The sequence below is a fragment of the Apium graveolens genome, chromosome 9, assembly GCF_009905375.1.
Source record: "Apium graveolens cultivar Ventura chromosome 9, ASM990537v1, whole genome shotgun sequence".
Taxonomy (NCBI): domain Eukaryota; kingdom Viridiplantae; phylum Streptophyta; class Magnoliopsida; order Apiales; family Apiaceae; genus Apium; species Apium graveolens.
Genome location: NC_133655.1, coordinates 143534013 through 143606101, shown reverse-complemented (window position 1 = coordinate 143606101; position 72089 = coordinate 143534013). Strand labels below are relative to the sequence as shown.

Sequence of the window (72089 nt, the reverse complement as noted above, 5' to 3'; positions counted from 1 at the left end):
ATCCACCCGGGAAGCACCAAGATGTATCAAGACTTAAAGAAGAACTTTTGGTGGCCAAATATGAAGCGAGACGTGGCAGAATGGGTTGCGAAGTGCTATACTTGTCAGAAAGTAAAGGCAGAACATCAACGACCAAGCGGATTAATTCAGCCCCTGAAGATTCCAGAATGGAAATGGGAAAATATCGCTATGGACTTTATAGTAGGACTACCGCGAACAAAATCCGGACATGACGCAATATGGGTTATAATTGATCGTCTTACGAAGTCGGCGCATTTCCTTCCAATAAATGAGAAGTCGTCACTGGACAAGTTGGTTCATCTGTATGTGCACGAAATCGTATTAAGGCATGGAGTACCTGTATCAATAGTTTCAGACAGAGATCCCCGATTTAACTCAAGATTCTGGAAGCAATTCCAGGAATGTCTTGGCACGAAGTTGAATATGAGCACGGCGTATCACCCGCAGACTGATGGCCAGAGTGAAAGAACAATTCAAACAATTGAAGACATGTTGCGCAGTTGTGCAATCGATTTTGCTGGAAGTTGGGACGACCACCTGCCATTAATTGAATTTTCATATAACAACAGCTATCATTCCAGTATCGGCATGCCACCATATGAAGCTTTGTACGGCCGAAAATGTAGATCACCAACAAGTTGGGATGAAGTAGGAGAAGGAAGAATTCTCGGCTCAGAATTGGTACAACAGTTGCATGACTCAGTCAAGTTAATTCAGAAAAGGTTGCTTGCTGCTCAAGATAGACAGAGGAAGTATGCGGATCCAGCGCGTAAGGATGTTCAATTCCAAATTGGCGAAGCTGTGTTGCTAAAAGTGTCACCTAGGAAAGGGTTGATAAGATTTGGCAAGAAAGGAAAGTTAGCACCTAGATACGTAGGTCCTTTTGAGATTTTGAATCAAGTAGGAAAGGTGGCCTACGAGTTGGCCTTACCACCTCAGTATCAGCATGTGCATAATGTGTTCCATGTGTCGTTGCTTAAGAAGTACAATCCTGACGCTAGCCATGTGATAGAATATGAACCTGTAGAAATCCAGGCAGACCTGTCATTTGTGGAGCAACCGGTTAAAGTACTCGACTGGCAAGTAAAGAGTCTTAGAAATAAATCAGTAAAGTTAGTGAAAGTACTTTGGAGGAACCCTAAGGTCGAAGAGTCGACTTGGGAGTTAGAGTCTGATATGCGTTCCCGGTATCCTCATCTGTTCTCTTAGATTCTGGGGACAGAATCCCTTAAGGGGGAGAGGATGTTACGACCGGCATTTTATGTAATATTATTTGTGAATAATATTAAGTTAAATAAAAATATATTCAATGCTTGTACGTTTGTGTGAGTGAAAATTTCTGCATTATAAATTTGCTTTGGGTAGTATATGATTTTTCAAAGCAAGAATTTATTTAATTTCTTTATTTTTGATTTATAAGGAATATTCTAAGCTTTGGAAAAAAATTTTCTTTTAAAAGACATTTTGTTCACAAAATTTTGAAAATGATTTTATAAAGTCTCTAAAAATCCAAGTTATTTTATGGTATAAATTTTATAATTTTTGAACTTGTATTTTATTATATAAAAATAAATCTTTGGAAATTAGTTGCTTAATAATTATCAAATTACATGATTACCCTTGCATGCAAACTCTCTTCTATTCAACCAAGGGGCAAGGAGGGCAATTCCAACCCCACTCACTTTCATTTTACTAGCCACATTACTATTTTGTCCTTGCATGCAAATCTACCTAACTAAGATTGGAAGGTTACTATTGTAATTTCTCTCATCCACTCACTTATGGGCAAATAAAAACCAAGTAAACATGACAAACACACCACTTTCACTCCACCATTTCCACACTTCTCCTCCCTCCTCCCTCTCCTCTCGGCCCTCCCCCTCTCCTCTCGGGTTTTTAGCCGAAAACCTACCCCCTCCCCTTTTCTTCATTCCACATTCAAGTTTCCACCTTCCATACAAGTAAATATTACTTCCTATATCATGATCATTCATATTTCAAAGAGTTTTGAGTAGAAAGTTTAAGTTTAAGGGTTGCATGTAAAGGTTTTAGTGAAACTCAAAATACAATCTTGATTCTTATGGATTTAAGGTTGTTTTCGAGAGGACTACAATAAATGGATAAGTGCCAAGTCTTGAGAAGGAAACTCTTGATGATTTAATGGCCATTTCCATCCATTTCATTCGGCCATGACCATATGGGAGCCGAATGAATGGTCCTTGAAATCATTCTTGTTGTTTTGTTCAATTTTTGCATGTTTATGTGATAATGACTTGAATTTTGTGGTGAAAATTTGATAAAACTCCTTGCATGCTAAGTGATCATCTAGGTATACCTTATGCTAGGCTTGCATGTCAATTTTAAGATGGAATATATGTAGAAAATATGTTGTTTTGGTTTGAAAAACCCGAAGGCATGCATGCATGTGGAATTCTCTTAGTTTGTTGTAAGATTTTGATCATTTGGAAAAGATTTTGTTAGTGAGCCTTAATTTCAGTAGGAATAATGTGATAATATTGATTTATGTTTCTTGTTGCATGGTAATAATTTGTGGTTATCTTTTATAAAAATATATATCTTGTTGTTTCAAAAGCATGAAGATTTGCGATTTGTTAAGAGTAGTCTCTTTTGTTTTGCCATAGTTGCACCTTAGGTAAGGATGATCTCACCAAGGTTATTTTGAGAAAAAGGGAGTTAGTTCAGTAGAATACCAAGTATAGGTCTTGGTTTAAGTATTTAGTTGTTGTTAGTTGGGTTTGTCAAGTCAAAACCTTGGAAAATGAGAAGTTATAGTTTCTGCAGAAAAATCAGTTTAGTACCCTGAGGTTTAGAGTGAGTTTTGACCATGTCATTGATGTGCACTTTGAGGCCCAAGCCACCAGAAGTTAGTATGAGGAGTATATAATAGGTTTTAGGAGTTGGTTGGAGGTTTGCATGTCATTTGGTTAGGTGCACAAGTAGAATAACAAAATCTGTCCAGCAGGGGACAGTTTTGTTGCAACTTAGAAATAGGGAGATTTGGCCATGTCATGGGTAGGCCCTCATTAGGCCCAATTGGGCCTTAGTTAGAGGGTATGTCAGAGAAGTTTTTCCAACCATAGTTCAAAGGATATGAGCTAGAACCATGTGTCACAAGTTAATTCAAGTCAGGGCATTTTCTGCCCAGAAAAACAGGGGTACCTTGGACTTTTAGCTTAGGCCCAAGAAGGCCCAAGCCAGGCCTTTGAGCCACATCAAGCTTGTGAGATGCCCTTAGGTCAGGAGAGTCTTGTGTAAAAATTTTGAAGAAAAACTTGTAGTTTAAGAGTGTCTAATGCACTCAAGAAACCTTAGTTACCATTCTGAAATTTGCACCAGTGAGCACTTTCACTTATCACATAGTTTTAGGACACTTAGAAGTGAGTATTAGGTCGACCACCATAGTTGTAAGATAGTATAAGGTCAGTAGAACAAAAGGCACAAGTGAGGGTCAATAGGTTTTGGATAATTTAGGAAAGGCACATTGAGTTAGGAAGCCCAAATTCGAAGACTTCGTTTAGTTAGCGACCAAGTAACTTAAGTGGTGAGTCGAGATCATCCAAGCCTAGTGTGGCATTATGGTGTATATGATGTTATTTGGTATTAATATACGATATGTGATTATGTGGCTACGTGTGTACATTTGAAAATATAAATGGTGGATATGAATTAAGTGTGTATAGGCCTAAGTGCCATCCATGTTTAATTTCGGGTTGTAAATAGGTTAAGATGGAAAGAATATATTATAATGAGGATTATTATTATTTATGTAGGATCTCGAGACGAGGGAAAACTTGCCATAAAAGTCGAGTGAAGCTCCAGTTGTTGCTCCTACCAGTCAGACCAGACCAGTCTATCTCAAGGCAAGTGATTCAACTTGACCTTCGCATTTACTGTAAACAGTTCATATATATATATCGATGCAATTATCCTGAGTCATTTTGATATATTTAAATCAAGAGTATCTTTTGTTTATCTTTGAGTTACATAGAGATGCCATGAACCCTCGAGTACGTATTGCAAGTAGTTCAAAAGTCTTTCATGATAGTTTAATGCCATGATAAAATAGAGATGTGTTATAATACCTTATTGATCCTTTTGATTATCATGCTATTGATCCCTGAAAAATCTTGATGTTGCACCCTGATGCTTTGATTCAACTCTTGAAATAACCTCGATAGAAACTTTATCTTGATACCTAAAAGCCAATCTTTTCTTAAATTCATTCATGATTGTTTGATAACCCTATCCTTACCCTAAAGCTTGATACCCTGTTATATCTTGAGCTGATGATCACTTCCTTTATATTTTAGCACCTCTATCCTATTGGAACCAGTGATGCTTATCTTCTTGATGTTCTAATACCTATACCTTGTCTACAACCATTGCTTTAAGCCTAGTTTGGCATTACTCTTTCATATTATCCAATAGCCTTGCTTAATTTCCTTGTCAAAATTCTTGTTTATGGAAATCTCTCGATTACCCTAATATAGTAAAGTCTAGTGGATCATGGCCCTGAGATTTAGTGTCATATTTCCAGTGTTTCAAGTTGATCTATAATCCCCTGATAAAAAAAAATGATTTCAGTCAAAAGAGATTTTGTCATAAATCGGCATCAGTTTTCAAAATGAATAAAATGTGGATTTTTCAGTCCCAAAGGGGGACAAATGTTTTCTTGAATGGTGGATCTGGACTGAGACGCGAGTCCTTTCCACACTTATATTAGGCTTAAAAGTTGCCTAGGGATTCCCAATAATGTTTTAGAACCCAGCGAGGTTCGGGATTACTTCGCGGCTGATCACCGGCTGTAATCCGTAGCGTCATAAAATGATTTTGATTAAGAATGGTTTTAAAGTTTGTTTTGATGCAAGCAAAATGATGCCAACTCACATAAGTTTTATCTCTCGATTATCATTGATTATGTCATTCCATTGTCATTCCTAAAGGTATATCTCGATTTATACTTTGCGTTGTATTGTTAGCACTTGTTGAGCTTTTGGCTCACTTCTTGCTTTACCCTGATATTACAGCTAGCAGCCATGGTTAGATTCAAGCAGACTGCCCGTAAGACCTGTGATGCTGATGCTTATGTTCGAGCTCAGGTAGAATAAGTAATAATAGTTGTGTGAGGACTCGGTATTTGTAATCAGATGTAATAGTTGGTAGTGTTGGGCTGTTCCAAACCCTAAACTGTAAGATCTTGGATTTTGGTTGTGTAATACTCATTAAAATGATGTAATAGCTATAATTATTTTGCTATTTAAGTTGGGGGTGTGACACTTTGGTACAGTCTTTGTTGCTTCACCTATAACTGCAACAGCGAGCTTGGTTGGTTTGTGAGGTCCTTCCTTGATTCTATCAAGATATTCTGGATCTGTAGCTTCCAGAAACATGGTCATCCTCACCTTCCATATGGCATATTCAGATGGTCTCAATATGGGAACTCTGATGGTCTTATACCGACTTTGAATTTGTGTCTTTGGAGGTTCTTCAGTTTTGGTGGGCTTAGTTGGAGTTTCTGTATCAGACATGATTGTGTTTGGATCTTAAACTGTTTGTGTTTTAACAGACAGGCTCTGATATCACTTGTTAGGTCACACACACACTGTAGAGGGGGTGAATACAGTGTATAGTACAATCAAATCGAACTTTAATAACTCAAGTAACAGAAAACAAACTTTATTGAAATAATAAACTATGTTACAATATGGAACTGTTACCTCTCAGTGATGAACAAATATCACGAGAGCTGCTAGGGTTATAATAAATAATCTTCTCGAATATGGTAACACTTATAGTGTAAACCCTATGTTTGTGTTTATATACTACACAGTTACAAGATAATCGCTAATTGATATGGAATATAATTCTGCTTCCTAAAATATATCAATCAGATATCTTTTCTTCCAAGTATATTATTCTTCATAGAATTCCTTCTTCATGCATATCTCTTCTTATGTTTGTCTCGATCTTCTTTCCTTTAATCAGCTGCTGTCCTTATCTGAACGTCCTTCAGTACTTAAGTTTTGATATCCATCTTCTGATTATCTCCTGATAATATAAGTACTGATATCCTTAAGTCCTGACTTCCAGTAAGTACTGATTTATCCTGTTTAAGTAAGATCTGAAAACTAAACATAAATCATATTAGCCATGACATTATCAAATATATCTAACAAGTCTTACTACCCTTCTTCTTCTTCAATTCCTGCAAGGTAAACCTTGCAGTTCCTCTTCCAGTGCCCCAACTTGTTACAGAGCTAAATTAGGACCAGTCAACTTGTGAGCATCTAGTATGCTCCGGAGTGATAGTGCAGAAGACATGACGAATATAGTAAATCTGTAAATGATAAACACATAACAACACTTAGCAAATATTTAATTTCATTTCAAAATACTATATGAATTGGGTCTTTATTTATAAGTGTCTCCCACTAGTTTATCTTAATTTTCAACCCCCTAAGCGAAAATTAAGTATTAATAATGCTAGTGGGAATAGGGATCCTACATTCCATCACACAACCTCGGTTGTGGCACGAAACGTCATGTGATGTTTAATAGGCAGACAACTCTTATCAATTACATCTTATGTTATTCCCTAATATAATTTAGCCTTTTGCATAATTGAGTCACGGCTGTGGCATGACAAACTCAATATTCTAAGTCAAGTCTAACCCAATATTTCGTACAATTGAATCAGTCTCCAACGGCCCACGGCTGTAGCACGTACCGACCTTTAGATTTTAATTCAATGTACACATCTCTATGTAGTAGTCAAGTATTTCTTATTTCGAAATCAAAGCCCTCGGCTGTAGCACGAAACGACAATGATTTAAAAATAAGAACCACTTCTACCATGTTGGAAGGCTATGACCAACACAAGCCCGTTGTGTCATTGGCCAATTACTACTTGATATTATTTAATTTTAGAGGGATTATATTACGTTACAATCATAATCATATTATAAAGAGATTCTTCCTTTTAAATTAAATATTTCAAATCAATAATCGATAATCAGATGATTCTCAGATCGGGTGGAGCATTGTCAAGATGTGTCACTTAATAACCCTTTCTTACAGATAGAAATCTGTTGTTGACAGAATCATCCTTTCTCTCAAAATTGAAAATTCATATTCAATTACGTGTTTCATAAACACAAGAATCTCATGGTCGTATTCATAATATTTATTGTTAAGGCAAGAAACGATTCCTATTCTAGATTTTCTAAAGCACGCCTTATATTGATTTAAGTTCACCTAAATCTATCATCCCATGGTAAACATAGGCATATATCTCATATATAAAATTAAATTAAAAAGTAAATGTAAAGTGCAATAAAGTAAATGTGTTTTGTTATGGCCCCATCCTATGTGATCTTTATCAAGCTCATGATAAAGATCAAGGTCAATCTAATATGGTGATGGAAATAAATACAACTATTTATTACATAAGTCTTCTTCTTTGTTTAGACTTCTTGTATGCATCGTCTTCTTCTTTGTATCACCTCCATTGGATAGCCTTCTTGAGTCTTCAATTACATTACATGATTGAAAGTAAAACTAATCTAATGAACTTACAAGAATAACTCGAGTTACATTCGAGATTTATGATTACAAAGATTGACGACATGCAAGTCGTATTTAAAACCAAAACCAAAACTATTACACTAAGGTCGAAAGGCCATAACCATCCACCATGCTCATACAACACATAAAAGAATGTTAAAACACATAATCTGATCTTAACATATCATATTATCCATGATCTAATCATAAAAAAAATATGACAAAAATCAGAAAAATCAAAACAACAAGAATCACTATTTACGGGCAGTAAACGACGTCAAACGCCTTACAGATGAGTCGTTGATAGCTTCATCTGTCAGTTTTGTTCAGACGCTCGTTTACCTATGGAATAGGGTATTCGTTTACGTAAATCGGACACTAGACAAAGATTTCAGCAAATCTGCAGCAGCCAATTCAGAATCCGTATCTAATATGATTCTCATAATTAGAACAAACATAAATCATGTATATATCAGTATATATACAGATTACATAATCATCTTATGATTATACAACTCACATGAATATCATATATTCAAAACCATACATATATAAGCATATTATATCAACATCAAATCATAGCGAATCACGTACATGCTCATATATCGAAAACAGTTAAACACATAAACGAATTAAAAACTTTTCGCAAGTAGCTCTAATGCCATTGAAGGGTTTTTAGCACATAAACACAGCGAAAGCGTAAATTTAAATCTTAAAAAAAATCGAAACCCTCCGCAGGATCCATGCGAAAAATAATATTTAATTCATAGTTCAGTATGTTTATCTTAAGATGCTTTACGTTAATGGAAAGATGGAGGTCTTTAATGACGATCCAAAAACGATGAACGGAGATCCTTAGCAGCTGCTCGTCAAGTGTGAAGCACTCCACCAGTATCCACCAAGAAAATGATGTAATGAAGGAGGAGGAGATGGAGAGAATTAGGGTTTTGTAAATATTTTTGGTTGAGGCAAAAATAGGATTTATAATAGTATATTTATAGGCAAAATTTTCAGCTGAAAATTTTGCCATAAAATATTATTATTATTAACCCTTTATTATTCTCACTAATAATTAAAACACCTTTTAATTATTAATCCTTTTTCTAAACTCTTTATAAATAATTCTCTCACTTGATTTAATTTTTAAAAATTAAATTCTTAATTAATAATATTAAGAACCTTTTCTTAATTAATTTATAATCAATTAAATCTCATTTAATCAATTATTAAATTTGCCAATTAATTATTTATTTCATAAATAAATAATTATCAGCCATTATTAATTAATTCCTCCACCATTAAATCATTCTCTTTTATGGTGTGACCCTGTAGGTTCAATATTAAGCCGGTAGTAGAAATAAATAATAATAAAACTATTTTATCATTATTTATATAAATTCTCTAATTCATTAAATATGATTAATTAATTAATCATATTTATTCTACATCGTGAGGGATACTTCTCAGCATATCGCGACTATCCGGATAATACGAATTCACTGCTTAGAATAACAAGAACATATTCAGTGAGTAGTTACCGTACAATTAATTCCTTCTACCCTGCAATGTCACGATTAAATACAAGGCATGGAACTTGTGTCAAGCCTATCTTATTTAATCACTTGCTTTCCCATTCACTATGCTTAGTTCTATTTAATGTAAATTAGAAACTCCTTTCTAATTTCATTCACTCTGGCCAGAGATTTCTGAACTAACATAAGTGGATCAGCATTGAACATTCTCTTCCTACACTGGAAGGGGTGGATCCTTTATTGATCATACACTATCTTCGTGTACAAATTCCTATACCCAGTAGAGCCCTTATAATTGTCCCTTGAGACTAAGAACTAAACCAAAGCATAGTTCAGTGTACACAAGATGACTATGATGACCTCAAGTCTAAGGATACTTGTACAACTATCACTATGTGAACAACTGCTGACACGTGAGTGAACTCCATCAGTTGTTCAGCTGTGTGAGTCATGTTCAGTGAACTTATTCTATAATAAGCACCTACATACTAGCTATAGTGTCACCACACAAATGTCTATGAGAACAGACATCCTTCATAATGAAGCAAGCATAGTATGTATCGATCTTTGCGGATTATTAATTACCAGTTAGTAATCCTACGACCAGGAACTATTTAAGTTTAGAGTTATCATCTTTTAGGTCTCATTATTATGATTTCATCACAATCCATAAAAAGCTTTACTCTAAACTGTGGTATATCTTATTTAAATATTTAAATAGATAGAGCCCGCAATAAAAACAAAACAAGCCTTTTATTAATATCAATGAAATCAAAACAGATCACATAAAAGTTATTCTTAAATCCTCATACATGATTGGACTTGGGATATATCTCTTTCAATCACTACTCGACGGATGAGCAATATCCATCGAGAGAGTAGAAATGAATGAACTTGGAATTGAAACTATTGTGGACTCTGTGCTATTTGATGAGATTTTGGGCACAGATGTTTCAACAGTTCCTGAAAGAATTGGCAAGTGAGCCAACAAATCATCCAAAAGATGATGCTCACTTGCTCTAGATTTTGGCTTCCCCAACAGAGTTAAAGAAGGGGAATCAGGAATTGATGTGTTGATCATGTCCACATCCAGAGAGTTTGTGGGAGAATTTGGTGTTTGAGGTGCTTCTATAACTAATGATTTTGGCTGTGACTCCACATTTATTTGAGCCACATCAAGCTGAATTTGTGAAGGTGCAATGACTGTGTCTTTAGCACCAGTTTACACAGTGTGTGAACCCTGTGCATCCCCAAGGGTTTTTGATTTCTTCTTTCGGGCATAAGTTTGGGGTGTGCTCTTGGTTGAGAGCTTTGTTCAATAGTCACATCCTTTTGGGAGGATGCAACTAGAAATGAGCTTTTGTCCTTATTAATCACTGTAGTTTGTTGGGAAACTGCAGTGTGGCTAGGCTGGGAACCACTCAACTTTCCATCCTTATTCTTAGGGTTTCTTTTATGTTCACCCTGTACCTCACCTACCTTACCCACCTTCACACTCCCCTATTTGGTTTTGATAGATTTTACAACTGACATCTTTTGAGAGATACCAGAGGAGGCTTTCTTTGATTTGGATTTTGAAAGTTTTGATGATTTAGTAGCTTGGGTAGGCAATTGTTGGGTCATTGACACAGTTGTCATAGCTACACTAGAATTCAAAAAAAATTGTAAGGTTGGAATAGTAGGGTCAGATGAACTTACCTCACTCACCTGAGGTGCTTCCATTACAGGGAATAGAATAGTGGCACCTCTCTATGATGATTTGCCCTGTTCAAATCTGCAATAATTCTTCTCTCTTGAACCCAACAATCTAATTTGTTGTTTGGGTTCTCAAGTACAATTTCCTCAGAGAGGTGTTTAGCTAACATCATGAAAAATCTAGCATAATAAATATTTTTACCCCTCTTATTTAACTCTCCTAATTTAAATCCCAACTCAAACAAAACAAGATCACTAAAATTAAAGAACTTATATGTAACTAGCATGTAAAGCATGTTAAGCATGGAAATATTGACGGAATCAAAATTACTAATTTTACCAGAAAAGACCTTGGTCACTACATCACACATGAAACTCCATTCCTTCCTAAGACCCAATCTCCTAATGTCACTTAACTTAGAAGTAGAGAGAGCATAGTTCATGGAATTAAGCATATTAACTATATCAGTGTCTGTGTGTGGTGAGGTCACAGTATTATCAGGAATCTTGAAACATGCTTTGATAAAATCACTATTAATACAGAATTATGTACCTTTAAAGGTGAGTGTGATGGTCTTATCTGTCGAGTTGTATGAAGCAGTAGTCCACATCTCTTCAACAACCTCACAAAAGATGGTGGGTGATTCTAGCATTGCATAACTGAGTTTGCAGTTCTTCACAAAATCCATCATTTTGTGGTAGTCACTTGAATGTTGAATCCCCTTGTTTACTAGAGCCGTGAAGTTGTTCTTCTCATAGATGTATCCAGTTTGTGACATGATCTTGACTACTGGTGCCATTGTTAGAGAATGGAAATTGCAGAGATAGAGATGTTAATTGCTTTTGAGAAAGAGAGAATTTAGAGCAGATAATTTGAGAATGATAAAAGAAAAGCAATGGAAATGAAATAGGCTTTTATACTATCTCAAAAATAACTGTAAAAAAAGTAAAATAAAGTAACCAATGAAAATTGCCTAAAATAGCCGTGTAAAAATAAACTGTAAAAATTCCATCAATTATCCGTCGTGTTATGCTTACAAACTGTAAGTATACTCGATGGATAATGTTCAGGAAATTAACGGCTAAGATTAAGACAATTCGACGGATGAGGATAAAATGTTATCCGTCGAGTTATAAAATATTCCAGAAAAATAATTAATTTTTTTTTATTATTTACAAACAGTGTTCCGACGGATGATCAAACTCGATGGATAAAGATCATCCGTCAAGATGTAAATTTTGACTTAGCCAAAATTCCAACTAAGACTGAAAAATCAATTAAATTTATGGCTGCATTACAACTTACAAATTATCTGAAAATATTTAAGAATTATTTAGCATACCTAACTCGCTTACCAACCTTGATGTCTATGTGCTTTGTTCTTGAATGTTGCACTGGATTTTTAGTGATGGCAATTCCACTTGTGTTATCACAGAAAATGGGAATTCTTTCCACTTGCAGACCATAGTCTAGCAATTGGTTTTTCATCCACAAAATATGTGCACAGCAACTTCCAGCAGCAATATATTCAGCTTCAGCTATAGAAGTGGAAACTGAATTTTGCTTTTTACTGAACCAGGACACAAGCTTGTTTCCTAGAAATTGACAGGTTCTTGTTGTAATTTTTCTATCAATTCTACAACCTGCATAATCTGCATCTGAATAACCAGTTAGATCAAAACCAGAATCTCTAGGGTACCAGATGCCAAGTTTTGGTGTTCCCTTGAGATATCTGAAAATTCTCTTGACAGCTACTAAGTGAGATTCTCTAAGATCAGCCTGAAATCTGGCACATAAACATGTAGCAAACATTATATCTAGCCTACTAGCTGTTAAGTACAGAAGTGAGCCAACCATGCCCCTATAACTTGAAATATCCACAGACTTTTCAGTAGTGTTTAATTCAAGCTTAGTTGTAGTAGCCATGGGAGTTTTTGCAGATGTGCAATTTATTAGATCAAACTTCTTTAAAAGATCATAAATGTATTTAGTTTGACTAATAAATATTCCATCACTAACTTGCTTAACTTGCAAACCAAGAAAGTAAGTTAGTTCTCCCATCATACTCATTTCATACTTACTCTGCATCAATTTGGCAAACTTTTTGCAAAGTTTTTCATCTGTAGAGCCAAAAATAATGTCATCTACATAAATTTGAACAAGTATACTAGAGCCATTAACATTCCTAAAGAATAAATTTCATCTACAGTACCTCTTGTGAAGTGATTTTCCAAAAGGAACTTTGATAAAGTGTCATACCAAGCTCTAGGTGCTTGCTTCAGTCCATAAAGTGCTTTCAAAAGATAGTAGACATATTTTGGAAAATTTGGATCTTCAAAACCAGGAGGCTGACTAACATAGACTTCCTCCTCCAAGTCTCCATTCAGAAAGGCACTTTTGACATCCATTTGATAGACTTTGAAATTGGCATGGGCTGCATAGGCTAAGAAAATTCTGATGGCTTCAAGTCTTGCAACATGAGCAAATATTTCATCAAAATCTATTCCTTCTTGTTGACAATAGCCCTTAGCAACCAATCTAGCTTTGTTCCTGACCACTATGCCATTTTACATCCATCTTGTTTCTGAATACCCATTTGGTGGCAATTGGGTTCTTTCCACTAGGCTTGGGTACCAACTTCCATACCTTATTCCTCTTAAATTGGTTTAGCTCCTCCTGCATAGCTAAAATCCAATCAGGATCCAACAAAGCTTCTTCTACCTTCTTTGGTTCTTCCTTAGAAAGAAAGCTGCTGTACAGACATTCTTCATGAGTTGCTCTCCTTGTTTGAACTCTAGAAGATACATCACCAATGATGAGCTCAAATGGGTGATCTTTTGTCCATTTTCTTTGTTGAGGTAGATTAGCTATATATGAAGAGGCGTCATTGTTGTCTTAATGTGTGATTGAGTTTCGATTATTAGAAACTCCCCCCGAGTTAATGGATCTTTGATTTGAGAAGGGAGAGCTTTTTGGAGGTGATCTATTCTGACTTCCAGCTTCTTTTGATGACCCGACGGATGGTGAATTTTGAGTAACGACGGATGAGGCTGGTTGTCTCCCGACGGATAAGGCAGATTGTCTCCCGACGGATGAAGCATTATGCAAATCGACAGATGTTGAATTTTGTGCTTCATTGGTAGTAGATTTTTCTGCATTATCCTTTGACACTGTTTCTTGATCAATTTCATCATCACTGTCATCACTAACCATATCCACATTGTCAAATTTTGCTCTCATGATAATCTCCATCTTGCAGTCCTTCAATCTTTTTATCATCAAACACAACATGTATTGATTCCATAACAATGTTGGTTCTTAGATTGTAGACTCTATATGCTTTACCAACAGCATATCCAACAAAAATTCCTTCATCTGCTTTAGCATAAAACTTCCCATTCTGATCAGTTTGATTTCTCAAGATATAACATTTGCAGCCAAAGACATGAAGAAAATTTAGAGTTGGCTTCTTATTCTTGAACAATTGATAGGGAGTCATGCATCTTTCTTGATTAACCAGAGAAATACTCTGAGTGTAGCATGCAGTATTTACAGCTTCAGCCCAGAAATATGTTGGTAATTTAGATTTTTCAAGCATTGTCCTTGCAGCTTCAATAAGTGATCTGTTCTTCCTTTCTACTACTCCATTTTGTTGTGGAGTTCTTGCTGCTGAAAACTCATGTAAAATCCCATTTTCTTCACAAAATGCTCCCATGACAGAAATCTTGAACTCAGTTCCATTGTCACTCCTGATTCTTCTAACTTTGAAATCAGGATGATTATTGACTTGCCTTATGTGATTGATGATGATTTCACTAGCCTCATCTTTAGAATTTAGGAAATATGTCCAAGAGAACTTTGAGAAATCATCCACAATTACTAGGCAAAATAATTTCCTTGAGATGGACAACACATTGACTGGTCCAAACAAATCCATGTGTAGCAGTTGCAAAGGTTCTTCAATTGTTGAATCAAGCTTCTTTCTGAATGATGCTTTGATCTGCTTTCCTTTTTGGAAGGCATCACACAATCCATCCTTTGAAAACTCCACTTAAGGAATGCCTCTAACCAATTCTTTCTTTACCTGTTCATTCATGGTCTTGAAGTTTAGATGGGATAGCTTCTTGTGCCATAACCAACTTTCATCCTAACTTGCTTTGCTGAGAAGACAAGTAATAGATTCTGCATTTGATGAGTTGAAGTCATCTAGGTACACATTTCCTTTTCTAACACCAATGAGAACCACTTTGTTGCTCCTCTTGTTAGTCACAACACAGGCTTCTGAGTTGAAGGTTACTGAATTGCCTTTATCACAAAGCTTGTTGATACTCAACAAATTGTGCTTGAGACCATCCACTAAGGCAACCTCTTCAATGATGACATTGTCTTTTGAAATCAAGCCATATCCCACAGTATAACCCTTGTTGTCATCTCCAAAAGTAATACTTGGGCCAGCTCTCTCCTTGAACTTTGTGAGCAGGGTAGAATCACCAGTCATGTGTCTTAAACAACCACTATCCAAGTACCATAGATTCTTTCTGTTTCCCTGCACACATCAAAATCAAATCAAGTTGATTTTGGTACCCAAGTTTCCTTGGGTCCTGCCTTGTTAGCTTTCTTTTTCTGTTTCTTAGGCTTTATCTCATTTGACTTAGGGATTTCATATTCATCCTTAGTTATTTGGGTTGGGCCTTTGAAACCATTCATTGCAACATAATTATCATGCATATTTTGATTAACAGGGAATGGCATGCTATTAGTAAACATGTTATTCCAGTAAGGCATGCTAAATGGCATTTGTGGCATACTAAATGCAGCATAATAAGGATTAGGTGCAAATGGCATATTAGCAAACTGTGCATTCATATTCTGTGTAGACATAGCATTCATAGGCATAGAAGGCATGGCATTCATGTTGGGAAAATGAGGTGACACGGATATGGAAGTAGGCATGGCAGTTTTGCAATTAACAGACAAATGATTTACACTACCATACTTGACACATATTTTTCTAGGAGCATATTTATCAGGTGTGTAGTTGTTGTGCTTGTTAATTCCTACTTTACCATTTTTATTATTTTTCTTTTTAGCCTCTGTTTTAACCTCAATATTTTCAAGTTTGTCACTCAATTTCTTGACAGTCATATGACCAACATTAGCCTTCTTCTCCTTCTTCACTTGACTAGATTCTCCTGGAACAAAATTCTTGGAAACTGATTCATATTTCTCATTTAACTTGACAAGTTTGGCTTTACTGACAGGCTTGCTCACAGTCGACAGATGAGGATTTATATCACTCGACGGATAACCCTTTTTGTTATCCGACGGATGACCCTCATCATCCGTCGAGTCTACATTTGTTAGCAATCCTTCCACCACATTGGATTCCAGCTTCTCCTTGTTCTTCTTCCAGGATGCATCACAAAAGGACTCAATCCCTTGAACTTTGGTGATTTGAGCATGAACATCTCTAGATGTTTTCCATGCCTTAATCACCTCATGTTCTTGTTCAAGCTGCTTCTTCAAGATCTCTTCTTTCTTCAAGGACTCAGTTAATTCATCCTTAGCAATTTTACACTCAATTCTTAATTTTTCAAATTCAATAAACTGAGACTCTAGCACATTATTCCTCTCACTTAAAAACAAATTGTTTTCTTTGATTTTAGCATTTTCCTTAGTAAGAAACTTAAGTGTAACACGCAAATGATATAATTCTGTAGACATGTCATTATGGCATTATTACACTCAGCTTTAGATAAATATGCAAGGTTAGTGGTGATTACCTGATTACTAAAAGAAATTGTCTATATTTCATCAGACTTGGCCATTAGGGCTAGATTAACATAGCTGACATCTTCATCTAGATTATATGCTGCCCAGTCATTTTCATGTGTAATGAAAGCCCTTTCCTTTTGTTTGAGCAACTCAAAGTATTTCTGTTTATAATCCACAGGCTCAAACTTCTTTTTGTTGGAATCTGACTTTCTACACTCACTGGCAAAGTGTTCTGCCAAGCCACATTTGAAACACTTAAATTTTGATTTATCCACCATGTTTCTATTTGGCTTAGCTGCTCCAAAGTTCTTCTTGAACTTGAGCTTGGCAAATCTTCTGGAAAAAATGCTAGATGTTCATCAATATCTTCCATGTCATCTTAGCTCAAATAATCTTCATTTTCTGCTATCAGCCCCTTGCCCTTATTTTCACAGACCTTTGAAGTTGATTCAACGGCTTCCATCTTAATCTCTTTCTCTTTCTCTAACTCAGCAACTAGTGCAATGGACCCTCCTTTCTTCTTTCCTCTCTCCATCCTCTCATCTTGCTCTATTTCAAGATCATAAGTCTTTAGGATGCCATACAGTCTCTCCAAAGTAAACTCCTTATAATCTTGAGAGTTTCTCAATGAGACTGTCATATGGTTTCCATTCCTTTGGAAGAGATCTAAGGAACTTCAGATTGGAGTCTTTTGTCTGATAGACCCTTCCGTGTAACTTCAGAGCATTTAGTAGTTTTTGAAACCTACTAAAAATGTCAGTGAGTGACTCACTTTCTTCATTATGAAAATGCTCATATTGCTGAATTAGTAGCTGCATTTTGTTTTCTCTAACTTGCTCAGTGCCATCACATATAATCTGTATAGTATCCCAAACATCCTTGGCATTTTTGCAGTTAATGATGTTGTCAAACATGTCACCATCAACTCCATTGAACAGGATATTCATGGCCTTCTTATCTTTTCTGACTTGTTCAATATCAGGATCAGACCATTCATGCCTTGGCTTGGGGACAGATGGCTCATTTCCAGTTACAGCTCTCATTGGAACATGATGACCTCTTTCTATGCAATCTACATAGGCCTCATCTTGAGAATGTAAATGAAGATGCATCTTTACCTTCCAATGATGGTAATTATCTTTGTCCAAAAAAGGAATCTTGACTCCAACATCCTTCTTGTTCATCTTGATGTTTTGTTGTGATCTTTAAACTCTCTGTTTGTTAAGAGCTTGCTCTGATACCAATTGTTAGTCCCTAACAATGCAACAAGAATTACAGAAGGGGGGTTGAATGGAATTCTTGAAACTTTTTCACAAAGATATAAAATATTCTATCTTAATAATATATAACTGTGTGAATTGATTTGCAAACTGCGGAATAATAACTTAGAATGAATCAATACATAAGTAATTAAAAACACAAGTCTTTAAAAACTTTCTGGTGGATTTGAATGTATCCACCAGAGATATATATTATATCAAGAGAACTCTGTGTAGCAATTAGCTCACAGCTGCTTACAGATTTTAACAACTAAGAATTCAGAGAAATGCTAAGAATACAGCTTACAGATGTTTCTCTCTTGGTTGCTTAGTTAGTTGTTCTATTTGCTACTTCTTGGTTTATATATCACCAAGATTACAAAGTAATAAGACAAGATAATAAAACAAAAACTATCAAGTCTAATACTATGCTACTCCATTACTCTTTTCAAGCATATTTGAATATCTTCATAATAGCATGGAAATGTCAATGCTTCTTTGTTCTCTAAAACCCAGTTAAATAGGCTTCCACATTCCATTTGCATACACTCGACGCATGTGACTGTGTTGTCACTGTCAACAGATGTTTGAATTCTTTATCCGTCGAGTTCATGATCATCCGTCGAGTTCATGATCATCCATCGGGTTGTCTTGTTGATCATCCGTCGAATGACATTGTTGTTTATCCGTCGGGTAGCAATCTGGCACTTGATTTCATTTCATTTATGCAGAATTACAAGACTTCATCTATGTACAATTAATCAACTTATTCTACATATTTAGTTAAAGTCAACATAACTTGAGTACTACTTACAGAATCTAAACAATGTGGATGCAGAAATGTGCTACAGACTTCTTGTTACATAAGCTACTAACTCGATGGATAATAAATCATCATCCGTCGGGACTATATTGAGTCATCCGTCGGGACTATAATCCTTATCCGTCAAGTGCTACATTTTTCACTAAGTAAAATCTACCAAGGTGTTTTGTTAATGAAATCATCAAGTACACAACATATACACAACAATTATCATCAAGGCATTTCAAGCATGGACACTTGTCATCATCAAAAGTCACATCTATGCTTTCTATAATCTTCTTTTGATCAATCACATAAACTTTGTAGGTTGTTCTTTCCAATAAATATCCCAGAAAAATTGCTTCAAAAATCTTTGAGTCAAATTTTCCCACATATTCAGAGTTGTCTTTCAAAATGTAACATTTGTTTCCAAACACATGAAGATGCTTCATAGTAGGCTTTCTCTTAGACATGATTGAGTAAGGTGATTTGCCATGAGCCTTGTTAATGAGATATCTATTTTGAGTATAGCATACAGTGTTAACAACTTCTTTCTAAAAACTTGTTGGCAGCTTGGTATCTTGCAGCATGGTTCTAGCAGCTTCAACTAATGTTCTATTCTTTCTTTCAACTACTTCATTTTGTTGAGGTGTTCTAGCAGTTAAGAATTCTTGAACAATGCCCTTGCTTTTGCAGAATTCACTCAATGTTGCATTTCTGAATTCTGTTCCATTATCACTTCTCAATCTTTTTACACAATTGTGATCTTCAGCCTGTTTTTCGTGATGTGCTCAATTATTATGTGTGGAGTTTCATCTTTAGAGTACATGAACTCTACCCAAGTGTATCTTGAGAAATCATCCACCATCACAAGTGCATATTTGTTCCTTGAAATAGATAAGACATTTACTAGCCCAAACAAGTCCATGTGAATGAGCTACAATGGTCCACTTATAGAATTCACAGTTTTTGACTTGTGACTTAATCTTTTCATTTTTCCTTTCTGACAAGCTTCACAAACTTCAACTTGAGCAAACTATAGTTAGGTATGTCTCTTACCAATTCCTTTTTGACCAAGGTGTTGATTGCCTTGAAATTCAGGTGAGATAATTTCTTATGCCACAACTTGTTTTGTTCTTCTGATGCCTTGGTGTAGAAGTAACAAATTCCATCCTTATTTGTTGAGTCCAAGTCTGCAACAATCAAGCTTCCTTTTCTTGCTCCTTTCAGAGCAACTTCACCAGTTTTCTTGCTGATAAAAGTGCATTCTTCTTTGTTGAATAAAATTTCAAAACCTTTGTCTGCAAATTGACTAACACTTAGAAGATTCACTTCAAGACCAGCTACCAGTGTTACATCATCAATGACAATATTTTCGGAAACAATCTTGCCATATATCATTGTGAATCCTTTGATGTTGTCTCCAAAGGTCACCAAAGGGCCAGCCTTCTCCTCAAACTGTGATAGCAGGGCCTTATCACCTGCCATATGCCTGGAAAATCCACTATCTATGATCCAGATGACTTTCTTCACTTTTCCCTGCACTCAATGAATTGTAATTGTGTTTAGCAACCCAAGTAGTGTTGGGTACTTTCTTCTTGTTAACTGATTTTGCAGAAGTAGAATGAGTAGTTTCAGATAAAATAGAATTCATTGTCTGTTGTGCATTTTCCCTTTCTGTTGTAGACCCAATTTTTGTTTTTTTGAGGTCTACTATCAGTTTGTGACAACTTTTCATCACTTTCAAGTTGCAAGGAATGCAGTCAAACTTGTCACAGAATGAGTAAGGATCATTTGCATTTGCTTCATTGTATTTGCAGGCTCCTTCAGTTGGCTTACTAATTGCCTTTTTACAAAGGTGAGTTAGGTGATACATAGAGCCACATTTTTCACACTTCTTTCTTGTAGCATCTGCAACATAAGCAAAATTATTGCTTTTGTTTATCCCAATTTTTCCATTTCTATTTTCTTCTTATTTCTTACATCTTCAGTCTTGGTTTCTTTGACAGGTGTCTTGGAACTTTGTTTATCCATGAGATTTCCTCCAGTATTGGAAGATTGAGTTAATTCTGCAGTTTTCTTTTCTTTGTCCTCATCAGCAATTTCTTGCTTGATAATCAGCTCTTCTTCACTGAAGTTAACTTCACATGCCTTGAACATATGTGATACAACCTTTTTCAGCATAGCTGGAACATTTTCATTAACTGTTGCTTTTCCTTTATCACCTATCTCTTTCTTCTTACTGTTCAAGGTATCATAGTAAAGACCAATAGCAATATTTTACATGGTTTGTTTTTCTCATGGTATTGTCTAAGTAAATCAGATGCATTTTTGAAGGACTTCAACTTCACCTCATTCCTTTCAAGCTTCTCCCTTAGCACTGCTTCAATTTCATTTGCACATTTGAGCTTGTTCTTTAGATAAACATTTTCTTGTTTTACAGCTTCAAGCTCCACCAATAGCAATTCAATTTCTTGCTTCTCATTTTCAAGCTTCTCATTTATCAGTGTTAGTCTGCTAACTTCTTCATTAGCAACAACCATGCTTGTGTGAATGTGAAACATTAATATGCTCATCTTCTCTACTATTTTCTTATATTGACTCACATTTAAATCAATGGTGGTAAGAGTTGGTACCTGTGATTTAGATGAGGATGATTCTCCTTGCTCCAAGGCCATGAGTGCATAATTTCCAAATTCTTCATCTTCATCATTTTTAGAATCATCCCAACTCTTTCCCTCTGCAATAAAAGCTTTACTTTGCTGTTTCTTTAGAAGAGCTTCATACTTTGCTTCCAGTTCAAGATAAGCTTTATCTTTCTTTGCTTTCTTGGGTTTCCTGCATTCTGTAGCAAAATGGCCTAATTCATCACAGTTGTAGCACCTTATCTTAGATCTGTCAACAAATCCAGTTTTGTAACCATTCTTGCTATCAGAAGTGTACTTCCCTTTTCCTTTCCAGCTATTGGCTTTGTTGAAAGACTGTCCTTTACCCTTGAAGTATCTTCGCTTATTTACTCTAATGTTAGAAATTTTTCTAGCCAAATAGGCCATTGACTGATCTAGCTCATCCAGTTCATCAAGAGTGTAGAACTCATCTTCTTCCAATTTCAGAATGACTTGTTCCTGTGAATCATTTATTCTTTGCTCACTTGTTGAGGCAACTGGAGTTTGAGATCTTGGCTCATCATTAGATGTTTGGCTTTCATCGACAATTAAAGCACTTGAGCCATCTATAACATGTCCTTGACCAGATCTCAATGATTTTCTTTGAATCATTTCTAGTTCATATGTTTTAAGAATTTCATATAGAACTTCCAGTGTTATTCTGCTCAAGTCTCTCCCTTCCATAATTGCTGAGATTTTCTGTTCCAAATGATCAGGGAGAGTAAGCTAGAACTTCAAGTTCACTTCTTCAGCTTCATAGTATTTGTCATGGAGCTGCAAGTCATTTATCAGCTTATTGAACCTTTTAAACACATCAGTTATACTTTCTTTTGGCTTGGCCATGAAATCCTCATACTGTAAAATCAGTATCCTTCTTTGATTAGATCTAACTTCCTCAGTTCCTTCACAAAGTATTTCAATCTTTTCCCAGATTTGTTTGGCAGTGTCACAGTTGACAATCTGGAATGACCATATCACCACCTGTTGATTCTTCAACTCTAATCATAGGAGTGAAAGGCCCATTTTTGAGAATCTGAATATAGAGTGGATTGGCCATCCTGATAAACAATAACATTTTCTTTTTCCAAACAGTGTACTTAGCTTTGTCAAAAGTAGGAATTTTGATGCTACTGATTTTCTGTGTATTCATTCTTTCAAGATCTTGAATTTATTTAATTTCAAATTTTGCTCTGATACCACTTGTTAGGTAATAAATTACACACAGGGGGGTGAATGTGTTTTTCTATTTTTGTGCTTTTCTTGACCTGTTTTTGGTTGAACAAAGTAAATCAAATCTTGTAGTGAAATGTGTTAATGCAGAAATTAAATATGCAATAATAAAGAACACAGATATTTCGAAACTCACTTAATTTTATATTAAAATTAAGAATATTTTGTTACAAAATTTCTAGGCTCTTTGTTGATAAAGAGCTTAGGTTCTATCTTGAGAGAATACAAGATTTTTTATCTGAATTGTTACATCTAACTAAAGGACCAGTGTTAACTTTATAATTCAGTTAGCTGCTGGTTTACACAGTGTACAATAAGATATACTATTAACTTTAGTAAACTGTCACTTGCCTTTTTTATTTTAGGAAAAGTGTGTCTTCTATTTCTAGCTTAGCATATCTTAGCATCCTGTGTTTACTTTGATCTTCCTTTGTTAGTTGATCTTCACCCTTAATCTTGCACACTCTTCAAGCTGCTTTTCGTAAACTTGTCAATCCAGTTGGTTGGATTGTTTGTTGATTGTAAATCTTGGATATTGAGCTGGTCTGCAACTTTGTACTTTGAGATTTTACCTCGAGATCTCCATTTGGTCTATAGAGAACTTGACATCTCGATAAGTATATTGGCTTGTCGAGATCTCTAGTACTCCATAGTTAATTTGACTTGTAGAGGTCTCTGAGTTCTGTATAAGAGAATTTGGCTTGTCGAGATCTCTAGTCTTCATTTCTTCATTTTGAATTATCGATATCTCTGAGTTCTCTAATGGTTTATTGACTTGTCGATAACTCAGAGTTCTCTAGTCAAATTTGACTTGTTGATAACTCAGAGTTCTCCAGTAAATTTTGGTTTATCGATATCTCGGAGTTCTCTAGTGGAATTTGACTTATCGATAACTCAGAGTTCTCTGATGAATGTTGACTTGTCGATAACTTTGAGTTCTCTAGTGAAGAAATGACTTGTCGATATCTCCAATCTTCATGTCTTCAACTTGGCTTGTCGATATCTCTGTGAGTTCTCTATAAGCTTTTCTGACTTCTCGATAAGTAATTTTGAGTTCTCGAGTGACTTCTCTATAACACTAAATCTGTGACTTGTAGAGATCTTTGACTTAGAATATTTTTATCCAAATAGATTCATTCAACTCCAAGCTTCTTCATAATTCTTCTGAGGCATGACCTTCTTGATCTTCTTCCAGATAGAATCCTTAAGCTTGATATTGTTTAAACAAAAAGACTCCAGTCTACTCTTTTACATTTTTACAGACTTTAAATGTTACAAGTACAAATGCAAACTAAGATTATAATACAACTTACTTAGGGTTGTCAATTTGACTTAGTCTTGTTAAAGTACATGCATGTCTTGCACAACAAAAACCACGTAAGCGTACGCGATCACAAGTAGTATAAGATTAAGTTAAGTTCGTTCCCACAGAGACTGGTTTAAACAGAATATGCACTTATGCAACAATGTATGATTATTATTCACTGCTAAGATAAGTATCAATTTTGAGTTGATTAACTAATTAAAGTAATTATATTAGCATGCATTAACTAAGAGAATAAAAATGATTTACTTATATGAGATAAAACATGGGATTCTAACTTCATTAAATACTTCATTTAAAGTCTATGCCTTTAATCTTAGCATGTGATGGTGATGACAACTAATAAGATAACACGAAATTAGTATACGCTATCTTTCGATATAGATATACCCTACTACTAAACATCCACAAATAAGATAGAAGTTGAGCATACACCAATTTGCTTAGACCCTATATGTCTATAAGATTTGAAAACATAACGGTTTAATGAGCAAGTTATCTATTGAGATTACATAGGGCAGCGTAAGATGGTTAAAATTACCCTACGAATCATGTATGACAACATACATAAACCTATGCTAGCATGGCAAGTTCTAAACCTCTATATCCATTTTCTCTTCAATAAAGATTAACAAACGACTTAGATGTTAGCTACGCATTTAAGAAGAATAAGTACAACCATACTAGGAAATCATAAATCACTGCACACTAACGATTTAAAACAATAAACTTTTGAAATCCATAAATAAACCAGCTAAAACCCCATGACAACGATTAGTTCATGATCAAGCACATCATCGCCATGGGTTCCAATGAAAACATGATAATAAATAAGTTCAGAATACTACGAGATAATATAAAAGTACCAGGGTTTAGAACAAATCAAAAACAAGCATCCAAAAGTATCGCCTAAATCGAAGAATACATAAGTGAAAACTAAATCTTCTTCTCCTTAGCCGTCTTGTGTGCTTTGGATCTTCTTTATGTTCTCCCTGGCTTCCTTGTTCTTAAAAACGTCTTCTTTTCTTTATATATATAGCCCTGGTTGACCTGCACTCTCGCAATAACCAAATTATAATCAAATCAGGATTTTGTAGAATTTGGATGGCGCGAGCGTGCTTGAATAGGCGAGGGCGCACTTGAACAGGCGCGGACGTGCTCTGTGTCTGACAAATGGGGTGCGGGCACGCTTCTTTAAGAGCGGGCGCACCTGATTTATGTAGAATTTTTGCACCTTTCTTCTTTTTGCGCTCCGTCTTTCGCATAAACTTCCACGACTCCTTCACCGATCTCTTATCAACATATAATCATTTAAAAGCTCATTTCCACCTCTGACTAGTGCCCTGCAACGACTCAACACAAAACACATCAAAAACACCAAATATTTGAGTTCAAAACACCAACTTAAGCCGATATGAAGCGTTATAAGTAGATATAAAATCCGCTTATCATTAACACCTATATTGTTGTTGACATATAAACCGCCGTTGATAATCATAAAATATATAATTTATCGTATATTGTGTCGCGTGGTTAACATCAAAAATTTATATTGATATTTAATTTGCTGTTAATATCAAAAATTGGTCTTAATATCTAAATTGTTGTTGACTTCAGTATGGGATGTTGTTAGCATAAAAAATTTGCATTGATATTTAAGTTGACGTTGATATCAAAATGAGTATTAACATCAACTTTGCGGTTTTGACCAAAGTTGATATAAAGATTATGATTCAGTCCATAGTCATTATTTCATATTATTGTTTACGATATTCCCGTAAATACTATTTTACAAGTTCTGATTCTAACGAGATTCAAATTATTGTTGAAGCATTTTGCTCAAATATATCGAAACAATTGTGAATACAGTTAATAAAACAATTATTGGATTCCTTAACTAAATTTTCTGATTCAGCAATTATTGTTATAAATGTTCTGATTCATCACAAATGTCAGTTTTATATCAAAAGACCAATAATATATTATACTAAACGTGCCGATCATTTCTTTCGCTCATACTTGTTAAATCTTACCTTCCAGTGAGAGTTAGACTGACGCTGTTCAGCCGCGTAATTCGAGAAAAGTAGAAAAAGTGGCTATTATAAAGATGGTTGGTCTAGGGTTTGTGGAATAAGAGTAAATTTTTATTATATGAATTTACTTTCTATGTATGTTAGTTATGTTATCGTGTAATTGAGCCTAATATACTTATTTTCGAAATGATACTAGTGGGATTAGTTTTTAGTATGGAATTGTTGAAAAGAGTTTTAAAATAATGTGAAATTTATTTATGAAAATTTGAATTTTTTTGTTTCCAGCACTGCGTAACTTGAAAAAATTTTGGTATAGTTTGAGGTCGCAGATGCTATATTTTAATTGATGGTAATTTTTTATTATTAAACATGTGATTTTATATCGATATTTTATTATGACGATCAAATTTCCCAACCCCAAATTAGGGGCGTTATATTTAATAATTTTAAAAATTTCGGTAAATAATAATTTTATATGTTTTAACCAGCTTTATAAAGGAAAAAGGGTTATAGTCCACACACCGAACACGTTATTATTCCAAGTGGTACACTCCGAGACACACGATACATACGTATATATATACATATCCACGCACATACGCACACATATTTAGCGAAAGATGTGGCGAGCCGTGTCTCGTGGCTTCCGCATTCCGGCGAAGAGATCCGGCGCCGGCGAAGCTATTAAACCTCACAGATTCTTTTCCACTCAAGCGGTTCAAATACTATTTTCATCTATCTGTTTCTTTTCAGCTTAATATGTTATTGTTGTATGGCTGTGTGTGTATATATATTATGTTTTAGTCCTTTATTTTCATTTTGCCTAATTCTAGTTTATGTGAACTGTGAATGAATCTTTTGTTTTGGTGGTTATGATTGGACTAAAGTGATGTAGTATATGATATAGTTTGAATAACTAATGTTATTTTTCTAGAAATTTCAATAATCTAGGTAAACAGTTTGATATCGTGATCTAATTGTGTATGTGTTTGTTCTTGTTTACGGATTTCTGGATATAATGATTCGATAATGTTATAATTGGATAATTACTGGATATGGATTTCGTGTGTATATAAGTTTCACAACAGTTATTGTATGTTCCTTTTGGTACTTGTTGCTTAGACACGAGTTTCAGGCTTGAGAAAATAAACACACCTCTCATTTTAGGGTAATATGTTAAAGTGTATATTTAGAGTATCCTTCGCATGGAAGGACGGACTGACATCAACACCAATTTCAAGTCTTTTATCTCTTACACTTACAGTTCAGAAGTGTGGATAATAATTTTGTGGGTGTTTTAACTGTCCACTAATTTAATCTAATAAACAAATAAAGTTATATAAGATATATGAGAGAAACAATCCAAGAATAAGGGTTCTTCAATGGCTATCATGAATGTATAATTTGCGGGGGTGAGCAGAAAACCGCACAAACCGCAAAAACCGCCCACACCGCAACAATCCGCACCGCAAAACGTGGTTTTTAATTTTCGTGGTGCGGTTGCGGTTTGAATTTTTAATAAACCGCGCGGTGCGGTGCGGGTTGTGGTTTTAAATTTCTGAAATACGGTTCAAACCGCACCGCAATATTTAATATTTAATATTTAATATTATATATATATAATATACTTATATTCCTATACTTAATTAGGTTATTATTTGCTCTTCTATTGGCCGCACAAACACTTCCCACTTCAGCTTCTTAGTGCTACTTCTCCCACTTCTGCAACTGCAATTATGTTAGTTCTAATTTAGGTAACTTCTAAGTAATTTTTAGATTTATTCAATTGTTTTATTTTAATCAATTGTTAACAGTTGACTTGTTGTTTTAGACGGAGACTGAACAAAGCTTGAAACATATCAATTTGTGTTATATTATTCGAAAATTTGATTAAATTTAAGTTTTGTATTTTATTTAAATTTTTTAAATTTGTAAAGTGTAAACCGCAGTAAACCGCACCACACCGCACCGCACCGCATTTTTGTGGTGTGGTTTATGCGGTTTTTAAGGGTACGCGGTGCGGGTGCGGTTTGGAAATTTGACCAAGCTGCATGTGCGGTTTGGTTTGCGGTTTGAGGAAAAAACCGCACCGCCCGCACCGCACTCACCCCTAATAATTTGTGTCTCTTGTTTTGTTAAAAACAATCCTTCTAATGTTTATAAAATCCACTCCCAAGGTAGATTACAGTGCCTACAATTATCGTTTGAAAGCCACTCCCATGGTCATACAAAGTACAATTATAGACTATCAAAAACTAAGGATTATATGTTTCACAATTCGCAAATTAATCTCCCGATCCAATACTTAAATTGTGTCTATCATATCATGTACTAGAATTACAACTCCTCTCCCTTTTCGTTATAATTCTTATAGATACAATTAAAGGTTCGCGACTCCCTCAATTGTGTTAAGCCCTCAATGACAGATTAACAATCACAAGAAATCACAATATAACTAAACAACACAACAAACCAAAGAATACTACCCAACTCTTGGATTAAAGGATTAGCTACCCATGATAAGATAAATAAGATATAAATTTAGATTGCAAACCATGAGTGTAGGAATTTAAGTACAAAGAATACAACTTGAAAAGTTCCTTTGGAATTCAGACGAATCCCTTCGCTCCTTCTTCCAACCTCGCTCCCAAATTGCTTCTTCTCATTTTCTCTCAAGAGTTACAAAATATCTCTATTCTATTCTATAACACGTTATGGTTTTCTGTATACAATATATTAAACCTAATATATAATAAAGAGTTTTAATGTTTTTCCCAAAATAAATTGGATTTTGATGTAAAATTCGTAGGCTATCTTCCAGGCCTGATTCTGGGCTTCTCCAATTGGATTCTTGATGTTGGACCACTTCTAAACTATAGATAATTCTGTTAGCTTCGCATGAGTCGTAAGATCGCCCAATTCTGATGTCTAGAACTCAAGTTAAAGCCCAAACAGTGATGTATGTGCGTGCCGCCCATAAATCCGAATTTCTTTATGATTTAAGTCCAAATAAGCCCAATTCCAAATAAAGTTGGGAATTCTTTATCATCTGTCATAAAACAATAAACTCTAATTAATAATATCCAATTAATGATATAATATCATAAATATGAGAATAAAATCTTTTAAAATATATATAAATATATACTCTATCATAATATCCAATGAGTTTGATCTGTTTTTTTAATTAATTATGAAACTAGAATTTTCTTTTGTATTTGAGGAATTATCTGTGCTATTGTTCTGTTTCTATTAATAAATCAATTAATTGTTTTCAGATTATATATTTTTGCAGCTAGATTTGTATTTGAATTCTTGTTATACTTTTATTATTTTGCATTTGAATTTTACAAGAATTGTGTTAAATACAATCTAACATAATGTTATTTTTGTAAACAATCATAACAGAAGGTGGGAGGCTCATCGTATACGGTAGTAGATCATACATATGACGCAGTCGTAGTAGGTGCAGGTGGTGCTGGCCTCAGAGCAGCAATAGGGTTGTCTGAACATGGATTTAACACAGCATGTATAACTAAGCTCTTCCCTACTCGTTCACACACAGTTGCTGCTCAGGTGTGTGTTCTTGCATGTCCTTTTCATTGCGTTTTTGTATCACTACTGTGTTTCTTAATTAAAAATGTGAATATGTGAGCGATTGTACATTTTATTATTATCATCTATTCATCTGATATCTGAAGTCAGATATTTATCTGTTTAATGTTGATATAGAAACTCATTGTTTTCTTGAAAATGTGTAAGAATTTTTATATTGCATTGTTTTTACATGAAATTTCCTTGTGATGACTGTATTGCTGTTGTGCAAGGGACAAAGTTAATTCTCCTATGCTGCAAGTGTTACACTCAATAATCTGACCAGACTTGGGTTGTCACATTTCCCCCATGAATATTTAATTGCGATTGCAATTGACAGAATTAGAAGCATAGAAACTCCATAAATTAGCTTCACATTCCCAAATTAATAATTGAAGTTATCAATGTTTTCAAGAGTAGTAACCGTTTGAAAAAGCACGAGAACAGCAAATTTGCATACTTAAAAAAGGTATAGAGGATCAGTGTTATAAAGAAAAGAAACGTTAGTAAACTTGCATCAATAATCTCTTATTTGGCCTCAAAATTTATCTGTTATATCTCTCATAGTATAAACAATTCTGTCTCAAATATGATGAGCAACTGTAATTCATTATAGTACTTGGTTAATTCATTGACAATAATGGTGCATGATTACTCATCTGCAAGAGCTCAACAGTCTCAACTACTGTAGTGTATTTCTTTAATTGTTCTGAAATGAGTGATCCTAATAGAAACTTTCTCATTATTAATAGTAATTGTCTTGCACTTCACAACCATGTTCTTCCATGCATTTCTGCATTCCACGAGTCTAATAATGCACCACCAGGTTATTTCATCACTCTCTCTGCCTTCCTCAATAGTCTTGAAACGCTACTTTTAAGAAATCATTTTCTTCACTCACAATTACCGTCCCCTTTTATTCACGGCTACCTTTGCTGATTCTGCTTCACTTTTATTAGTAACATGAATTCATCCTTACAACGTGTTCTCCATATCAATACTGGGTTCTGTGATTTATTATCAGTAAGTAACACACAGACACACACACACACTCATTCTGCAACCTTCATATATGCCTTCCCCTCTTCACCAACTAGACTGATTCGAGCCTTCTTAAAGAAAACCTATAATATGTATGCTCCATACACACGTCTGACCAGCCTGAATTCATAAATCACAAGTTGCCCATTAGGTTTATATGATGCCAGTTGCCACAAACTTGCACTCTTCGACATCATCCAACCATAATACTCTTTTTTTTTAATACCATCATGTCAACTATCAAACCTTAAATCTCAACATAAGAAAGCACCTTACCGCCCTACTTGACCCGACATTTTTTGCATAGAGTCTGAATCAATTACGTCAGCACCGAGAAAATTACTTCTCAATCCCTATCACATATCACTGAAGAATTCAGCCACCACAGACACCATACACTCAAGGGATTTACTATTATTTTTTTATAAGGAGATTACAGAAAATCTTGGATATAATATCATCCACTATGGAGATTAATAATATATCCCCCTCTCGAACAATCTCTACTCTGTATGAACTAGAGTAATATCCTTTTTCAGGTATAGCAAGGAGTAGAATGTAGAAGTCTCTCGGTAATCTCTTATACTCTTCCGGCATTTTCTTTTATCCTTTTTAGTCCCCTTTCTTCTCGACAAGTATGACCTCCCCTTTTCCCTGCTGCTATCTTACTTCTATCCTGTGTAGAAGAGAGTGGAGTAATCTTTTTTTGTAATATAAGTATATGAAAAATGCTTTTCATATTTATTTAGTTTATATGTATTTAAAAGTTTATATTTGTATCATAAGGGTATCGCAAATAAACAATCCATCGCGTGTTCTGTTTGAGTGAACAAATTTATTAATTCAGAACTTTTACATCAATAGTGATAGAAGCCATTGTACCTTTTTTTTTATTATTTATTTCATTACTTGTTAAGAATCTATCACATTTGTTTTTTTCTTTGCATCTACTTGCATTCATCATACCTTTTCATCTACATTTTATTATTGTTCGTGCCTTAAATTTTGGTAAAATTTGCGTGCAGGGTGGTATAAATGCTGCATTAGGAAATATGAGTGAGGATGACTGGAGGTGGCACATGTATGACACTGTCAAGGGAAGTGATTGGCTAGGTATAGTGTTTTTTAGAAGCGACACTTGTCAACTCTCAAATACCCTCATTCGGTACTTTTTTTAATGTGTGACATGCTGTCTTTTGTCAAAATCTTTTGTTTTGTAAATATATTTAAATCCTCCGATGTCCAAGGAACATTGAAGGCTCAAGGGATATGTATCTTTTTATTGTTTCTCTATTTTCTGAATCATCAGCTCTGAAAATTCACTCGATCCAAATTGTGTTGTTCTCCTGCCTGTCTTCATTTTACAGGTGACCAGGATGCCATTCAATATATGTGCAGAGAAGCTCCAAAAGCAGTTATTGAGCTCGAGAACTATGGCCTACCGTTTTCTAGAACAGAAGAAGGAAAAATATATCAACGGGCGTTTGGTGGTCAAAGTTTAGACTTTGGCAAAGGTATGAAACATTTTTTTTTCTGTTCCCCAAAATTATCGTTTTATCTAGTTTCAGAGGATAACTGTATAGCTCTTCCTGTTCGTGGTTTGTGTAGGTGGACAAGCCTACCGGTGTGCATGTGCAGCTGATCGAACTGGGCATGCTTTGTTGCACACATTATATGGGCAGGCCATGAAGCATAACACACAATTTTTTGTGGAATATTTTGCTCTGGATCTACTCATGGCTAGTGATGGTACTTTTTGTTTTATCCTTCAACAAATTTGTTTTACATAGCATAGCCTCTTAGCATGAAATATACACAAGAATGCAAGCAGTTGTGTTTATATTAATATATCTAGCCGTAATCTATCTGGAACTTGTTTTCAGCTAAATCAATCTGTCAAAAAACTTGTGATTGGCTATTTGAAATTTTGATTAATTTACCTTATTTTTATTTAAAACATTAGTTAATTGACTAAAGACAGTTCTTCTCATGAAACGAGGAAGTCATCAGTTGTTTAGCATGCCAGTAAATTAAATTTTGGAGCGAAGTTATGTAGTCGGAGTAATGAGTAGAAATATGAGAATATGTTATTTACACGTACATCTTGTGATGTATCTTGGAACATTTTTTAATTTTAATTAAGGTCTAATGTTTGAGTTTATTACCATATCAGAGTAACATGCTTGTAGAAGTAATTTCACATTTGTATCTTGTTTTTTATTGGGCAAATGCTCTTTGTAGATATTTCAGTTAATTGCTTATGTTGCACAATGTCGTATCAGGCAGTTGCCAAGGTGTAATTGCCTTAAATATGGAGGATGGTACACTGCATCGCTTCCAATCATCTTCAACAATTTTGGCGACAGGAGTATGTCTAATTTTCCACTGTAAAATGTTGTATTCAGAAGAGTTAATATATCACTAATATATGTAAATGTTGCTTTCAGAAAATTTACTATATCAATTATTTAATAACTGATCTTTTTTTTGTCAGGGATATGGTAGGGCTTACTTCTCAGCGACCTCTGCTCATACTTGCACGGGGGATGGCAATGCCATGGTTGCTCGTGCTGGGCTTCCTCTCGAGGTTTGTCTTCGCTGTTATTTTTACATTTTAAGAATGTATCTTTCGTTATCACTGTTTATAACACTTAATGTCTCTTTGCAGGATCTGGAGTTTGTGCAGTTCCATCCAACTGGAATATATGGTGCAGGCTGCCTCATTACCGAAGGTGAGTGCTTAAATTATTTTTGTAATTCATCTGACTGTAGTGATTGATTCTGGTTTCTCTGTATAGGTTCTCGTGGTGAAGGTGGCATTCTTAGGAATAGTGAAGGTGAGAGATTTATGGAACGATATGCCCCTACAGCCAAGGATCTTGCATCAAGAGATGTTGTTTCAAGATCTATGACCATGGAAATTCGGGAAGGTCGTGGTGTAGGTATGGTCTTATTAGCCTTATCGCATTAATTAACTCAAAAAAAAACTTGTTGAGGCATCATTATATTTATAATATCACCAATGAGATAGAGATTACCTTTGTCCAATTATGTCCGAGCTTGTATATGTTGCTCTTATGTTGTACCTTATTGAGAAGGTTATATTAATTATTTCTAGTGTCATGGACAAAAGCAAGCTCTTAAAGTTATACTCCCATAGACTCAAAGAGTTTCTGGTTTCCAATTTAGTTTACCTAAAACCGGTTTTTGGCATTATGTTGATGGACCTTAAAATATTTTTGAGATTGAAGGATATTTGTAATCATTATTAATATCATTAATGACTTACTATTCTATTATATAATCTTCTTTTTCAGATTTTGTGCACATCCTTTTTTTGTTAGTTATTGTTTGCTAAGCATCGAGTTCAGTTGGCCGTTTATAAGATACTTCTAAATATAATCACTATCTAATTTTTGTGGCTTGTGCGTCCCATTTCGAAATATTTACTTCCAAGCCATCATAATTGTTATTTCTTATTCGTTCTCTTTTTGAAAAGTTAAACTTTATAAATTTTCCGTTGTTGTGGTTAGACGAATATCGGTGGTTGTTTGGTGAGTAGACTTCCTTCTGCAGTTGATAGAACTGTAGTTTTTTTTTGCATATTGTACTTTGTCTGCCTTTGTAGTTTAGGAAGTTCCTTTCGGCGTTCCTTAATTCTTATTTTATTAAGAAGTTAAATTAAAGGAAATTCCTTAAACTCAGCGGTCTTCAGTGAGGCTCAGATATTATATTTACTAGCTTTATACCGGTTCGATGCACGGTAAACCTTTTAATATTTTTAAAGAAATTTTGTGTATTTTTTATTTTTACTTGAATGTCATTTATTTGCCTTAGCGTTTTTATCTGTATTTTTAGTTAGTAAGACTTATTTTAAAAATTTTAATTTTAATTTTCATTTATGGTTATTTTAGTTTGATTTGGAGTTATGATTGTAATGTAGTATTAATTTTTACTAATAATAACTATTGAGTTTTATTATTTATGGTAATTGGTTTTTGTGTTTGTTCTTGTATTTTTTTTCCCCTTTTTTATGTTTTGGGAAGATATGATTGTTATAAAAAATGTAATTTTTTGTTTGGGTTTTCGATTCACCTGTGGATTTTACATGGTTTTGCAGTTTTGTGTGTTATAATTTTTAAATCTGTGTTTTTGTTAGTATGTGTTATTGTGTTCACAGGTGTTTTTGGAGAAAAGACAAAAATATAATAAAATATGTGGGATCCAGTGACGACCACGTGACCACCCCAGAGTAACCATACCATATTAAGTGCTTTACTCAAATTATATATAAGCATATAATATCATCATGAGTTCAGAGAAAACCTGATATTACCTTAAATGTTGGTTTAAGAAGCGTAATTTAGCTCGACTCCTTGTTATTCATGAGATGGATAACCGGGCTTCCTGTTTATACACAAGTTCTGATTCTTGAACTTCGAATATATGCACTTGTTTTGATTGTCAATAGGACCGCAGAAGGACCACATATACCTTCATTTGAATCATTTACCACCAGAGGTCCTAAAGGAGAGGCTTCCTGGTATCTCTGAAACTGCTGCAATATTTGCTGGTGTTGATGTTACAAAAGAACCGATACCTGTTTTACCTACAGTTCATTATAACATGGGTGGTATTCCAACCAATCATCATGGAGAGGTAGTCATGTTATTTACTGTGATTGTTAAGTTTAGATAATAAACTAGATGTTGTGAGTAGTATACTTGGCTCTGTTGCTACAGGTAGTTACAATTAAAGGTGATGACCCTGATGCAATAGTACCTGGACTTATGGCTGCCGGGGAGGCAGCTTGTGCATCTGTTCATGGCGCAAATCGCCTTGGTGCAAACTCTCTCCTTGACATTGTTGTGTTCGGTCGAGCCTGCGCAAATAGGGTAGCAGAGATCCAAAGGCCAGGCAAGTAGCAGGTGTTAAATGTTATAGATATCATTTGTGACACTGTGCTAGAAGTATGGTAAGCTTCATTTGTCTTCATGCAGGAGCAAAGCAAAAGCCTTTGGAAAAGGACGCTGGTTCGAGGACCATTGAGTGGTTGGAGAAGATAAGAAATTCAAATGGCTCACTTCCAACATCGAAAATTCGATTGAATATGCAACGAGTAATGCAAAACAATGCTGCTGTATTCCGCACACAAGAGACCTTAGAGGAAGGTATACAATATATTATGCTGAATCTCGAACTGCACCCTCAAAAACCTCTTTAACTTAACAGGGCAAAAAACACTATTAATAGGGCAGTATAGCTCCTTCATGTGTGAACCCTCAGTAGTAACTAGTGATTTATGAACCCTCAGTAGTAACTAGTGATTGCTCTCTTGGCCGATTGAACCTGTCAATATTTTTTTGAACCAATATATTTGCTTCATTTAAAACTGCTGTGATTTGCGACTTCATCGTTATTCATCAGCCCCTAACAAAATTCATTTCCATTGTTTATCTATGCCTGGGCTTTTTCAGGAGTTAAATTAATTGATGAAACATGGAAAAGCTTTCATGATGTTCAGGTGAAGGACCGAAGTTTGATATGGTAAATCTCTTTAGAACCTTGTATGGTATTGGCATTAGATCAATGAGATGTCCAACTTTCATTCAGTTCTCTTTCTAATTTAACTTTTTCAGGAATTCTGACTTGATAGAGACACTTGAATTGGAAAACCTGTTGATCAATGCTTCTATTACTATGCATTCTGCTGAAGCAAGAAAAGAGAGCAGAGGAGCACACGCACGTGAAGATTTTACAGTTAGTCCACTGACCTAATTACTAAATAAGTACTTGTAAATTGTAATATATCTTCTATTAATGACATAATAATTGTTCTGGCTATGTAGAAAAGAGATGATGAGAAATGGATGAAGCATTCACTGGGGTAAGTTTTGTTATTTGTTTTTTTTGTTCAAATTGGAAAGCATCGTCTGGTTTTTAGTTTCTAGTTTCCTAATTGGGGCATATTTTTAAAACCCGACCAATTGTGGAAGGTCACTGTGTCAAGCAGGACCTGGTGCCGAAGTCGGGGTTGGTTTGAGCATTAAATTGGTTCTGCATTTGACTATCTGTTCTTGTACAAACTTGGTAAATTCTGCACCCGATTTCGAAGTGGCTCGGTTTTTTTTTGTCATTTTAAATATTTTAGTGAAAATTCAAAATCCAAGCTTGTTGAAGCTCGAATCCTTATCTCCCTATGCATAATGGACCAGTAAGCTAATGTTTGTGAAGTATCAACAGTATACTCCCATTCATTATATATAACACATTTTTTATTATACAAATTATTAGGTATCAAAATAACCATGTGATCATACCATAATTTCTTGAGTGGAGATCTAAAGTAGTGCTGATACTGATACAATGAATAAAGTTTTTTTAAAAAAATCTCTACCACAATAAAATCATGTAAATGATGATTGTCCACATATAATAATTACCTTTACCTATTGTTTATATTATTTTAAAAAAAAAATTTGGGAGAAAATTAGATAATATATTTATCTTTATGTGGAGAACTAGGTTTGTAATAATTAATTAAAAAAGTACTGTATATATTATAAAATGTATATTAATATTAATTCTGATTTAAATCTAGGTTGAACCACTAAACTATCAAACCTTTCTTTGTCGGGTCAGTAGCTGGGCGGATTCTTACATCAATTTCAAGCATTATGTTTTAGTGTATTTCATAGTGACTTTATTAGAAGTCATGTTATTGGATTATGAAATTTGAGCAATCTATCAAATTTTGTTTGGGTTAATTAATCTATCAGATTTTTTGGTGCAAAGTAAACATTGGAAATGTGTTGAGAGTAAGTTATGTAGATTAATTCTAGGCCAGTTTTAATTTGTGTTGGGACTTTGTACCAAAGAGAAGATAGCATGAAGGTAATAAATCAAATGATAATGCAACTTGATTTATATGCCTAGTTGTTTTGTCACTGAGGATCTGAGAAGGGAGTGTACAATAGTGTGATGGAATATAATATTATTGCAAAGTCCAGTTTAGCTATCTGATAAATTCTCTCAAACAATTATTTCCATTTTTCTTCTCTGGATATAGCATTTTTCCCTGGAAATTATGTGGTCTTTATTTTGAAATCATCTGGTAATCTGCAGATACTGGGAGAATGAGAAGGTACGGCTTGACTACAGGCCTGTTCACATGAACACATTAGACAGTGAGGTTGAGACTTTCCCACCTAAAGCTCGTGTTTACTGAGATATGGTTTTAAGGATACATACGGGGAGGCTATTAAGGGAGGCAAGAAGAAAACCTTTTCCTCCAATAAGTTGCAATAAATCATTTAAACCTAGATTTAAGCATGTTGAGTTAGTTTTTTCTTCTTTCTCTATGGATACCAGTCAGTACACGGTGCTCTCTTCAATTTCTGAGTGCTTCCCAATCCCAGCAGGAACTAGAAGTTTAATCCAATTGTTATTTTATTAATCTGTAGACTAGTACAGTTGAATCTTTTTCGAAGATACTATATGCTTATTATAGCTGGATAGTAGTGGATGTAGTGGGGAACTTTAATTATCATTACAACTTCAACAAACGTTTGTTTTTTTCCTTTCTGTCGAGAACATTTACGCATTGTTGGTGGGCTGCTGAATATGAGAATGAGATTATAGCTGGATATTATAGTGGGGAACTTTTGTTATCTTTAGATTTTTAGAGGATTTTAGCAGAATAATAATAATCTATGATATTGAAAGATTATGTTTAATATTAACAGTATGAGGATTCTTGTAGAGGTTGTTACTTGAGTTTCATGTGTTTATTGAGCTATTTGGGTTTTTTTGGTTCTAGTCCCTAAAAATCAGGCATTTATCGCGTCATCTCCTTTGCCAGCTGAAATTAACTTCTATTTTAATGGAAGGACCTAATTTATAAAATTTTATAAATTAAATAATCATAAATACCGGGCCTTTTATAATTCAAAAAAAAAAAGAGAATGAATGGATTTATTTTTCCATACAATAATGCACTACCGATTGTTGCACACTTGCCCTACGTTTGAGAAATTTACAAGACTCTTACTCTACTGTTTTCTGCTCATTTTTTTGAATGGGCAATTAGGTGGAAATGACTTGAAAGCACCTGTTGTTGCACTACTTTGGAGAAATTAATACTCCTCAAGCTTAACAACATAAGACTCTTCCTCTACTCTTGACTATTCATTTATCTCGTATAGGGGTTGCATGTTAATATAAAATTTTATTTTTAGAATTGTACTCAAAATCTATTTTAACAAACTAAATTTATAAAATTAAGTATCTACGTCTATTAGTTACTACAAAATTATAGATAATCATACTCATTTTTGCATAAACTAAATTTTTTTACTTGTATTTCTGTGTTTTAGATTAAATAAATAATGCATTTTATTCATTTTTCAGGAAATTTTTAGTTTTATTAGTGCGTTTTATTATGTTTAATATAATATGATTCTTTTGTTCCGTATTCCCGTACTCGCAACTTGCGCCCCTGTATTGCTTCCCAGCTAGCAACAAAATCTACCGACGGTTAAAAAAACACCTACAGGCTACGAGGAAGGAAGAATACATGGCGACAAGTGCAGTATTTGGGTACAGTCTTTCATTTATTTAACTTAAAGTAATTTATTGCATGCAATAATAAAACTGATTTATTCGTGGTTTTGTTTTTTCAGACAAAACATGGAAAGGGGGATGCTGACAACAATGGAGTGAAGAAAAACTTGGAGAAATGTTTATCAGATTTGGAATTTAATGTCGAGAGCCTTTCTGGAAAGGTAGAAGATTTGTATGCTGTTTTCCACCCATCAATTTCAATCCAATCACTCTGTTATGGTACAAGATCTCAATCTGTTGAAGGAAGAAGTTGCCATGGTGGTTGATGAATTTCGTAAAAAAGATTTGGACTTTAAGATCATTGGTATCGTTAACAATCCTTCATCTGCTGGGTTATATTTTTGCTTTTAGTTCGATTTAAGTATGCTAACAAGTTAGTGCAATGCAAGTGAACTATCGTTGTTTATGTTGCGAACAAGACTTGTCCCCTTTTGCATGCGGATTTTAAGTATTTCTTATGAAAACTACTTTGCTTATGTTTAGTATTACTTTTGCATGTACCCGTGTTACATGTAGTGTAACGATACTTGTCAGGCTTTTAAGGGCGTTTGGAGAATGAAATGAAAACCTTAGGGTATGATGAGTATAATTTACCAACCTAGAAATCACTAAATTGCTAAACCAAACACCGTCACTTGGATTTAAGGTTCCGATTAGCGAATTCTAGTGTGTACGGTCACAAGATAAATTGATATCAAGGATCTTAAATATTATGTAAACAAAATCACATTCCAGTTTCTTGAACTTGAGTTGCATTTCTTTGTTGAAACTTGAATCTTGAACCACTTTGGTATATTCCCGCTAAAGGAAGTATTTCTGTCACATCCTCATCCATTCAATGAAGTTGCTCATATTTTTATTGGAGCATCCATTGTCTTGAGTACCACGCATAACCATTTCTTGATGGATCAACGCCCTCTCTTTGAATGCCTTGTCACTAAACAACTTTTCCACCTTATTCATGATTTCTCGTCTAGTTACGATCCCAGTTGCATCTTTATCAAGGCTCAGGCCAACCTTCCAAACATTGCAAATGTAGGTCTCATTGAGAAACTGATCAGCAAAATAAGGCCAGCACAGGAAAGGCACACCATTGCTTACACCTTCCATTGTAGAATTCCAACCACAATGACTTAAGAAACAGCCTACTGAAGGATGATTCAACACATCCTGTTGATGAGTCCATCCCACTATTCGGCCATGCTTGCCTATCCGACCCATTACTGCTTTTAAGAACATGTCAGACTTCTCGTCCATAGTATCAGGACGGACAACCCACAACAATGGCCTTTTCACGGCCTCAAGTCCAAGAGCCAATTCTTCAAATTGTATTTGGTCAAAAATCGTGGTACTACCAAATGCTACGTATATAACTGATTGTTCTGGCTGTTTGTCTAGCCATGCTAGGCAGCTTGCATCAGCGGGCCAGAAGTAGCCTGATAAATTTCCGATCTGGTGGTCAGCAAGAAGTGGTCCAATTGGCAATATTTCTGGAAATAAGGCCAACGCAGCAGGCTCTAGCTCATAGGATGTGTTACAAATGATGTGGTCTGCCAATTTCACAGTTCTATTAGTTTCTCCCAGTAGGTTGAAGATGATCCTCTCTGTATTTGAGTTACCAAGAGAGGCCCATACAAATTGTTCGGGGTTCATGGGAGGCATACTTGAGGTCAGAGTAATCATTTCACGTCTCAATATTGTACCTGCAATGAAGTCATGAAACCAATTAATAAACTACCAAATTCTAACAAAATCGTCTCAAGTAGTAATAAAATTTTGTTTTTGTTACAAATATATCCAGTTTTAGTTTTGCAAGGAAAATGCACAAGGATGTAACCATTGGACACCTTTTTTTGGGTAGTCAATCTAAGAAATTTAAATACTCGAGCTCACATGCGTCCATTGAGGCTTTAATCCTCAGCTTTTACCATTTACTTATATTAATTTGGAGAGTGAAATTTACAGTACCGACAGCAGATTAATTCTATATTTTTAGTTTTTATATTTTCAATTTGTTTACGAAGTTCACTTTTAAATCAGTGTCAGTGTTTCATTGCTATGTACACAAGGGAATTAAGCACCAAATTCTAATACTAAGAAGTAGTCAATTAAAAAGAAATGCTATGACTTGTGAGCTCTCACCATCGTTGTCTAGAACTCCATCTTGAATGAGATTCGGAATGCTAAATATCAAGGCCAATACTGCAGCTGATGCAGGCCAGAAAGCAGCTCTCTTAATATTCATTCTTTCTGCAACTTCTAGTGCCCATCCCAAATTTTCATCAGCTATAATGCACGTAATTTCGTTGTCATCTGTTCGTTTAATGTCTTTAACAAGTTTCTCAAGCTCTCTAGGCATGACTTGAAATATATCTTGTGTCAGCTTGCCAAGATCACTCCTATCTTCCCAAGCTTCCATCCCATCCGGGATTGAAACCAAATTTATAAGCTCTTCTACATTGTCTTCCTTAGATAATGCACTCAGAATGCGCCTGTGTATGAACTCGGTGTTCACGAATGTAACCTTGAAACCCCGCTTAACTAATTGTAAGGAAAGCTCCATTAGGGGAATTACATGACCTTGAGATGGATACGGTATAGCTAGAATATGCGGATTCCCCATTTTTCTTTTCCCTATCACAATTTCCAAGAAATGTCTGTGCTTCTTAGTTATCTATGTTCCTTAGGTTAGATTTAGAAGAAGAATTATAGGTAAGAGCTGATTGAGATGCCAAAGATAAAGACGTTAATTCATATTAATACACTTCTTTGTCCACTAGAATATGTACTCTCTTTCATCTGTCTATATCCACCCTCGTTCTTTTAAGGCCATATTGTCATTTGCATGTAAGTTCCCTTTTCTTAGAACTATTTTAATCATCTTAGACAATGTTTTCTACCCTCGTTTTTATCAAATCTGTTTTCGTTTTTTTTTTTTATTTTCTAGTGGATTGAGATCAATATAGTTGGCAATCGGCAGGAGTAGAAAGAAGTCAGGATGTTATGTTACATTTTTTTTAAAGGATATATGCGATAGACAGTCATTCCATGCCTTCACCCAAATTTCAGGGATAGTACAAAATCTTGAAAGATACTTCTGGCTGGAACATGTGCTGATGTGAAGTAGAAGATTTGTATGCTAGTTTGCTGAACTTATTTATCACATGGAATACATAATTACTGATCTTACAATCATTAAAGATCAAATAATGTCCTATGCTATATGACCAGTGTGGTATATATGAAATTCAAGTCGCTTTCATTGGTTGTGTATAGTTCATCCGGAATCTGTTCCCATGCCCAGGGGCGGAAGCTAGAGCCAGGAAGGGGCTAATCCTGGCACCAGCTCTGGATGAGCCAGTAAAAACTATTAATTTGTTTGCATTCCGGGATGTTCCGGGATGAAATTTAATAATTACTCTAGAATTTTTGTTAGCCCAGCCTCAAATTTGAAACATATAAGAGTGATTACCAGCTGCTAACTACTAGTTATTAACTAGTAGACATGTTAATTGATTAGAAAGTTGGCAGTAATTATATTAAAAGAGAGAGTTGACTTAAAAAATCAAATAAATTGTTAAGAATTGGAGTTAAATTAACTACTTTGCTACAGAGGATCACATTTTTTTGTCTGAATATTTAGATTATAATGCCTTCATATATTCCCAGTGATTCCTCTGCTTTCTATTATGTTCTTCCGAGAACTAAATAAGAATTTGAATTATATATCTCTAATCCCTAGTTCATAATACCAAGCTACCTTCACTATATACCATTTCAAATGAAGAAGTTATTGGCTATGCTGTAATGCAGAAGGAGATATGCAGTTTTGGGAAGATTGTGAGCTTCCTCCGGACCTGATGGATTTCCTACTGCTAGACCTGGCAGATGCAGGACTGTAACACGAAGCTAGCAAGGTAATAATGCAGACCATGCATCAGGAATTACTTAAATAGATATATTGCTGCGGTTATATTAATGGGAGTGACCTTCATAATCTTTGGTGTGAGAGTGTATAAACTTTGTAGACATTAAGTAGAATCAACTCTAATTCAAACATAAAACAATCAACATATTACATACTCCACATATTCGCATTCATTTGTTACCTCGAGTATTCGATATAACAATGTATGCATAGTAAACCTAGAGAATATGAAATTATGAAAGCTAGCTCTAAGAATATGTCTATAACAGATAAAGCCACATTCAAAATGCTTGAACTTTAGGTGCATTTCTCCAGACTTGAATACTGTACCACTTTGGTAAATTATGAAAGAAGTATTTCTGTCACATTCCCATCCATTCAATCAAGTTGCTCATATTTTTGTTGGAGCATCCATTGTATCCAGTACCAGCTATAACCATTTCTTGATGGATCAAGGCCCTCTCTTTGAATGCCTTGTCATTAAACAACTTTTCCACCTTACTTGTGATTTCTCCTCTAGTGATGATCCCAGTTTCATTTTTAACAAGGCCCAGTCCAATTTTCCAAACATCACAAATGTAGGTCTGGTTTAGAAACTGATCAGCAAAGTAAGGCCAGCACAAGAAAGGCACACCATTGCTTACGCCTTCCATTGTAGAATTCCAACCGCAATGACTTAAGAAACAGCCTACTGAGGGATGATTTAACACGGCCTGCTGGGGAGTCCATCCTACTATTATCCCACGCTTACCTATTCGAGCCATTACTAATTTCAGGAATACTTCAGATTTCTCGTCCATAGTATCAGGGCGGACAACCCACAAGAATGGCCTTTTGGTGACCTCAAGTCCTAGAGCCAATTCTTCGAATTGTTTTTGGTCAAAAATTGTGAAACTTCCAAATGCTACGTATATAACCGATTGGTCTGGCTGCTGGTTCAGCCATGTTAGGCAGCTAGCGTCGGCCGGCCAGAAGTTGCCCGATGATAGCCGATGGTCTGCAAGAAGTGGGCCAATGGGCAAGATTTTAGGGAAAAATTCCAATGCAGCAGGCTCTAGCTCATAGGATGTGTTGCAAATGATCCGGTCTGCCAATTTGATAGTTCGGTTAGTTTCTCCCAAAAGGTTGAAGATGATTTTTTCTGTGTTAGAGTCACCGAGAGAGGCCCATGAAAATTGGTTAGGCTTCATGGCGGGCATTTTTGAGGTTAGAGTAATTGCTTCGCTTCTCAAGATAGTTCCTGCATTTTTTAGGTCAGAGTTTTGAGGTCAGAGTTTTTATGTCAGTATCAATGTGTCATTGATTGATAACCAAATTTCTACTATAAAAAAGTCAAAAGAAAGAAATACTATGACTTGTGAGTTCTCACCATCACTGTCTAGAACTCCATCTTGAATCAGATTCGGAATGCTAAATATCAAGCCCAGTAATGCAGCTGATGCAGGCCAGAAAGCCACACTCTTAATTTTCATTCTTTCTGCAACTGCCAGTGCCCATCCCATATTTTCGTCAGCAATGATGCACGTAATTTCATTGTCATCTGTTCGTTTAATATCGTTAACAAGTTTCTCAAGCTCTCCGGGCATGACTCGAAAAATGTCTTCTGAAAGCTTGCCAAGATCACTCCTATCTTCCCAAGCTTCCATCCCATCTGGGATTGAAACCAAATTTATAAGCTCTCCTACATTGTCTTCCTCTGATAATGCACTCAAAACACGCTTGTGTATGAACTCGCTGTTCACTAATGTAACCTTGAAACCATGCTTCACTAATTGTAAGGAAAGCTCCATTAGAGGAATTACATGGCCTTGAACTGGATAAGGTATAGCCAGAACATGCGGATTCCCCATTCTACTCCTCGCTGTCACAGTTTCAGAGAAATATATATATATATATATATATATATATATATATATATCTTTCTTAGTTATTTATATTACTTGCTCAAATTCTGAAGTAGATTTATAGGCAAGATCTTATTGAGATGCCAAAGATGCAGACATTGATTCTTATTTGTCTAATTGTATATGTATTGTCCTTCATTTATCTATCTACTCTTGTCTTTTAATTACAGGCCATACTGTCATTTGCATGTAAGTTTGCCTTGTTGGAAATTATAACTAATCTTAATCATCTTAGACAATGTGTCTTTACCCTCATTTTTGCCGACATGGATTGTTTTCAGCTTTTTTAATTACTGTGGATTAAGACTAATATAGTTGGCAATCGGCAGGAAGTAGAAAGAACATGAGACTTACATTTTTGTAATGGATGTTCCATGCCTTTGCCCCACTTTCGGTAATATTACAAAATCTTGAAAGATACTTGTGAGTTCTGGCTGGATAATGTGCTAATGTGAAGTATAATCTGTTTACTAGCTTGCTCAACATCTAAAATTAAATAATCTTTCAATCATTGGTTATATTTAATATTTTGCTATGCTATATGACAAATATATATACGGAATTCTTGTCACTTTCCGGAGTCTGTTCCTCTGGCCAGGGGGCAGGACCAGGGATGCAAAACCCCTGATGCTTGCCAGCCCCTGACTAAGATAATTTCAGCTAAAGCTCAAAATAGAAACATGGATTAAGATTTAAGAAAATATACTGAGAAGAGAAATGAAAAGCAGGCCATGTCATGTGAATGTGTATGTGTAACTGAAAATGACCAAATTGGTTTGGTAAGTTTGTGGATAAGGCATGAATGTGATAAGAAGTTGATCTCCAAGAATTTACTCTGCTTGATCTCCAAGCATGTTGATTGCCAGAAGTGGACCAACCGGCGATTTCATGAAACAACTAATATGCAGAATGATGGAGTTCAGAAACTGGATTGCATGTGTTTCTGGTAATTTCATTCTTTCACAAGTGCCAACAAGAATTCCAAACATCCCATCATCATTTGAAGACAACAAGGCATTCACAATTCAAATGTGATCAACAAGTGTTTGCAGAAGGTAGCTCTGAGACCATGCTCTTCACAAGTTACCTTGCAACCCCCATTACTGAAACTCTTACATCACTTGTGCTGGAACTGGTATACCGTATAGCTAATACAAGGAGATGGATTTCCAATTTTGTTAATGTTAATCCCGCATTGCTTTTGATTTCATATACAAATATGAAATAGTAGTAATTATTAACATCGATAAATAATAAATATAAGAAGATAATAAATTTGTACAAATCTGTCAATCCCATATTACAGTCTTTAAAAAATAAATATGTAAACATGTGCAGTTGAAACAACTAAAAAGTCTCATTTGGTTGCGTGTAGTTTGGTAATAAGTGTATGTTTGTATGGCGCTCATCTTTTCTGCTTCTCCCTCTCGCTCCTTTCCTGTCTCTCTTTCTTATTCTTCTTCATCATTTGCATCTTGCAAGTGCTCATCATCATCATCACCAGGCTCCATGAATCAAAGCAAACTGATGGAGTTCCCTTACGTGTCGGCCCCACACAGAAATCTAATGGTTGATATTGTTTCCAAAGTGGAAGCCCACCTATCTTCTTCTCTACTTCCTTGTACACTCCCCCAGGATGTACAGTACTTTGAGAATCAGAACAGCACCTCACATGCTGCTCTTCTTCTTAGATCTGCTGTACCATCTTCTCAGGTACTAACACTAATCTACATGTCTATTTATACTCTTACTATGTTAGTGTTGTTCATCATTAGTTATGATTATGATTGTGATTACATGTTTCTTGTTTATTAGTAGTATAATACTACTAGAAATGCACAAAAAGCCCGAAACCCCGATCTTTGTGCTACCTCCTCCTAATACTACTTGTTTAGGGGAAGGGGGGGGGACAATGACGGTCTTGAATGGAGTAAATTAGTTTTCTATGGTTCTCCGGTGGTTGATTTCGATTAATGTAGTGTATGATAATTGGAGACTGCATTGTGATTACCAGTAACTCGTGGATGCGAATGGCTGCCTGCCTGGCAGTGATGATTTTTAGTCACGTTAAGACAAAATGTACTAAAACTTTTATAGCTCTTAAACATATATTATAAGATTCCAATATAACATATCTTGAAATGGACTGAGTAATTTTCACTCTGCCTCCTTTCTTTCAAGAAAGTATTATGGTTTGTTATAACGGATAAAGAGTGATAAAGTATGATTAAATTCTGCATTTTTTGATGAAATCAAGTCAATTTGGAGTTGTGTGTTCCCTTTCTAGCTTCAGGGCTTTGTTGTGAAGATTTGGTTAAGTAATGTCAGACAAATTTCTAAAGAGGAACTATGTATGTGATGGAGGATGTGCAAAGTAGACTCTCATTAAGTAATTTACAACCATAATTTATTAGTAAAAATACTGCCACACATCCCAAATTGTTAACAAACGACTTGGTTCTTCGTTCTAAAGAGGTGTTGACTATTTATCTTCTTGTATTTATGTTACGAGTAAGAATCAGGATTCAATATTTATGCATACAGATAGATTTTATACTTGGGAGTTGGCTACACTGTGGACTGCCGACTGGAGGAGCGTTGAATATAACGAGCTTTTCAGGGTACCTCAACTCCTCCACAGATGCACCCAACTTCTTGGTTGAGCTCATCCAGAGCAGCCCTACTTCTCTGATTCTCATTCTTGATCTGCCCCCACGTAAAGACCTTGTTCTTCACACCCAATACCTTAAGACCTTTTACGAAGACACTCAGTTGGACGACAAAAGGAAATATCTTCAACAACTTTCTGAGGTACAACCTTACTACACATCATCTTTGTACATCCGCTCTGTTGTATCTCCTACAGCTGTTATGGTCCGCATACAAACTGGGACTGACAAGACACAGCGGTTGGAGGAGATAGTACGTGATTATGTGAGTCCTATTGCTAAGGAAGTGTTACAGATTTGGTTGGAACTCTGTGCTTGTGGAAAAAGACAAGTGGGAGAGGAGGAGAGGATTGCTCTGGCCAAGAGGGACAAGGTAACTAAAAGCAAGACTATCGAGATTGATCTGGGATCAAACTTACCTCGGCTGTTTGGGGAAGAAGTAGCAACCAGGGTTTTAGAATCCTTAAAGGAAGTGTATAATCAGTAGTTACAAGACTGTTTCATATATCTGCAGATATCTTTGATGGTGATTGTGCAATCGTTGTAACGGAGTTGTACAAATATATTATTCACAAAACTGGGCATCGTAGTGTCCTCAGGCATTACCTTACCTGAGATTTTAAAAAAAAATTAATGGCATATTTGTAAATATAAAAACAACGATTTTTATGATTATATTAAAAAAAACAGAGTTCTATCTGTCAAAGTGATAAACTAAACACTGAAATGCAAATGCCACATTGCAAGGATTCTTGTTAGTTGCCATTCCCTTTCTTGATTCATTTGGTGGAGTTGGAGCTCCTCTTATAATATATGTATAATCATAGAGAATACACAAAAAGAAAATTGATGTAAAGTCGCCTTGTCAATGGGAACAAATGTTACAATTTAAATCATCAGTGAATGGCAGAATCCCCATTGCCCCTATTCATCAGAAAATTCCCCTATTCTCAACTACAAATTTGTAATGCGAGCAAGAGAAACGAGTTGGTAATACATAAAAAGAAATAAATACATAATCACTGGTAAATTATTTTGGGTAGAGAAAAGGATTCTAACACCAACTTAGAGCTCAATAATTTCCAAACACAGATAAATTTAAAAGCACCAGTACTCGAAGCAGCTAGACCAGCAATCATAGAAGCAAGAGCAACTGCAGCAGCCAGCCAAATGATCACAATTAAGAATGAAAGGAAAGAACATCAAAAGTAAATCTACCAAGTATTATAGCAAATATGATGACTGCTAGTCTGCTATTACCAATCATTTCTGACTTTGTCTTTTTTAGTTTCCGCTGGAGGATTCACTTTGTTGTCCATGGACTGGAGTGTGGGTGCTTCCATCCTTTTCATCTCTCTCTACATGCATAGAGCCATAGACACATGCCCCTAACTGTCTATATATATCACACTCCAAACAAATAAGAACAAAAATTACATAGTAGTATTCATGACTAAACGGGCTCACACTCGGACTTGAAAAGGCATGCCAAAAACCCCCCACAACACAATGAAAAGACATTTTCTACTACACTTGGTAGTTAATAATTCTTTTTTCTTTATCTTTTACTATGATTGATTCTGCCAATTTATACAGTTAAACCACTTTGAAAGAATCTAAAGACCATCCTTACATCATAATATATTATATATAAATTATACCAATACCCCCACCAAATTTTTTGATTCGTTTTCAACTTTGTTAGAAAATCCAACTAACTACACAAAAGATCATGCATACCTAAAAGATAGCATCTTATACGTAATTGATCTAAAGGGCCAGTTCACATTGCTGTTGTTAACAAGCCGAAAATGTATAGTAAAAAAATTATGTCGGCAGTGTAACTCGCTTTCTTTACAGGATGTCAGAGAATTTGAACATTGACAAAGACAAGGTAAGTGTATTTAACTACAAAAAAGAAAAGAAAATTCAAAATAGTAATTATGTGGAGTAGCGAGTTACACTACCGACATCACTTTACTGGTAGGCTGAACAATCAGAATCACAACGGCTAACTAGACCCGTATGGCTTATATAACTCATGTCAATTTCAATATAAGAATAAGGCGTCACCCCGGGTAGGCTGAACATATTGTAACTTTTACCCGGAGCAACTTTCTCCGCTATTATAGAAATTATTGTTACCAAAAAACATTGCGAAGCAAAAATAAATTAATATTACACTGTTAAACTGCAATGTCGTACTGGAAGCCTGCCTCCGCTTCATTAAGCAATTCTGACATACCATCGCGAGCAGACTGAAGACCATGAGCATGATTATGCACATAAGAAGAAACTATCAGAGGATGGGAAGCATCTCAGATGGGGCACCAAAACATTTTCTGAATTCCAAGACAAATGACTAACTGTTACATGCAAGTAGACTTTCATTCCCAGAAAACCGACCCAGTATATCAAATTTCAACCTCGCAAACTTAAAGTCTCCTTGCAGTAGGATATAATGCGCCTATTTGAAGGTCCAGAATCTTCTACTTGTGTTGTCGTGATTTTGCACACAGGCAGATCCTCATTTTTACTTAAAAGCTTTAGTGACGGATGAACCAGAACATCATGCATAGATACTCTATCTCCAATATCAAGAGCGCTTACATCCACTTCAACTTTTGAAGGAATGTGCTCAAACGGGCAGAGATACTTCAGATTGTCTCGTATCTTATTTATATAACCTCCTGATTTCAGACCGAAATGTATCACTTAGTGTAGATAATCCATGAAAAGATGGTTACCCCGCCAACAATCAGAGGGCAGTACCATTTCTTAAAGACATTGCATCAATCCTCAGAAGTAACAGTAACGTACAGAAGCATTCAATTGTATAGTGCTACTCAGAAATAAAGTAGAATTACTATGCAAAGAAGAAGATACAAGTGAAAATGAAAAAAAAAGCGATACTCTAAAAGTAAAATCATCTGGTACTAATGTGGATAAAAATGTCATGTATATATGATAACATGTAAACGCTAAGATTTGAACCCTATCTGCCACCAAACCCTTCCCTAAATATAACACAAACACCTTTAATGTCCTGAACCTAGTGTTTTTTAATATTTTCTTAAAGTTAAAACCTTTATGCTGCTCTCTAAGATTTCTGGACCCAACAATAACTACATAATAGTAAAAAGATATAAAGACCAGTTAATCGAACAGGTGCAACCAAACCCAACCATGACTGAATAAGGTTCTATTCAGGGCGAGAGCAAGGAAATGCTCAACATTGACATACAGCTGATGTCTTATGCATCAAGATCATCCCTCCAAAAGAACAAAATTATTTGATATATAGTACTAGATTAGTGACGTAAATTGCTGAATTAACTCACAAGTATCTATAACTTCTATTCGTTTTTCTTTATCTATATATAATTTGTTCTCCGATATGTATCAATTAGCCACTATACAGAGCCTGTTTGTTTTAGATTTAAGTCAGGGGCTCTGATGATTTTAAAAAAGACTCCGCCACTGTCCTTTGGTGATTGTAGGTGTTCGACTTATAAAAGTTAGAGCTTATCCAAAGTCTGATTCTCAAGAAAAAAAAATAGTTTAACATTACACGTTCACCACTATATATGACATTGTACCAATGGAAATCAAGAAATCACTTCCACGAGAAGTCAAAAACAACAAAATAAAGAAAAACAGAGAAGCCAAAATCAAACCTTTATTTATACCAGGACAAACATCTTCCCCTTTAAAGACAACAGGCACATCAACCTTTAATTTGGAACCTTCATCTGCCCAGACGAACACTAAATTAAAAACCTTTCCTGTATCAGGATCCCTGTGAACCTATTAAACGGAAAAAAAAACACAGCTCATAATCAACTGAGGTCATGTACTCAAGGTCCACACTTCCACCACAACCACCTCCGCCTAAAGCTCTAATATAAGAAATACAATTGAAATGAGACTAGTCACCAATTCGTCTATTACAAAGATATATATCACCTAAACCTACATTCTACAAATCGCTTAAACTATAGGTCTATATTCTACAAATCACTTAAACCGATATCCTACAAATCACTTCAACTATCCGCCTATCAAGAATAGAAAGTAAACATTATCTAAAGTTATCATCTGAGACAACTTAAATATATAGCAAAAGTTCTCACGTGATAACAATTGTCATGCATTTTTAAAAATAAGCATAACTAAAATGTTAAACCAATAATTCTCACATATTGTCGCGCTAAAGCGAATCTCCATAAACCACAACAATTATGAAAATCATTTATTCACTTGTACACATTTAATTTAAGTAGTGTATAAAGCTGAGGTACCTTAATAGGAAGTACATTTCCGGATTCAATTACAGCAGAAGAACCCGACCCGGCAAAAATGCGAAGATTAAAAATAGTAGAACAAAAGAAAGGGATTGGCACAAGGTTAAAAAGAGATTGAATATGATCCTTGTCAGAAGTAATGACGTGTCTTCTGGAAAGTGTATTTGCGACGTCGTCTTGGGCCAAAACGATACCGGGTATTCGACCTTGGGCTCTTTCCATAGCAGCTATGTTTTTACCAGTGAACTGTCTTGGTGTGGCTTCGATTGTGTGATACAATCTTATTGTAGTATGTATAGCTCTTCCAAGCCCAGCGTGACACCACTGGGATATCATCTATTTTTACATACACATATACGTATTTTCCGGTAAGGCTTTGTTCCCAGAAGGGTTTAAACCATTTTAGGCTTTAAAGTTTTTTTTCCCCCTTCTTTTTTTGTTAGCTGGGCTTTTAGTTTTTGTTAATCAATTTAAACTTTTTCAATCCATCTATCTATCTTACATCTATATACAATCTATCGATACATCTATCTATCTATTACTATTATATAAAAAGATGAACCATTATAATTTTTCGTATGTTACCTGTTTTTTTGGTACACGCTAATTTTACCGAATTACCCATACTTATAAATTTTTATAAAATTTATTTTTAAAGTAGAAAGTAAAACACAAATTAGAAAATACTAAATCGACTAAACCCTAATACATACGGACTCATTATAATATTTGTAATTTTATTATTTTGTTATTTCGTAAACTAAATTATAAAAATAATGGTTATATATTATTGAAATTAATAAAATTAAAATATTTACGTATTATTTTTTATGTATTATATATTATTGAAGGATTCAAAATTTCAATAGTTAAAATTTTAAAAAGTCTTTTTTTCTTCTGCAATCTATTTAGAAGTGTTTGATTTCCTACCAAAAAAGAAGTTGAATATTTTTAGATATCAAACTGAATTATAATTCATACGTTATGCGAGATACATGATTTATTTATTTTGATTAAATAATATTTGTTTAAATATTTTTTGGAAGAGGTTAAAATATTTTTTAGGAAGGTGGTAACCAACCGACCAAACGAAACCATGTTTTTTATTCTTATTTATTTTACATCAGTAGCTAAACAATTCATGGCCGACCTCGACCTCTTCGATTACCTCTGGCCGCCGTCGGGTAAAATCCTTCCGCTTATATTTGATTCTGGTCTTATTTAGTTATTTTGTCAAATTAATTTTATAAAATTATATTACTTAGTTACATTTATTTTGAGACTTATAGTTTAATCTATATTATACATATAATAAAATTAAATTTGTATAATGATCTTAGGCCAAAAAATAAATAATATACTATTCACCAAGTCAGAAAATATAATATTAAATCATCAAAATTAAAATTAAAATCAATAAATAATTCGGTGATAGATATAATAGCACATGATAAAATAAATTGATAATAAAATACATTATTCATGCTTAAACAAAGTTACACTATTGATCCGGGTTAAAACAAAATAAAATTAAAAGGTAATTCGTTGGCCAGTATAATGTCATCAGACTACAAAAAATATATTGCTTATTCGAGTTAAAACAAAACAATATTTAAACACGACTAAAACAAATTCAAAACAAGCTAAGTTTAATTACTTGGATCCGGTTGATATAACAGACTTATATAATTAGAGATTTTTTTCTTACTTAAATTTAATTACTTTGACTCGGTTGATATAACATACTTTTATAATTATATATTTTTTTATGTCTATAATATCCGTAATATTTTATTATTCAGTTTGTATATTAGTATCAAAATAAAATAAATAAGAAAATACTATTCATCTCGCCTAAGAAATATTTGTACGGTTAATCCAAGATAAAACAAAACTAAAATCAAAAAATATTTAGACCAACTAAAATAAAATTATATTTACTTTATTATATCATATTAATATTTCAGGGTTCAAACAAATTTAAATTAAAGTTGAATATAATTAGTTGGATTTGATACTATAATGTGTTTAGACTAAAACAAAATAATGTGCGGTACAACTAACATGGGTTAAAAGAAGACTAAAATCATATTAAGAAAAATTCACTTTATTGATCTATGCTAAAATTTATCATTTAATTTAAAATGTAATTAGCGTTTAAACACACATCCACAAATATCAAGCAAACGTAAATATTTCAGTCAATAATATTATTTATAATATTGTTTCTTATAATATTGCTTAAATATTTTAGAAGTTCTTATCAAGACTTATATCAGTATTTACTGAAGAATGACGTCATCAATACTTATATCAGTACTTGATGATCAGCAGATGATATCATCAGGATTTGTCACCTCAGTAGATATTCGAGGAGGAAAAGGAAAGCAAGAATTGAAGACGATGAAAGACTTTATCTCATAAGCAAGCATACATGAATATGTAATAGGTTTCCTTACTGTAATAGAACTAGGGATTTTTGCCTGCGCTACGCATTCTAAATATATTTAATTTTTTAAAAAATATTAAATAATATAAAGTGAAATATTTACGTAACTTTTCAGTTAATGAAAAAAAATGTACGCGGATATACTTTTTCACGTATGTTAGAAAAATATATGTTGTGTTGTCATAATTTTTGTTTTAAAACATAATTAACTAATTTTAAATTTTGTTTGTAATAAAATCAGCGCATGTTTCACGTTTTTTCATATGATATAGATTAATTTTAAGGTATATTACAATTTTATTAAGGAAATGATTTAAGAATAATTTATTTAATTAATAAAAAAATAAAATAATCTCAACATGTGTTTTTTAATTTGTGTTGATTAATTTATAAAATGTGATAATTATTAATTTATAAGCATATAAAAATTCAAATTAAAATATATTTTGTTCTTATATTAATTTAATGATAAAACTTAAAATTTAATTTAATAATCTTTACAAAGTTTCAATAGCATGTATATTCTAATATTTAATTTAAAAGAATTTAGATTTATATTTTAAGATTAGATAATTAATACCAAACATATCTTTAACAAAGTGTTGGATTTAGACACAATACTGTTAACGGCAAACAAAACATAGAACGTGATAATTATAAATTTATAAAATGTGATAATTATTAATTTATAAGCATATAAGGATTAAAATTAAAATATATTTTGTTCTGATATTATTTTAATGATAAAACATAAAATTTAATTTAATAATCTTTACAAAATTTCAATAGTATGTATATTGTAATATTTAATTTAAAAGAATTTAAATTTATAAAAATTAGGTAATTCATACCCAACATATTTTTAACAAAGTGTTGGATTTAGGCACAATACCGTTAACGACAAACAAAACATAGAACAGAGCTCTGCCGAGGGAGAATCGATGGCTACTACTTCTAATCATGGAAACCAACTCTCTCAATCAGAAGATTATGAACAATTTATGGAGGTTAGTAACCCCGTCTATCCATGTTTTAGTTGTTGTCAATTGGTTGTAAAGTTCATGGCTAATGGTTTGTTTAAGATTTTAATTTTCATTAAAATATCAATTTTTAGTATATGTAATTCTCCATTTGTATGTATAAGAGTAACCGATACTGCACTTTACTTAGTCGAGTTTAGTATGTATTGTGTCTGTCAGTAGTCCGCGTGCAAGATAGAGTACTGTCGGGGGTTCGTATTGATGTTGATTGCATATTTTAGTTCGGAGTCATATAGACAATGATTTGATTTCAAATTGTTATAATTAGTTCACCGCTGGATGCATATACTTCCGTATAGCAGATTGATAAAATTTCCAAAAGTAGATTATTCACGATTTTTTGAAGATTTTTTCATGAACTGTTTTGTATTGAGTTTTAAATTTGAATGTTCAGGAACTTAAGAGAAAGCACGACTCATTGAATGTTGATTGAGATATGGGTAAATATGTCAGACAATATTTTTCATTGCTTGTTGGATGCTTATTTAAAAACTTAGGTATACATGATTGATAAATGTTAAATGTAGGTAGAGGACGAAAACCGTTAGGCAGTTTTGTTTCCGCAAATGTGGAGAAAGATGAGGATGGAGCATTTATAAGTTTTTAACTGATTGTATTTGAACATTATTAAGAAGTTGAATTTATATTGTACCTCACTATATTATCTATCCAAAATTGCAGAGGGTTCCGTCTAGTTTTATTGATAAATTCAGGAGTAAACTTCATTCCCAATTACACCTAAAGTGCAAGACAATTGTTTGGAATGCGGAATATGATAAGTATCAAAAAAAATCTGCGGCCTTCAAGAATTTATGAGATTTTATGATTTAAAGATGTATTTTGTTGTTGTTTTTGATTATTATGGGTATGGCAACTTTACTGTCCAGTGTTTCAACCATATGGCTGTTTCGATTACACGTCCATCAGTTGAGCCAGTGTTTTTCTTCAATAAAGAGAACTATAAAAATTGGATTATGGATGAGTTTATATATTGTCATAATCATGATGTTACTGAGAGGTACCTTTCTTATATTCACTACAATGCTGTAAGACTTGATTGTGAACAATCCTTGATGGTGATCAGACAATACTCAAGTATGGAGGACTTGGATAATATGGTAACAACTCTCTCTATCTATACATTTATTATTTACCTCATATGTATAAATATTTGGTTTACTTATCTTAAATCTAATATTCAATGTGCTCAATTGAACATGAACTGCCTACTCATTTGGAAAATTTGTATAAGCGATGGAAAGGATTGTCCAAGATCTATTTGAAGCATGGCTGCAGAAAATCGGATGTACTCATCCATTGGGTTGGAGAAAAGTGTTGGTTTGGGAAATGATGGTCTGGAGTTCTGAAGGAGTTGGATATCTGTGCAGGTGATGTAATAGCTATGAATATGGCTCATGAGCTACCAGATATTGTTCTACTTTTTATTTTTAATGAGAAAGAAGTGGAAGCTGAGAAAAAAAAGGTATCTCACAATTCTTTTGATTTTGCTATGAGGGTGCAACACTTTATTTGAAACATCAATTTTTTAATATCCAGAAGATTCAAATATATTTAGTAATAAATTTAAATTTGATAATTAACGAACAGGGGATATAAATGGAAGAAGGTCGTTTTATAAGATTTTTTTTTAGGCTCCTTTGAAGCTTGGATATATTGTGAGTAACCTATTGTTTTTACCCATATTCTTGTATGTTATTAGTAAATGATCAATAATTCTTTTATGTTTTAATATTGTAACAGACAATCCCAAGGTTTTTAGGCCAGGAGACTGAAAAGCATCTCCTTGGTATTGAACAAATTATAATCAATGGGATTCTGTGGGATGTGAGATACGATGCTAAATTAAGAATACTTTATGGGCTAAAACAACTGATTAAGTATTTTGGTCTTGTGGTGAATGATATGATATTATTTAGTTTCGGTGGGAATGGTGAGTTTTGTGGAAGGATTTTTATGTGTGAAGGAAAGGAAATTACACGTTCCACAACAGAAAGTAATCGGAGGAGAAGGCCTAGTGGTAATTTTTTTCTTTTTGAAGATAATGTTACAAATTCACCTCCTGGAATTGGTATGCCATATGTTTTGTTTCCTTATTTACTTTGCAGGGTCCTTTTACATAGGCAGTGGTCTTAAATTTAACATTGTCTTATATCCGTACTTAGAACAAAATGTTAAAATTGTGGATGTGTCAACTGAGATGGAGGTGGAATGATATGATAACCCTGCACAGGACAATGCTGGAATATAAAATATGGAGTTGATGGAAAACAACAATCCACATGATGTGCAAGTTAGAATGAATCTCCAGTTTTCTAAATTATTAGCGGGAAGTCTCTTGAACTCTAAATATCATGGAGCGGTAAATAATAATATATAAGAGTATAATATAACTATTTCGAATACCTTGTTGTATTATGTTCAGGAACAGACTGATCAAATTATACTAACATGTTCAACTATTGTGCAACACATTCCTAGAACTATAAGATTCCGAGATCAAATGTGGAAAAGCGGAGACATGGTGAAGTTCAGAACTGGCTAAGGATTTTGGGACATAAAAATAGTGCTAAATGGGACAGTTGCCAGATTTTCGCGTGGATGGAGCAAATTTGTCAAAGATCTCGACTTAAAGGAAGATGACAATCTGCGCTTCACATTACAGCAAGACAGTGTTATTCCAACTTTTAACATTGAAGTCAATCCTCCCAATTAGTAATTATCCTCCATATATTTCTTAGAATCTGAACCTGCTACTTAACAGTATCAATGTAGTTTGGAGACTGAATTTTGATATTGTGATTCTGTTGGAATACTCTTTATATCAATTTGAACGTGTTCCATGTGCTTATGCTTTAAATTATATTGAATTATATTGTAATTTTGTATTTTCATATGCAACTTAAGTTTTCAGGCTGGTGATGAAACCTTGAACAAAAATCCTTAATATTAAAACGGGAGTGCCGTTTTATTGTCAATAGCGGACTAATATATAGTTTTTATATATTTTCAAGTTGATGACTCATATACACATGGTAAACACTACCTTTTTCGTTTTGATACTTATCTATAAATTTGGTTTGCTCTCATAAACCTTTGTATGTTTGTAATGATTTGCATATTGTAATGTACAATTTTTTTTTTGAAAATCATTTCCGGTTGAAATTCGATCTCAAGAGATTGCTACATCTTTTTTTTAAATTTTCTTTAGTTGGCATATATATATTTTAGGTAAATCATAGTAGCTATAAAGTTAGAAAATTGAATTTAACATTAAGTACATCACGGACATTGTCAAACTACAACATATGGATATTCTTTTTGCAAATGCATCAAATTTTTATGTGAGAATATATGATTACTACATATAAAGTGAAAATTCATCCCTCTTAATGTTCTATCTAATTTGAAAAATGTATTGACAGACATGTTCAAGAAGTACAAAAATGTGATTAATGTTAAAACATCCATTCCAATTCATGATGTCATGCTACTAAAGATTAAAGCAGATAGTATTTAAATATAATTTCCAAGATAAAATTGATCCAACCATAATAGATAATTGTCAAAAATAGTAGGATGTATATAATAGGATGCATATTCACATGCTAATTACATTCCTAACGCTGAGAAACTTTGATGCATACACTTAGCCGCATTCATAGGCTGATGCATGAGTAAGCAAGATAAACATCTTCTTTTGTTTAATGGATATAAGTCATTTGCTGTCCAACTCTTCAAGCATATCTTCTTTTATTTAATCCAGATCATCTCCTGTAAATCAGCCATTTTTCATCCCTGAAGTGTATCCGCACTTAAGTTCTGATATTAGTTTTAACGCCTTAAGTTCTGATAACTTCCTGTCTTCAGTAAGTTCTGATTTCCAGTTAAGTTCTGATATTTTGATAATAAGTTTTGAAAATAAACAAATCAGATTAAACATGACATCACAAATCAGAACTTAACTAGAAATCAGAACTTACTGAAGACAGGAAGTTATTAGAATTTAAGGCGTCAGAACTTATATCAGAACTTAAGTGCGGATATACTTCAGGGATATCGGAACGTTGCATTCATAGGCTAATGCATGAGTAATCCAAAATAATGTAATGATCCTGATTCATATCCTCTTACAGTAGAAGTGACAATCTCTAAATGTGAGGAAAATAATGAGTATGTGAATATGCACAGTATGCACCAACACATGTAAAATGGTTTTTTTGTAAATCTTTTTAAAAGTATCTTCTCATAATGAGGACCTAATCAGCATTTTCCTTAAGGACACATCAAAAATTAAGAGTAACATGACAGTTGAAAACAGGAAAAAAAATTCAAATTGTTAACTATCATTCAATTATTACAGATCATGGTAACTGTTAAATTTATCAGAAAAGAACTGCCAAAAACTACCAGCAATACTCGTATGTATATATACCTTTGGGTGTTTTTAAAATTTAGATGTATTACAGATTACAAAATGACTTCAAGAAGTGAGAAGAGAAAGAGATGGTCAGGCATAAAGAATGTAGCGGAGAAAAGTTGTAAAATTTGGCTATAGCGTGCGCATAATTCAATAATGACATGGAAGAAACAAAGATTTTCTACTCAAAGATGTATGCTACAATGGAAAATAGGCAATCTGAATTGTTTGCTCGTTCTATTGGCCTTGAGGAACAATTCAAGTAATATTCAAATGTTTATCTGTTTTTATGATTTATATTGCTTTATATTACAAATTTAATGGACTCAGTTTCAATCTTTCACAACGAAATAGAAAGTACTCTGAAGAATGGATCAAGGAAAAAACGTGGAGAGTCATCACAAAGTAGTTCTGAAATTCCACATTCTTATACAGTGGATTCACGCAGATTCCTAGGTGATACGTCCACATCTCTACATGGTCATGAGAACAAATTCAAACAGAACACATAAGAAATGGTAAGTGCATTTGAAAAGTTTGGTGATGGATGGAAAGAACATCTTAATACTTTGAATGCTCGTGCTGATATGTTGAGTGAATAAAGTGGAAAGCTTCGCATATTATTAGATGATTATGCTCAAAATATATAAATTTTGTTGTAGTCAATATGTTGTGATGATGTATTTTACTTCCTCTACTTGGAGGATAGTAATAAACGTTTTTATGAAATAAGTACAAATTAGATTGATTGTTTATGTTGGATTACTGTCATGTTGTGTTTACTGTAGATGTTTAAAAACATATATATACATTGACTCGATCAATTTTTACTCGATCAATTTATATAGACTTTTTTTGCAAATACAATATAATTTTTACTCATTTTGTGGTTAATTGATATAACAAAGACATATCATATTTCAGTATATCCCAGCAGCTGTACAGCCGAATGGTAGGACATGGATAAGTGGCGAAATTGTAACTTTTAGGATGGGGCTTTTAACCTGGAATGTTAAGATAATGTTTTCTACTGGATTACCTCGATTCTCTGCTGGATGGAACTAATTTGGGACTGATAATGAGCTACAAATAGACGATAACTTGGTTTTTACTTTTTAGCAAGAAGATTTAATATTCGATATAGTTATCGAATAGTTTATTTAAGCTACACTACATTTCATATTGGATCAATGTGATCAATATATTTATGTCTGGTACATGATGTATTAATATTATAGTTTATTGTGCTTGAAATTTGGTTTTGTAGCTATTTACATTATTGGATGTGATCTGATTTTAAAACACTTTCCAAATTTAATATGATGTATTTATATTATGGATCTTATTGGCTGAACAATGGAAAATCTCTCTTGTTGCAATGACATTATTCTTAAGGTTGATTGAGGATTAGTACTTATATATTTGCAATCAATACTGTATATCTTAAGTTTAATAACTTGTACAATTTCTACAACTACAGAAAAGTAAAAATAGTAATCTAAGTACTGGATTACTTAGATAAAGTGTGATAGTATTTAGTATATGGTAAATATTTCGTGCTTGTATTAAATATAATAATATCTTAGTACGAACAGAGAAGTATTACGTTAAATATTGCATAAGATAATTTGCGCCGTAATTCAACCAAAAGATTTAAATAGATAATTTAAAAATCCAAAAACATGAGAAACATACACGTTGAATAACAAATTATAATATTTGTGGTAGAACAATTTGCACGCTTATTCAGAATATCGATAAAACTTTATTTAGTTAAATATCATAAACTAATAAATATAATAAAATGCTCCAGCTGCAATATCTCTTTAATGCATCAGTTGTCGATATTCATTAACCTACATGACAAAAGGAAAACAAAGTTATAGTATGAATAGTAAATTATATAATAATTTAAATGTGAGTTGATTTAATGTGCATACCTCTGTCTCAAAGTGACGACATCGGGATAATCAATATTGATGAAGATACTTGTTGAGGGCAAATTACCTATGCGAATTATACCTTTTTTTCAAATAGAAAAGATAGAATAATTTAGGAATGCTTTAAATGGAATTTGAGAGTCAGACTGTTGACTTTTTCAAAAACAATTAGTACATGCAGGAAAGCAAGAATTAAACCTTGGTAAACGTTGATGTGGACAAATGCAATGATGACAATTTTCCTTTCTATTCCTATATCCTGGTATAAAAAATCTATATTCGGTGGGAAATTACCCACAAAATAAACACGGTGCGATGTCCTGAAATCAAAGTAAAGACGTGGTAATCTAAACATTTCTGATTGTACAAATCTGCATTATATAAACAGAATACAGAATATCTTACTCTCCATCACTTAGTCTGAAGCGGATCATATCCCTTGAACCAAATATGCTCAGGATTGTTCGCTTTGGTTCTAAGTCTTCAAGAACACCGATAACATCTGTTTTGACATTGTAAATTACTAACGTTTATAACTTTAGAAATCTTGATTGTCGACGTTTAAAATTCAATACCTGTGGAGTAAACAGGCATCTCATCATAATTCGAATTCAAAAGAGCGTCGGAAATAGCAGGCAGGGGAGTCAATTCAAACTTGTGCCGCGGAATCATTAGAGTATCCACTGGAACAACATCCACAATAGTGATGGGTAGGAACCGTATACAGTTTGTGTTACGCACAGGCCTGTACAAACTAGTTGCAGGCATGATACCTATGTTCCTTATACGGTATAAGGTTCCTGGAATCAAAAGTCCGACAAATTGATTCCAAATAGCATGTGAAACAACTGCAACCATGTGCGTATTCTGTAATATAAAGAGAGTATATGCATGAATAATGAATATGAAAAATAGAAACGTGGCGAACTCAATTACTTGCAACAGATTAAAAAAAAATCACACCTCACAGTCGAGTAAAATAAGATTGTGCCTCGAGACCTTTCCATGACCATTCAGTGACCTCCACATTCTTATCACCCTAACTTTCAACGTCCATGCAATTTGAGTGGTATTCAGATCGGACAAATATTGATGGTCATCCATACCTGGCTGAAAGATGATAAATGTTTATAGGATTAATGTATTATGTATTGTATTTTTTGTTGACATTGAAGAGAAATATGTGTACAAACCTGTATGTTCTTCAACAATTTTAGTGTAGAACAAATATGAAAGTTACTGAATATATAGTACCGTCTAAGTAGAATATGATCGATTTTGAATATGGTAAAGATACTCAATAACACCAATTTTAAAGGAAGATATTGTCATCTTGATTGTATGCAGTTAGGATAATCTTTATAGGTTGTGGTATACTATACAAATCGCAAACAATACGCATATTATATCATAATCCTAAACAAAGCAATGTGTGAATCAGGATTGCCATAATTAAGGTATTAATTTATGTCAAAATTAATGAGCATATTTTGAGGTTATTCACGGGAAATATCGTGGAAACTTGTATAATGAGATAGCAAGTAGTTACATTTGGTAAATTTCAATATTGAGTAATGCGGGGAATTTGAAACATATAGTCTGACACTTTATTTTGAATTTAAGGCTGCTCATCATGAATGTTTCGAGTCAAATTTAAGAACTTGTCTTCTTTTGAAAAAAATGATCTTTTCGCTATACAATTTGAAATTAAACATTTCTTTCCATTATAAAATCTTATGTCCATAAACGACATTGAATGTCAAATTAAATGGTGTACGACAGGGTCCTTGATAAATAAGCACTACTTTTTAATAAAAGTAGTGCTTCAACCATGCTTCATTAAACGTAGATGATCAAGATAATATTTAAATATTATAAACCAAACTTTTATTTATGTGTGATGACGCTGATCACAGGTATGAAGGATTAAAAATCAAATACATAGATAACAAATGTTGAAAACAGGGTAAAAACATTGTTATGCAATCGAAATTGCAAATAATGTCACGTGGACAATAACTGTAAAAAATAATTCAGCCATAAGCAAGATGAAAGCTCTGGAAAATACTCAAATTTAAAGCATGCTATCAACATTCCTGCAAGCAAAAGTGACATATTCATTAATTAAATTAGGTGGACATAGTTTTAGAGTGATGAATAAGGACAATTCCTAGTCAGCGAAAAGCACTTTGGTACATAAGTAAATAGGATGTCTAACATAGGATGCTATTTATTGTCAGTACCTTTTTAATTTTTTTGGTAACAGGTTTAGCAGAGCCTGGAGTACCATTACCGTCATCACCTTCAGAGTACTATACATGCAAAGACCATTAATAAGAAAGTCTGCAAATATTATTATTCAGCAGGGAATACTATGAAAGGAATATGTCCTAAGTCCAATCATGTATTAGGATTTAGGAATAACTTTTTATATAATCTGTTTTGATTTCATTGATATTAATAAAAAACTTGTTATGTTTTTATTACGGGCTCTATCTATTTAAGTGTTTAAATAAGATATACCATAGTTTAGAGTAAAGCTTTTTATGGATTATGATGAGATCGTAATAGTGAGACCTAAAAGATGATAACTCTAAACTTAAATAGTTCCTGATCATAGGATTACTAACTGGTAATTAATAATCCACAAAGATCGGTACATACTATGCTTGCTTCATTATGAAGGATGTCTGTTCTCATAGACATTTGTGTGGTGACATTATAGCTAGTATGTAGGTGCTTATTATAGAATAAGTTCACTGAACATGACTCGCACAGCTGAACAACTGATGGAGTTCACTCACGTGTCAGCAGTTGTTCACATAGTGATAGTTGTACAAGTATCCTTAGACTTGAGGTCATCATAGTCATTTTGTGTACACTGAACTATGCTTTGGTTTAGTTCTTAGTCTCCAGGGACAATTATTAGGGCTCTACTGGGTATAGGAATTTGTACACAAAGATAGTGTATGATCAATAAAGGATCTACCCCTTCCAGTGAAGGAAGCGAATGTTCAAGGCTGATCCACTTATGCTAGTTCAGGAATCTCTGGCCAGAGTGAATGAAATTAGAAAGGAGTTTCTAATTTGCATAGAACTACGCATAGTAAATGGTAAGCAAGTGATTAAATTAGATAGGTTTGACACGAGATCCATGCCTTGTATTAAATCGGGACATTGTAGGGTAGAAAGAGTTTATTGTACGGTAACTATTCACTGAATAGGTTCTTGGTATTCTAAGCAGTGAATTCATATTATCCGGATAGTCGCGATATGCTGAGAAGTATCCCTCACGATGTAGAATAAATGTGATTAATTAATTAATCATATTTAATAAATTAGAGAATTTATATAAATAATGATAAAATAGTTTTATTATTATTTATTTCTACTACCGGCTTAATATTGAACCTACAGGGTCACACCATAAAAAGAGAATGATTTAATGGTGGAGGAATTAATTAATAATGGCTAATAATTATTTATTTGTGAAATAAATAATTAATTGGAAAATTTAATAATTGATTAAATGAGATTTAATTGATTATAAATTAATTAAGAAAAGTTCTTAATATTATTAATTAAGGATTTAATTTTTGGAAATTAAATCAAGAGAGAGAATTATTTCTAAAGTGTTTAAAAAAAGGATTAATAATTAAAAGGTGTTTTAATTATTAATGACAATAATAAATGGGATAATAATAATAATAATTATGGGAAAATTTCAGCTGAAAATTTTGCCTATAAATATACTATTATAGACCCTATTTTTATTTGAACCCCTAAAACCCAAAAGTTTAAGAAAACCAAATTCTCTCCACCTCCTCCTCCTCCTTAACGTCATTTTCTTGGTGGATACCGGTGAAGTGCTTCACGTTTGAGGAGCAGCTGCTAAGGATCTCTGAACGTTGCTTTTGGATCGCATATTAAAGGTTAGTAATCGATCCCCTCGTTTTTACCACGATTTATATGCTTTTATTTGGATTTTATGTGTGCAAAAGTGTTTTACCATGCCCCGCTGCGATTAAAATCCAACATACTAAAGAGAACTCAAATGTAACATAACCGCATTATAATCTCACTTCAAAACCCATGTTGATGGAATAATCTTCGGACATAATTGGAGATTCTGAAGGAGTTGGAGTGTTCATCGTCGGTTCATATAAATCATCAGCATAAAAGATGTTATTATCCTCAACAACGTTTGATTTTGTCAGACCGAGCTCAACTGAAATTAGTCTTCCGACTAATGATTTAATCACTTCTGGAAAGGCTTTGGAGGAATCTTGAACACAATTGTAGAAAATAAGAATGCATATGTGGTATAACATGGTGACGCTGCAGCTATTTTATTTCAACAGTTATTTACCTTATCGTAATCAGAAACCACCTTTGCAGCACTTGTTCCAAGAACTCTTCTAGAAACTTGATCATTCAAAATAATATTACAGGCAAATGTCTCATCCTCGGCAAGGACCATGATACGGAACCTTGAGAAAATAGTTAGCTATTTTTTTAGGCTTTAATTAATAGTATCAAGCCTACAAATATTTCCAATAAATTGAAATTGTTAGGTTACCTCTTCGGAGACACGGGAATGTTTTGAGGACAATGGGTACATTTGAATACTGTTCCAATCCGCTCAACCTCGTGGAGACATTTGTTACAGCTATAAAACCACCAATTTGTTTCCTCATCGACCTTAATGATCTTAAAGGTGCAGCAAATTCTTTTCCGGGGTACGATGAAAATGTAATATTTAACAACAAAAGCAACCATATAAAAAATACCATTTCTGAATATTATATAAATGCAATACCTTGAGGTGATCGTATGTTAGATTCTCATTAAGGTCTTTGAGTGACAATTTTTCAAATAATGTAGGAACCAGTTCAATTTGTTTAGCTTGGAACAATTTGTCTTTTTTCATTATATATCCTTCCTCAAGCAACCTAAACATATAAAAGAAATTAAAAAATAGAGCAAAACATCGATAAGTTAATTTTAACTCTATATTTACTTGTTACCTCTGCCTCATATCATTCACAGATTAATCATCTAGATTTATATATAGATGAGTAGATGGTAATGTACCAATCTGAACAGAACCTTTATATGGGAATAAAGTTAATTGTTTAATCAGCAAGAATATAACTGTGTAATAAATTTGATTGCATAAGTACTTACTCATAAATGTAGTCACTTTTGTACTTGTTATAATAACAATGATCGGTTTTTTGGGATTTCCAGCCATCTCGTTGTTGAAGGACACATCAAGATCACCCCAAACAGTAACTTTGTGGGCATTACTACAAAATAGGTTTAGATATCATATATGTTAATAATCTATTAGCAATATGTGGTGTATATGCGTAATTACACTACTGATCAAATATACATATGCACATTACCTTGAATCGCATATTCTAAACTTCACAATGTCCCTATCTCCGTATCGAGTATGAAGCTTGTTCAAACCTTCATACTCCTCCACAACTCCAATAATATCTGTTTAACACAAAATTTATTTACACAATATTAAAGTAGATTGTCTTATAATTGTAGGAGAATTATTTCATATGAGTTAATTATGACAATATCGAGTTAAAAGAGTGCGTTACCAGACCTATTGTAAATTCAGGCTGCTGTTGAGGAAGACATTTATTTGCTTCTGCAAACAAATCTCCCAGGTCTAAAAACTCAAAATTTTGTGAAGGGATCATGCCATCATCATCAGCAGTCCTCACAATAGTGGAGCCTGTAAATCTGATGCAGAGCGTTGACTGCACAGGCTTCAAGTTTCCAACAGGATCTTTAACTGCAAACTGGTCAAAAACATAGACACCGCCTTCCACAATTTTCGTGCCGAATCCATTCCAAATGTTATGATAGGCAAAGGCATGAACTTGGTTATCCTACATTTAGATAATTTAAATGACATAAATATATAATACTGGAAAAAAGGATTGACAGCAAATAATGCAAAGATGAATAAATTTAAAACATATATCATCGTCAAGGAGAATAAGATTGTAGCCTTTTAACGAGTTCATCTCTAAAGTCATGTTAGCCCACATCCTGGTAACCCTGACCTTAATTTTCCAGTTAGTGCTTGCCTTGTCGAGATTGGATAGACGATCAAATGATTCCATTGAAAAAGATCACTATAAGAAGAGCAAGAAAAGAGTTTATTCAAAAATTTAATAACAACTCAGTAGGTAAGATATTTATACATTTAATATTCTAAGAACTGTATAAATCGCTTAAAGAATTGAAGATCTTACAAAATGGTTGAACTCTTGAGAGAAAAAAAGGATGATGCTTAGCAAATGACAAAACTCCTGTAAAAATGTTGAAAATATATTTAACCAACAAGGCATTAGGGAGATGCCAACAATTTAGCTCGAAATTGATAGTGCAAATCTATTCCTTTAAATGAGAATTAGAGTAATATCCCGATTTAATTTGCTGATAATTCTTAAGGTAAGTGTTTGATGTGATTATGACAACTAACCAACCTTATCATTTGGGTTTTTGCCAATAGAAAAAGGGAAAACTGTAATCCAATTCCTAATAAAATATGTACAATATATAAACAATTAAGAAAATCTTCCTAATCAAACAGATTATACATATTTTTAATATACAAAATAATTGGAGATTTATTGTTTATATTATGTTCATACATGGGTGCAGTAAAAAAGTGTAACATTTTGGATGTTGAACTTACACCATTGATATATCAAACACAATAAATCCAGAGTTAAGAAGGAAATATAGAAAAATGTTATATAAAGTTCTTAATATGTCATGTAAATTGTCTACACTTGGAAGATTGTAAAACACTTCCTAAAAAACTACATTATTTGTAATATCTGTGCTAATACCATCATCGCTATCTATGAGAATATGGAGGCCTTCAGTTCGTGTCACTCTGGATATAACAACATAAATGTGTCCGTGCGAGAAAGCTACTTTAGGAAGGTAAAGCCCAACCGTATCAAGTGATTGTCCCTGACTTTTGTTAATCGTCATGGCATAACATATTTGAATAGGAAACTGAACGCGTTTAAATTCAAATGGCCAGTTCGTGTCACTTGGAATCATCTCAATTCTAGGAATTAGATGTTTCGTTCCAACATGAGAGCCACACAAAATCTCACATTCAATACTGTTCTTCCTACATGATTTCACAATCATTCTTGTACCATTGCATAATCCAATGATCTGGTTTAAGTTTTTCATAAGCATGACGACAACTCCTACCTTCAATTTTAACTCATGCTTAGGAATGCAAGGCATATTGATAGAGTTTAGATACTCAACTGGAAACGCGGATCTGAAATCATTATCATCATCACCTGCATCATCAATTGAATCCTGACTCAGATAAGTGTAAACCATGCCAGGAATTTTTTCAAGTATCGTTGTATTAATCTCATCCACCACGATATTGGTAGGTGTGAGTATGGCCCTTGATTTAAGGTATTCATGTGAAGAGATATTTTGTATAAAATCTGGGTACGTCACTTCAAAAAGTTTCTGGATTGGATCTCCGGACGTATGAATGATATATTGATCAAGAATCTTTATTAACACTTCACCAGTGTCTGGACTTGGAGAAATATTGGTTTCTTTGCCATCACCGACAACAAGCTACCACTTGCTAAAGTCCGCAATGGTTTTGTTCTCCAAATCACTATTTTCTGCATTAATCCGCATGTTTTGCTTCAATAAAAATACTTCACAGGATTCCCAAAGCTTGGATTTATTGAGGGTAGAGCAGACAACTTCAACCCTTGACGCTTTTGGAATGACAGGAAGTATCTGCCTAAAATCTCCACCAAAAACAATGGTTATACCACCAAATGGCTTTTTAGCTCTGTTTTTATCAATAACAGACATAATATCTCTCAAGGATCGATCAACGCATTCAAAATCATGACGATGGTGCATAGGAGCCTCATCCCAAATTATTAAATCAGTTCGCTGAAGTAGCTCAGAAATATCAGTCCCGTGTCTTAAACCGGTAGAACAATTTTCATCAAGCTTGAGTGGAATGTGAAAGCGGGAGTGTGCGGTTCTTCCACCAGGAAGCAACACGGCAGCTATACCACATGAGGCAACGGGAAGCACAATCTTATGCTCTGATCATAATCGACGACACAGTGTCTGCCACAAGAAAGTCTTTCCACATCCTCCACTTCCGTAAATAAAGAAAACACCACCTTTTTTCTGGTTGATATTGTCAAGAATGGAATCATAGACTATCTTTTGTTCATCATTGAGAAAACTATGATTTCTTGTGTGGATTCTTTTCATTTCTTCTGTATCATAGGATATTTCCTCAAGAATTAGTCTATTCTCAGAGTTGGAAAAAAAGCATCTCCTGGATATGACATATCTGGGAAGTTTCTAAGGCTTTTACCAATATCATTCAACAATTTCTCTATCTCTGCAATAACATTAATAAAACTTGATAACATTAATCCAAACATGGAACATGTACAAAGCATTATTAACAGCTCATACCTGCAAGAGCGTAATTCTGGATCTCAATATCTGATAGACAAAGGTTTGGATTCCCAGTGAGATGTCGCCTCACAAGAAGAATATCATCTGACATGCATCCCCAATGAGCTTCCCAAAGGCTACGCGGATGAGAGATTGGACTGTATACTAAAATGTTGACAAACATGGCACGTAATTGTGGAGGCATGGATGTATGCGCATTTTCACCTATAGCTTCGTGCCATTGCTGGTCGTTCTGGAGGATACCTAGCACGGCATAGGCTTCGTGAAAGGAGTTATAAACATGGTCATTGACTGTCTTTAAATCATCAAAACATACAACACCTTTAATCATGAGCAGGAGCATGCAGAGATATAATAGTTCACCGCTAGATGAATGTACTTCAGCAAGCCTACCGATGACATCACCTCTTTTCCTCTGTTTCCAGATACCTGGTTGTGGATGCCATATAAACTTGCTTGGAAATTCTGAATAGGTTAAATTTGGGGCCTCTGCATATATTTTATTTGCATTAAACCATGCTTCTAATTTGCTTTTCTTTGTTCCAGCATTATCGAAAACTTCCTGTAGATTTTGTGAGCCTTTAAACGACACATGCTTGTCATTCAGTAGATGTATTGGCAATCGTTCAACGGAAGGCCACCGGGAATGGATGTTAAAACCAAATATCCTCCATGATGCTTCAGATGCACAAACATATCTTCTATCCAAGTATTTCTTGACTTCATCAAGCGATCGTTTCTCAGGAGTGATTGTGGTTGTGCACCCTTTTTTGTTGTTTGTTTTTTTCCTCAGACACATGGTGGCAGTATCATGTCCTTTTAAACAATATTTGAACATATATTTCAATGATCCGGAGCTTTTACAAATCTCCAAATTTGTGTGACATTGAAATCTTATTAGAAGATCTCGATTGTAGGGGACAACATACCGATTATCCAGGTCAATTCCCTTTTTCTTTACGGTAATTCCAGTTTTCCTCCTCTTATAGATGGGAAAGCCACAGTCGTCAAAATATGTGTGAGAATTATACATGTTAAAAAGGAAAGAACGATGTTTCAATTTAATTAAAATAAATCTAAAAGGAATGTTTTACTAAAAGGTGAAAATTAATTTAATGTAAAAGATGATGAATTACCTTTTAGGAAAATGTTTAATACAACGACCTTTAACCATACACGGAGACTTGACACAGTCAGTGCCATATGGTCCGTGGATCATGTAATTCTTGACAGCTTCGTAACCAACTGGATCAATACTTGGGTCAGGAATTTCTGCAGAAACCATTTTAGTTATTTATTCAGTTGTTTTGGGACAATCGTTTGGATACAACCATATTAGCATGTGAGCATATGGCAATCCACGCTTTTGAAACTCTATGACGTGCATTACTGTAATATGAAATTGATGAAAATAATTAAATAAAGCCTGAAAATACATGTCATATTAAATTTAAATCATAAAAAAATTATTGGAGGAAGAAATCCTGAAAATAGCATACCTCCAATACAACGTCCAAAGCAGTTCTTATTTTTTATTTGATCAAGAAGCTGGTCAACTTTCATTTTAAATACCCTTGCAACGACGCCGGGTGCGTCAACAACATCAACACCAGGTAAAAACTTTAACATCCTCTGAATTTCAGGCCATTTTGTGTTAGTGGTCATCGTAAGGAACAATGATGGGTGTCCAAGTGTTCGACAAA

General features: G+C 34.0%; 7 protein-coding genes across 8 annotated transcripts; 2 read left to right on the top strand and 5 right to left on the bottom strand.

Annotated features, from left to right (window-relative positions):
- Nucleotides 1-26457: 26457 nt before the first annotated feature.
- LOC141683816 (succinate dehydrogenase [ubiquinone] flavoprotein subunit 1, mitochondrial-like) lies at nt 26458-38301 on the top strand. 2 transcript variants are annotated; one of them, XM_074488580.1, is made up of 17 exons: nt 26458-26638; nt 29331-29498; nt 31583-31670; nt 31925-32071; nt 32166-32306; nt 32840-32925; nt 33052-33144; nt 33226-33289; nt 33356-33499; nt 35029-35216; nt 35300-35474; nt 35558-35728; nt 36035-36104; nt 36197-36317; nt 36407-36444; nt 36554-36647; nt 37683-38301. In XM_074488580.1, the coding sequence occupies exons 1-17, from the start codon at nt 26543-26545 to the stop codon at nt 37695-37697; spliced, it is 1899 nt and encodes a 632-aa protein (XP_074344681.1). In that variant the 5' UTR covers nt 26458-26542; the 3' UTR covers nt 37698-38301. The 2 variants fall into 2 exon arrangements, with proteins under 2 accessions (XP_074344681.1, XP_074344682.1); XM_074488581.1 differs by lacking the exon at nt 36554-36647.
- Nucleotides 38302-39945: 1644 nt separating this feature from the next.
- Nucleotides 39946-41101, bottom strand: LOC141687425 (UDP-glycosyltransferase 83A1-like). Its single transcript, XM_074492701.1, has one exon. It carries the CDS (start codon nt 40860-40862, stop codon nt 39999-40001), a length of 864 nt encoding a protein of 287 aa, XP_074348802.1. The 5' UTR covers nt 40863-41101; the 3' UTR covers nt 39946-39998.
- Nucleotides 41102-41265: 164 nt separating this feature from the next.
- On the bottom strand, nt 41266-42078 carry LOC141687426 (UDP-glycosyltransferase 83A1-like). The gene has a single exon (XM_074492702.1). The coding sequence runs from the start codon at nt 41800-41802 to the stop codon at nt 41284-41286; it is 519 nt and encodes a 172-aa protein (XP_074348803.1). The 5' UTR covers nt 41803-42078; the 3' UTR covers nt 41266-41283.
- A 1324-nt stretch (nt 42079-43402) lies between these two features.
- On the bottom strand, nt 43403-44957 carry LOC141687237 (UDP-glycosyltransferase 83A1-like). Its single transcript, XM_074492448.1, has 2 exons — nt 44477-44957; nt 43403-44347 (listed from the first exon to the last, which is right to left on the bottom strand). The coding sequence occupies exons 1-2, from the start codon at nt 44955-44957 to the stop codon at nt 43470-43472; spliced, it is 1359 nt and encodes a 452-aa protein (XP_074348549.1). The 3' UTR covers nt 43403-43469.
- A 1394-nt stretch (nt 44958-46351) lies between these two features.
- Nucleotides 46352-48227, top strand: LOC141683838 (red chlorophyll catabolite reductase, chloroplastic). The gene is made up of 2 exons (XM_074488606.1): nt 46352-46724; nt 47556-48227. The coding sequence occupies exons 1-2, from the start codon at nt 46410-46412 to the stop codon at nt 48165-48167; spliced, it is 927 nt and encodes a 308-aa protein (XP_074344707.1). The 5' UTR covers nt 46352-46409; the 3' UTR covers nt 48168-48227.
- Nucleotides 48228-49675: 1448 nt separating this feature from the next.
- On the bottom strand, nt 49676-52438 carry LOC141683840 (uncharacterized). The gene is made up of 3 exons (XM_074488607.1): nt 51982-52438; nt 51358-51487; nt 49676-50370 (listed from the first exon to the last, which is right to left on the bottom strand). Exons 1-3 carry the CDS (start codon nt 52318-52320, stop codon nt 50102-50104), a joined length of 738 nt encoding a protein of 245 aa, XP_074344708.1. The 5' UTR covers nt 52321-52438; the 3' UTR covers nt 49676-50101.
- Nucleotides 52439-69507: 17069 nt separating this feature from the next.
- On the bottom strand, nt 69508-71419 carry LOC141685636 (uncharacterized). The gene is made up of 2 exons (XM_074490730.1): nt 70384-71419; nt 69508-69998 (listed from the first exon to the last, which is right to left on the bottom strand). Exons 1-2 carry the CDS (start codon nt 71417-71419, stop codon nt 69508-69510), a joined length of 1527 nt encoding a protein of 508 aa, XP_074346831.1.
- Nucleotides 71420-72089: the final 670 nt, after the last annotated feature.

Excerpts from the sequence above, each read along its gene's own strand:
- LOC141683816 (XM_074488580.1), top strand. The coding sequence starts at position 26,543 with ATGTGGCGAGCCGTGTCTCGTGGCTTCCGCATTCCGGCGAAGAGATCC. Across the intron at positions 32,307-32,839 it reads TCTACTCATGGCTAGTGATG|GCAGTTGCCAAGGTGTAATT; the intron begins GTACTTTTTGTT and ends ATGTCGTATCAG. Across the intron at positions 36,445-36,553 it reads TGGATGAAGCATTCACTGGG|GTCACTGTGTCAAGCAGGAC; the intron begins GTAAGTTTTGTT and ends CAATTGTGGAAG.
- LOC141687425 (XM_074492701.1), bottom strand. The coding sequence starts at position 40,862 with ATGATTACTCTGACCTCAAGTATGCCTCCCATGAACCCCGAACAATTT.
- LOC141687426 (XM_074492702.1), bottom strand. The coding sequence starts at position 41,802 with ATGGGGAATCCGCATATTCTAGCTATACCGTATCCATCTCAAGGTCAT.
- LOC141687237 (XM_074492448.1), bottom strand. The coding sequence starts at position 44,957 with ATGGGGAATCCGCATGTTCTGGCTATACCTTATCCAGTTCAAGGCCAT. Across the intron at positions 44,348-44,476 it reads TGGAGTTCTAGACAGTGATG|GAACTATCTTGAGAAGCGAA; the intron begins GTGAGAACTCAC and ends TAAAAAATGCAG.
- LOC141683838 (XM_074488606.1), top strand. The coding sequence starts at position 46,410 with ATGGCGCTCATCTTTTCTGCTTCTCCCTCTCGCTCCTTTCCTGTCTCT. Across the intron at positions 46,725-47,555 it reads CTGCTGTACCATCTTCTCAG|ATAGATTTTATACTTGGGAG; the intron begins GTACTAACACTA and ends TTATGCATACAG.
- LOC141683840 (XM_074488607.1), bottom strand. The coding sequence starts at position 52,320 with ATGATATCCCAGTGGTGTCACGCTGGGCTTGGAAGAGCTATACATACT. Across the intron at positions 51,488-51,981 it reads GAAATGTACTTCCTATTAAG|GTTCACAGGGATCCTGATAC; the intron begins GTACCTCAGCTT and ends TCCGTTTAATAG. Across the intron at positions 50,371-51,357 it reads TTGTCCTGGTATAAATAAAG|GAGGTTATATAAATAAGATA; the intron begins GTTTGATTTTGG and ends GTCTGAAATCAG.
- LOC141685636 (XM_074490730.1), bottom strand. The coding sequence starts at position 71,419 with ATGTATAATTCTCACACATATTTTGACGACTGTGGCTTTCCCATCTAT. Across the intron at positions 69,999-70,383 it reads CCAGAATTACGCTCTTGCAG|AGCATAAGATTGTGCTTCCC; the intron begins GTATGAGCTGTT and ends GATTATGATCAG.